General features: G+C 40.5%; 1 protein-coding gene, 2 long non-coding RNA genes, 6 other non-coding genes and 2 pseudogenes across 9 annotated transcripts; all 11 read left to right on the top strand.

The window, feature by feature from the left end:
* Positions 1-43,991: 43,991 nt before the first annotated feature.
* Positions 43,992-45,464, top strand: LOC123753176 (uncharacterized protein T26G10.4-like). Its single transcript, XM_045735169.2, has one exon. The coding sequence runs from the start codon at positions 43,992-43,994 to the stop codon at positions 45,462-45,464; it is 1,473 nt and encodes a 490-aa protein (XP_045591125.2).
* Positions 45,465-45,642: 178 nt separating this feature from the next.
* On the top strand, positions 45,643-45,818 carry LOC123753178 (U2 spliceosomal RNA; annotated as a pseudogene).
* A 115-nt stretch (positions 45,819-45,933) lies between these two features.
* On the top strand, positions 45,934-62,577 carry LOC138361325 (uncharacterized). The gene is made up of 5 exons (XR_011226918.1): positions 45,934-46,124; positions 53,948-54,159; positions 56,748-56,971; positions 59,567-59,790; positions 62,366-62,577. It is a non-coding gene; the product is annotated as an uncharacterized lncRNA (long non-coding RNA).
* LOC138361329 (U2 spliceosomal RNA) lies at positions 53,668-53,843 on the top strand (annotated as a pseudogene).
* LOC138361328 (U2 spliceosomal RNA) lies at positions 56,451-56,643 on the top strand. The gene has a single exon (XR_011226921.1). It is a non-coding gene; the product is annotated as a U2 spliceosomal RNA (small nuclear RNA).
* LOC138361334 (U2 spliceosomal RNA) lies at positions 59,270-59,462 on the top strand. The gene has a single exon (XR_011226925.1). It is a non-coding gene; the product is annotated as a U2 spliceosomal RNA (small nuclear RNA).
* Positions 62,069-62,261, top strand: LOC138361333 (U2 spliceosomal RNA). Its single transcript, XR_011226924.1, has one exon. It is a non-coding gene; the product is annotated as a U2 spliceosomal RNA (small nuclear RNA).
* Positions 62,578-64,853: 2,276 nt separating the features above from the next.
* On the top strand, positions 64,854-65,046 carry LOC138361332 (U2 spliceosomal RNA). Its single transcript, XR_011226923.1, has one exon. It is a non-coding gene; the product is annotated as a U2 spliceosomal RNA (small nuclear RNA).
* Positions 65,047-65,154: 108 nt separating this feature from the next.
* Positions 65,155-70,964, top strand: LOC138361326 (uncharacterized). The gene is made up of 3 exons (XR_011226919.1): positions 65,155-65,374; positions 67,942-68,165; positions 70,747-70,964. It is a non-coding gene; the product is annotated as an uncharacterized lncRNA (long non-coding RNA).
* LOC138361331 (U2 spliceosomal RNA) lies at positions 67,645-67,837 on the top strand. Its single transcript, XR_011226922.1, has one exon. It is a non-coding gene; the product is annotated as a U2 spliceosomal RNA (small nuclear RNA).
* LOC138361327 (U2 spliceosomal RNA) lies at positions 70,450-70,642 on the top strand. Its single transcript, XR_011226920.1, has one exon. It is a non-coding gene; the product is annotated as a U2 spliceosomal RNA (small nuclear RNA).
* Positions 70,965-72,089: the final 1,125 nt, after the last annotated feature.

Genomic DNA, 72,089 nt, shown 5'->3' with positions numbered 1-72,089 from the left:
CAGTTAGCAAACTGGGGATATTTGGCTAAAATTTCTGGTAGCAGATCATTTTGAATGAAATATTGACACATCGCTGGAACATTGGTTATAGAATTGTCTCTAAATTCATGTATCTTTTCGCACTCCATCACATAGTGACGGAGGGTGTGCGAATAATTTTGTTGACACAGTTTACATTTGGTCAGGTCTACATCAGCAGATAATGAGTTTCCCAGAGATACTTGTAACCGAGTCTAAGCCGAGCAGTAGTAACATCTAGAAGTCTGCTGATTTTATTGGATGATCCATAGATGTGTGGCTCCTCTTGTATGATAGTATGATGATAGATGGAATTACTAGTTCCAGTTTCTAGGCAGGCGATGAGTACTCACAATAACCTTAATTAAGCGTCAAAACAAAAATGTGTATACTCTTTTTATTCTCCTGACCTTAGTTCTCGAGCTATGTATTTCATTTTGGTACCAACGTGTTCGCCATACCATTCTCTAGAAGAACATCAGCAAAAACGGTCACCAAAAGTTATATGAATACCAGCACCCAATAAATACCTACGTAGATGACTCGCCGTGAGTGCCCAAGAGCAACAAAATGTTTTTACTCTTGGGATTGTTATCACTTCCACACTTGTCCTACAGCGTTAATTTTGGTATCAATGTACTCGCAATGAAATTTCCAACACGGTGATATGAATATAAACGTAGAATAATGGTCGCTGCCCACCCGCAAGAGTGTGGGAAGTGGCGGAACTGTTACCCAGTGTTGGTGACAAGACGACACATGGGCGATACAGTGCTTTGAAAGTTTATAATTATTTCACTGTCCTGACATTATTATTGTATGTACGTCATTCATTTTTGTGCCAATGTTTTCGCAATAGAATGTTCTATGAGCCCGTAGGTAAAAAAGAGCAACAAAGCGTAAGATAGAATAGCACCATATATAAAACAACGCTGGTACATATCAGTGAGCGTCAAACACACACGAAATGTGCGTGTTTGATGGTGGTCAAACGATGTTTGATGTGTTTGATCAGGTGATGTCCTGATCCGCCTAATTAAAGTATGAATTATGTTGAGAAAAAATAAGAAAAAAGGGAAAAAACAGGGGTGGGAGAAACATGACAGAAAAAGAGTAAAGACTTAAGGAAAGACGTGGGTAAATACTGGGTCAGTAACAGGGTTGTTGATTTGTGGAATTTTTCTTAACTTATAAATTTATCTTTATTTATCTTAAACTGGTTGGGAGAGGTACAGTTTTTAACATAATTGGGAAGGTCATTCCACATTCGAGGTCCCTTGATTTGTAAAGCATTTCTAGTTTGACTAAGTCGTACTCTTGGAATATCAAATAGGTATTTGTTTCTGGTGTGGTGCTCATGGGATCTGTTACAACCTTCTAGGAAGCTTTTAGGGTCAGGATTGACATTACAGTGCAGCGTTTTATATATATAAAATACACATGAGAGTATGTGCAGGGACTTAATATCTAACATATTCAGAGATTTGAGTAAGGGGTCCATATATACTGCCCGGTTGCCTGAAATGCTATATGCCTACTATATTGGCTTTAGGTATTGTATGCACTAGCTCTATCTATAAATCCAACATTATGTTTGTAAATCAACTATGTATGTACTTTCCTGAAGAAAAATTGACTTTACTCTACACTTATATTCTCTGTGGATTTGTTATCCCCTATCGTTTGGGAGAAAAAAAATGACTAATACGTTCGGCGAATGACTTTGACTTCAACTTCACTTTGACTTCGTTCATGTCATCGTATTTTCCGTAATATATAAAGGTTATGACAATGCAATTATATTATTGTGTGCAAATAAGTTGGAAATTTCATGTACCCTAAAAATAGTAAAATAAAGAATAAGAATAATTAAATAATTGTTGTAGTAAATTGTCACACGTTCATCATACGCAAACGAACACACAGTTTGGAGCGTCAGTACAAGACCGCCGCCATTTTAAAACACGGCTTCGAATGTAAGTAATGTTTTTCTCGTACTAACACTGTATTATGCAATAGATTAGGTCTTGAATTCACAAATTTAGTTGTTACATCTGACAGAGTATGTTAGACTGTGTAATGCTGGTCCATGTTGACGTATTTGTGGGCTTGGTTGGTTTAAATGTGATGGCACCCCAAAATGGGCACACAATAAGGGCACCCCACAACTGCTGCATATTCTAGCTTTGGACTAGCAAAAGTGGTGAACAATTTCTTTAGTATTTCGCCATCCATGTATTTAAAAGCAATTCTGAAGTTGGAATGCATGGCATAGGCTCCTCACACAATGTTCTTTATGTGGTCCTCAGGTGATAGTTTTCTATTTAGAACCACCCCTAGATCTCTTTCTTTATCAGAATTCCTTAAAGATTTCTCACATGGTTTTCCTAATGATAGATTGTGGGCTGTAAGGGACAGGTTTGATGTATGGATTAGTTGATAGAAGTTCCAGTCCACCTGTAGACAGGGATCTCACATCAGCTTGTATATTATACAAGGATAAGATTTGATAAATTCAGTTATTTGACTGAACACTGGCTCTGTTTAAATCAGAGATTTAAACATACATATTCTAACCTAGCTCCTTTCTTTTTTACCTAGCCTAACCTAGCTTTTTTTTCCCAAGCCGGTCTATGGCCCGTGTTTTTTTTGATGCCTCAGTGGTCCATGCACAGGTCCGTTAAAGGGGATTAAATAGCCGATCTATGGCCCCAGGGTTTTCTCAAATTTTCTTTCATAGCCGGTCTATGGCCCCTGGGTTTTACGAACTTTTTTTTCCCAAGCCGGTCTATGGCCCCTGGGTTTTACAAACTTTTTTTCCCAAGCCGGTCTATGGCCCGAGTTTTTTTTTTTTTATGCCTCAGTGGTCCATGCACATGTCCGTTCAAGGGGATTAAATAGCCGGTCTTTGGCCCCTGGGTTTTATGAACTTTTTTTTCCCAAGCCGGTCTATGGCCCGTGTTTTTTTTCGATGCCTCAGTGGTCCATGCACAGGTCCGTTCAAGGGGATTAAATAGCCGTTCTATGGCCCCAGGGTTTTCTCAAATTTTCTTTCATAGCCGGTCTATGGCCCCTGGGTTTTACAAACTTTTTTTTCCCAAGCCGGTCTATGGCCCCTGGGTTTTACAAACTTTTTTTTCCCAAGCCGGTCTATGGCCCGTGTTTTTTTTCGATGCCTCAGTGGTCCATGCACATGTCCGTTCAAGGGGATTAAATAGCCGGTCTATGGCCCCTGGGTTTTACAAACTTTTTTTTCCCCAAGCCGGTCTATGGCCCGTGTTTTTTTTTGATGCCTCAGTGGTCCATGCACAGGTCCGTTAAAGGGGATTAAATAGCCGTTCTATGGCCCCAGGGTTTTCTCAAATTTTCTTTCATAGCCGGTCTATGGCCCCTGGGTTTTACGAACTTTTTTTTCCCAAGCCGGTCTATGGCGTGTATGTTAAATAAACCAAATTTTTCACTTTTGACAATTGAGCACCTGCTACATCCAGATTCTAGGGAGGAAAGGAATATAATATAATATCTAATGTATCTATCTGTGTGAAATAGATTAAATCCATTTATTTGATATTCAGCTAATAGTTCTGTATTTTCTACATTCATCCATGTTTTGGTAAGTGCAATAATATGTATTGTTTCATTGCAGATTAGAGATTCATGATAGTTCTAGATTTCCGAAGTTGTGAAACGCGCGCCATACAGGCTTGGTGGATCTAGGTGCAAGGTAAAATTATTTACATTTACTTGTTTTGTATTTATATGCATATATGCATTTATATGCATTATTCTATAGAATAATAGATCTTGTAATAATTTTGCAAAAATAGTGGCATTTACTATTTTTAAAAGATTATTAAAAAATTTACCGATATGGTGCATTCGGAAGACAAACCCAATTTTTCACTTTTGACAATTGAGCTCGGGTGCAGGGAGGGGGGTTGTGTAAAAGCCTGGTTTGTGCCTCGGAGAGGCTATGGGCTATGGGTTTTCCTAATGATAGATTGTGGGCTGTAAGGGACAGGTTTGATGTATGGATTAGTTAATAGAAGTTCCAGTCCACCTGTAGACAGGGATCTCACATCAGCTTGTATATTATACAAGGATAAGATTTGATAAATTCAGTTATTTGACTGAACACTGGCTCTGTTTAAATCAGAGATTTAAACATACATAGTCTAACCTAGCTCCTTTCTTTTTTACCTAGCCTAACCTAGCTTTTTTTTCCCATGCCGGTCTATGGCCCGTGTTTTTTTTCGATGCCTCAGTGGTCCATGCACATGTCCATTCAAGGGGATTAAATAGCCTGTCTATGGCCCCTGGGTTTTACGAACTTTTTTTTCCCAAGCCGGTCTATGGCCCGTGTTTTTTTTTTATGCCTCAGTGGTCCATGCACAGGTCTGTTCAAGGGGATTAAATAGCCGTTCTATGGCCCCAGGGTTTTCTCAAATTTTCTTTCATAGCCGGTCTATGGCCCCTGGGTTTTACAAACTTTTTTTTCCCAAGCCGGTCTATGGCCCCTGGGTTTTACAAACTTTTTTTTCCCAAGCCGGTCTATGGCCCGTGTTTTTTTTCGATGCCTCAGTGGTCCATGCACATGTCCGTTCAAGGGGATTAAATAGCCGGTCTATGGCCCCTGGGTTTTACGAACTTTTTTTTCCCAAGCCGGTCTATGGCCCGTGTTTTTTTTCGATGCCTCAGTGGTCCATGCACAGGTCCGTTCAAGGGGATTAAATAGCCGTTCTATGGCCCCAGGGTTTTCTCAAATTTTCTTTCATAGCCGGTCTATGGCCCCTGGGTTTTACGAACTTTTTTTCCCAAGCCGGTCTATGGCGTGTATGTTAAATAAACCAAATTTTTCACTTTTGACAATTGAGCACGTGCTACATCCAGATTCTAGGGAGGAAAGGAATATAATATAATATCTAATATATCTATCTGTGTGAAATAGATTAAATCCATTTATTTGATATTCAGCTAATAGTTCTGTATTTTCTACATTCATCCATGTTTTGGTAAGTGCAATAATATGTATTGTTTCATTGCAGATTAGAGATTCAAGATAGTTCTAGATTTCCGAAGTAGTGAAATGCGCGCCATACAGACTTGGTGGATCTAGGTGCAAGGTAAAATTATTTACATTTACTTGTTTTGTATTTATATGTAAATATGCATTTATATGCATTATTCTATAGAATAATAGATCTCGTAATAATTTTGCAAAAATAGTGGCATTTACTATTTTTAAAAGATTATTAAAAAATTTACCGATATGGTGCATTCGGAAGACAAACCCAATTTTTCACTTTTGACAATTGAGCTCGGGTGCAGGGGGGGGGGTGGGTTGTGTAAAAGCCTGGTTTGTGCCTCGGAGAGGCTATAGGCTATGGGTTTTCCTAATGATAGATTGTGGGCTGTAAGGGACAGGTTTGATGTATGGATTAGTTGATAGAAGTTCCAGTCCACCTGTAGACAGGGATCTCACATCAGCTTGTATATTATACAAGGATAAGATTTGATAAATTCAGTTACTTAACTGAACACTGGCTCTGTTTAAATCAGAGATTTAAACATACATAGTCTAACCTAGCTCCTTTCTTTTTTACCTAGCCTAACCTAGCTTTTTTTTCCCAAGCCGGTCTATGGCCCGTGTTTTTTTTCGATGCCTCAGTGGTCCATGCACATGTCCGTTCAAGGGGATTAAATAGCCGGTCTATGGCCCCTGGGTTTTACGAAATTTTTTTTCCCAAGCCGGTCTATGGCCCATGTTTTTTTTTGATGCCTCAGTGGTCCATGCACAGGTCCGTTCAAGGGGATTAAATAGCCGTTCTATGCCCCAGGGTTTTCTCAAATTTTCTTTCATAGCCGGTCTATGGCCCCTGGGTTTTACGAACTTTTTTTTCCCAAGCCGGTCTATGGCCCCTGGGTTTTACAAACTTTTTTTTCCCAAGCCGGTCTATGGCCCCTGGGTTTTACGAACTATTTTTTCCCAAGCCGGTCTATGGCGTGTATGTTAAATGTACCAAGTTTTTCACTTTTGACAATTGAGCACCTGCTACATCCAGATTCTAGGGAGGAAAGGAATATAATATAATATCTAATATATCTATCTGTGTGAAATAGATTAAATCCATTTATTTGATATTCAGCTAATAGTTCTGTATTTTCTACATTCATCCATGTTTTGGTAAGTGCAATAATATGTATTGTTTCATTGCAGATTAGAGATTCTAGCTAGTTCTAGATTTCCGAAGTACTGAAACGTGCGCCGTACAGGCTTGGTGGATCTAGGTGCAAGGTAAAATTATTTACATTTACTTGTTTTATATATATATATATATATATATATATATATATATATATATATATATATATATATATATATATATATATATATATATATATATATATATATATATATATTATATATGTGTGTATATGTATTTGTATGTATATAAATTTGTGTGTAAATCACGGAAATTAACTTGAGGAAACTGGCGACCAAAAACCAGTAGGCAGTCTAATGTATTTTATCAAACCCTTATTAGAATAATAGATCTTGTAAAAATTTACCGATATGGTGCATTCGGAAGACAAACCAAATTTTTTCACTTTTGACAATTGAGCACCTGCTACATCCAGATTCTAGGGAGGAAAGGAAGGACGATCTTACTGGATCCCATAGCCTCTCCGAGGCACAAACCAGGCTTGTACACAACCCTCCCCCTGCACTCGAGCTATGTCAACAGGTCGTTCTTTCTCTTCGCCCTTACATCATCACACACAGAGATCACAATAACGTGATGCATCAAATGAACAAATCCACAAGGGCCGTGACGAGGATTTGAACCTGCGTCCGGGAGCATCCCAGACACTGCCTAAATCGACTGAGCTACAACAGGGTAAAAGGATCCAGGAAGTTCAGTAGAAGTTTGGTTTCAACCCTTTTACCCTGTCGTAGCTCAGTCGATTAAGGCAGTGTCTGGGATTCTCCCGGACACAGGTTTGAATCCTCATCACGGCCCTTGTGGATTTGTTCATTTGATGCATCACGTTATTGTGATCTGTGTGTGATGATGTAAGGGCGAAGAGGGAGAACGGCCTGTTGACATAGCTCGGGTGCAGGGGGGGGGGGTTGTGTAAAAGCCTGGTTTGTGCCTCGGAGAGGCTATGGGATCCAGTAAGTTCAGTAGAACTTCGGTTTCAACCCTTTTACCCTGTTGTAGCTCAGTCGATTAAGGCAGTGTCTGGGATGCTCCCGGACGCAGGTTCGAATCCTTGTCACGGACCTTGTGGATTTGTTCATTTGATGCATCATGTTATTGTGATCTGTGTGTGTAATTCTTCACTTGCTACAGCAACAGGAATGTGTGTGTATGTATTTGTGTTGTTGAATATGACCGAAAGTGTAAGATTAATGATTCTAACACAAATCGTCTGAATATTTGTTTTTCTTCACTGTTGAGAGTAGTTAAAAAAATTTACTCGAGTTTATTTTCACACTTTATTTATGGTCCTTAAGTCCCTCTCCTTACTGCTGCTACTGTTTCTCGCATCTTTGCATCGCTTGTATGTTTGGGGGTTTGGCCTCTTGCTATATATTGATTCCATTTGTGTGTGTTTGGGTCTCAGGCCCTCTCGCAATTTATTTTGAACAAACCCCTTTTCCTAGTTCTGCATCTCTCCTTTGGTACAAATTTTGTTGTGCTTTTATCATATATTACACAAAACTTGACATACATTTCATTTACTTCATGTCCTATCAGAAAGTGTTTGTCTAATTCTTTAAGGAAAGTTTATCATCCTGATTGCAGATCTCTAGCGCTATTATGTCAACTTCTTGTGGATTCGCAATCATTATTTAATTTACCTTTAGGTGTTCTTTCACCAGCACAGCAACACTGTACCTCTCCCAACCAGTTTAAGATAAAAACTAAGTACTAACTAATTAACTCAATCCCAGCAAACATTTTCATGTTTTTAAAACATCCTAAAAACGACATTTCATTGTTTTCAGCACGTTTATAATTACGTTTAGAAAAGGTTTTTTGAGAACTATTATATACAACCTTAGAACGTAAATAATTAACATTTCTAAAAACTTTTTTATAATTTTTTAATTACCTACATTAAAACGTTTAGGGTAAATTAGGGTATAATAATTTTTTAATTCATATCTGAAATAGAAAGGGAGAGAAAGAAAGAAGACATATCTGAGAAAGAAATGGACATCCTATATATGTATGTGTAAATTACAAATAAATAGGGTACAAAAAGAGAATTAAAATATTATATTTATTTAATTAAGAATGAGTAATACAACAAAATATATGTAATAGCTCGAAATATATAGACTATATCTATAACAGAATATAAAAGTAAAAATTTTAAAATCTATAAAAATCTATATATGCAATATGTGAACACAATAGATTTTGTGATCAAGCAGCCTGTGATTCATGTCATGCTGAGATCAGTCTGACGTTACAAGCAGTTATTGTTACTTAAAACTAAAACAAGTAAAATTTTCCGAGTATACATATAACACTTGTTTTTCTATGACTAATAATAAAAATCTATTAATCAAAAGTTTAGGACTAATTAACTAAAAGTAAAAATCTACAAGTGAATGTAAACACAGTCAAGTATAATATTCATGTAGAAAGAGAAAGAAAAAGAGAGAGAGAAGGAAAGAAAGAGAAAGAAAGAAAGGGAGAAAGAGAGAGAGAAAGAAAAGAAAAAACAGTCATGTATAATATTCATATTAGCACCATGCAATATAACTTAGATTAAGTAAAAATCTCAGACATTTTTAAATCAAATGAAATATGAGAGCCAGAGAGAGAGACCCAGAGCCAGAGAGAGAGAGCGAGAGCCAGAGAGAGAGCACCACAGAGCCAGAGAAATTGAGAGCCAGAGAGAGAGAGAGAGCGTGAGCCAGAGCCAGAGAGAGAGAGTCAGAGCCAGAGAGAGAGAGAGCCAGAGAGAGAGAGAGAGAGCCAGAGAGAGAGCCAGAGAGAGAGAGAGCCAGAGAGAGAGAGAGAGAGCCAGAGAGAGAGCCAGAGAGAGAGAGAGCCAGAGAGAGCGAGAGCCAGAGAGAGTCAGAGAGAGAGCCAGAGCCAGAGAGAGAGAGAGAGAGAGAAAGCCAGAGAGAGAGAGAGAGCCAGAGCCAGAGAGAGAGAGAGAGAGAGAGAGAGAGCCAGAGAGAGAGAGAGCCAGAGAGAGAGAGAGAGCCAGAGCCAGAGAGAGAGAGAGCCAGAGAGAGAGAGAGAGAGAGAGAGAGAGAGAGAGAGAGCCAGAGAGAGAGAGCCAGAGCCAGAGAGAGAGAGAGAGCCAGAGAGAGAGAGAGAGAGACAGAGAGAGAGCCAGAGAGAGAGAGAGAGCATGAGAGCCAGAGAGAGAGAGAGAGAGCAAGAGAGCCAGAGAGAGAGCGAGAGAGAGAAAGAGAGAGAGAGAGAGAGAGAGAGAGAGAGAGAGAGAGAGAGAGAGAGAGAGAGAGAGAGAGAGAGAGAGAGAGAGAGAGAGAGAGAGAGAGACAGAAAGGCACACACACAACAAAAGAGGAGACAGAACAAAATTAAGGCAAGGAGAGAGAAGACAGAACAGAAACAACAGAGAGAGGAGAGAAATGAGAAATCATTGAAGAGAAGGGGAAGAGAAACACAAGATAAGAAAAAGATACAAGAAAAATATACAAGATAAAAATGACATAAATGAATACCACAAATATAAAAAATAAAGGAAGAGAGAAGCTAGAAGAGACAGGAAACGAGAGATGTTAGAAGAGAGGAGGAAAGGAGAGATTAAAAGACAAGAAAAACAGGAGAGAAATGTAAAAGAAATAAAAAAAAGGGACATTTGTGAGGAGAGAAAATAAAGAGACCAGAGAAGACCATATATCAAGAGTGTGAGGATAAAGACATATATTTTCTTAGTAGACATCCTCTGGCTCTTGTTGCCCCTCTTGTATATGAATTGTACTTGCAAGTTTTCCCTGAAAAGATATTAACAAAATTAATATTTAATTATTTATTTATATAAATTACACACACACAATCTTTATATATATATATATATATATATATATATATATATATATATATATATATATATATATATATATGTCGTACCTAGTAGCCAGAACCCACTTCTCAGCCTACTATGCAAGGCCCGATTTGCCTAATAAGCCAAGTTTTCATGAATTAATTGTTTTTCGGCTACCTAACCTACCTAACCTAACCTAACCTAAGTTTTTCGGTTACCTAACCTAACCTAACCTATAAAGATAGGTTAGGTTAGGTAGGGTTGGTTAGGTTCGGTCATATATCTACGTTAATTTTAACTCCAATAAAAAAAAATTGACCTCATACATAATGAAATGGGTAGCTTTATAATTTCATAAGAAAAAAATTAGAGAAAATATATTATTTCATGAAAACTTGGCTTATTAGGCAAATCGGGCCTTGCATAGTAGGCTGAGAAGTGCGTTCTGGCTACTAGGTACGACATATATATATATATATATATATATATATATATATATATATATATATATATATATATATATATATATATATATATATATATATAGAGAGAGAGAGAGAGAGAGAGAGAGAGACCAGAGACCAATTATATATATATATATATATATATATATATATATATATATATATATATATATATATATATATATATATATATATATATATATATATATATATATATATATATATAATTTCGTAAACCTCACCCTGTAAACATTCATGTTTCTACATGTTAAACAAGCTACGAGGATGAGGGAAGGGGATGTTCCCTCCATGCTGGATATTATATTTACCAGGAAAGAGAAAGATATATTTATCATTCAGTACCTCCCTCCTTTGGTACCTCCCTTTTCCTCCTTTCAGTACCTCCCTCCTTTTACCCAAGTGACATGGTCACTTGGGTAAAAGTGACCATGTCTTTTTGGGAATAAAGTATGCAATGCATTATAATCTGGAAGAAAATGAGCTTGAAGCAGTTGAAAAACCTGACTTGTGGAGAGGTCATTATGGGGAACTCAGATATTTCCTTAAGGAATTTGACAAACACTTGCTGTTAGGACATGAAGTAAATGAGATGTATGTCAAGTTTTGTGAAATATATGATAATGGCACAACAAAATTTATACTAAAGCAGAGATGCAGAACTAGGAAAAGGGGAAAAATTGCCCAAACATACAAGCAATACAAAGATGCGAGAAACAACAATAGCAGTAAGGAGAGGGGCAGAAAGACTATGACTTTCGGTCATATTCAACAACACAAATATACACACACACACACATTATTGGAAAAAATTGGAATTGGAATATTGGAAAAAATAATTAAAACTAAATGGGTAGAACACCTGGAGAGAAATGATATAATTTCAGACAGACAGTATGGTTTTCGATTTGGAAGATCCTGTGTATCGAATTTACTCAGTTTCTATGATCGAGCAACAGATATATTACAGGAAAGAGATGGTTGGGTTGACTGCATCTATCTGGACCTAAAAAAGGCATTCGACAGTTCCACATAGAGAGGTTGTTCTGGAAACTGGAAAATATTGGAGGGGTGACAGGTAAGCTTCTAATATGGATGAAAAATTTTCTGACTGATAGAAAAATGAGGGCAGTAATCAGAGGCAATGTATCGGACTGGAGAAATGTCACAAGTGGAGTACCACAGGGTTCAGTTCTTGCACCAGTGATGTTTATTGTCTACATAAATGATCTACCAGTTGGTATACAGAATTACATGAACATGTTTGCTGATGATGCTAAGATAATAGGAAAGATAAGAAATTTAGATGATTGTCATGCCCTTCAAGAAAACCTGGATAAAATAAGTATATGGAGCACCACTTGGCAAATGGAATTTAATGTTAATAAATGCCATGTTATGGAATGTGGAACAGGAGAACATAGACCCCACACAACCTATACATTATGTGAGAAATCTTTAAAGAATTCTGATAAAGAAAAAGATCTAGGGGTGGTTCTAGATAGAAAACTATCACCTGAGGACCACATAAAGAATATTGTGCGAGGAGCCTATGCTACGCATTCTAACTTTAGAATTCCGTTTAAATACATGGATGGTGATATACTAAAGAAATTGTTCATGACTTTTGCTACGCCAAAGCTAGAATATGCAGCTGTTGTGTGGTGCCCAACAACAGAAGATGGCCCATATCTTAAGAAGCACATCAACAAACTGGAAAAGGTGCAAAGACATGCTACTAAGTGGCTCCCAGAACTGAAGGGCAAGAGCTACGAGGAGAGGTTAGAGGCATTAAATATGCCAAAACTAAAAGACAGAAGAAAGAGGTGATATAATCACTACATACAAAATAGTAACAGGAATTGATAAAATCGACAGGGAAGATTTCCTGAGACCTGGAACTTCAAGAACAGAAGGTCATAGATTGAAACTAGCTTAACACAGATGCTAAAGAAATATAAGAAAATTCACTTTCGCAAATAGAGTGGTAGACGGTTGGAACAAGTTAGGTGAGAAGGTGGTGGAGGCCAAGACTGTCAGTAGTTTCAAAGCGTTATATGACAAAGAGTGCTGGGAAGACGGTCTCATCCTGTAACTACACTTAGGTAATTACACACACACACTATATATATATATATATATATATATATATATATATATATATATATATATATATATATATATATATATATATATCTATATATATATATATATATATATATATATATATATATATATATATATATATATATCGTACCTAGTAGCCAGAACGCACTTTTCAGCCTACTATGCAAGGCCCGATTTGCCTAATAAGCCAAGTTTTCATGAATTAATATATTTTCTCTATTTTTTTTCTTATGAAATGATAAAGCTATCCATTTCATTATGTATGAGGTCAATTCTTTTTTTATTGGAGTTAAAATTAATAGAGATATATGACCGAACCTAACCTATCTTTATAGGTTAGGTTAGGTAGTTGAAAATGTTAGGTTAGGTAGTCGAAAAAACATTAATTGATGAAAACTTGGCTTATTAGGCAAATCGGGCCTTGCATAGTAGGCTGAGATGTGCGTTCTGGCTACTAGGTACGACACATTATATATATATTTATAAATATATATATTTATTTATTTATATTGTGACGGTAACGCGTTGGTGTTCGGCTGTTTAAGGCTAGGGGTATGGCCTCGTCACATAGTTATAAAAAAAATAGAAAAAACTGGAACTTCGTCTGTGGTAAGGTAAGGAGAAGACACACAAAACACAAGTAAACTTTAACAATGAAATTTTAATTACGTTAAATAAATCAAAACATGAATAAAATGCACAAACAAATTCTTATAATAAAATCAATCAAAATAATAAGAATAATTAGATGACACAATGAAAAGTTACGTTAAGGCAAAATAACAAGAAGTGCAATACAAAGTAAATGGGAGGTGTTGGAATATTGGCTTTAAGCCACCACTTCTCTCAGTACACGCTAGCGTCTAGCCGGGAGGAGTGGTGACAACGAGAGCACTGAACATTCTGAGTCCGAGGTTGGTGCGACCCCAGACATCAAGTAGTATGGGGGGGCGAGTGCAGGTGCAGCCAGACCGGCGACCAATCAGCGGAGCCGGTAGCGATCAACATGTAGTTTGGTGGTTTGAGTACGAACAGGTGGCTGGCTGCATACGTTTTGCTCACCCTGGCAAGCCTTGCTGGTGTTGTTGTTGTTGTTGGACATGTCTTCCATAGTCGTTTTATATAATTTCGACGACGTAATTATGGAGGGAAGAGCAGGCTCAATCTCTTGAAGGAGATTATCGTCACAACTCTCCCCCGAAGCCTGCGGTTCTGGAAGAAGTACGTCGTTATGTGGTGGAGTAATGGATGGAGTCGCTTCTACTTCATAAACTCTGGAGAGGTCATGGGCTAAGATGTTGTCAGACTCTTGGTATAGCGTGTCTCCAGGTTGAATTTCTGCAGGTAGCAAGCCCATAGTAGAAGACGTTGAGATGGGAAGTGGGCGTGCTGCAGGTGGTAGGTGGTTTTTTTGTAGGGTGGTGTGGTCCGTGTTGATGGTGGACCGAGCACTTTTCAGGTGTGGAGTGAAGTGCTGAAGCTTCAGGATGAGGAAGAGTAGCTCCTTGCCAATTGTTCCGTAGATCCTTGTAGCAGTAGTCGCTGACAGGTGTATTCTTCTCGCCTCGTTGTTGCATCACGACACCACCAACGTCGGTACCCCTAGCGTCGACATGGAGGATGAAGGGTTTATCTGACGAGGTGAGAGTGGAATTAGAAGAGGGCAAAGGAGCACGATTATTATCCTGAAAGCATTTGGGAAGATCATTAAGGATTTCGGAATTAGAAAGCGCTGACTCCTTGTCAGTGCTTTCGGGAGGAGAAGCTGGGAAGGTCTCACTGTGGATGTAGGGTTCTGTGAATGTGGAATAGTTAGTCAAGACAGTGGGAGGAGTACCATTATATTGCTTCAAGAGGTTGACGTGGCACAGCTGGGTCTTCCGCCGCCTATCTGGAGTTTCTATGACGTAGTTGTTGTTGTTTCTGCACTCTTTGACGCAGTAGGGTCCTGAAAATCTGTTTTGTAAAGGTGAACCTGGGATAGGGAAATAGGCAAGGACGAAGTCTCCCGGCTTGAATTTTCTTACTTTGCTGGTCTGGTCGTAATGAGTCTTCATTCTCACCTGGGCTTTCAATAGATTATCATGGGCAAAGCGGTGGACTCTTTCTAGAATGTGTTGAAGGTTTTGAAGAAACTGGGGCACATTCTGATGCTCACTGAAGGTGGCATCTCGGAGAGAGTCTTTGAAAGCCTTAAGGGGAGTACGGCACTTACGGCCGTAGAGCATCTCATAAGGAGATACTCCTAGGGACTCATTGGGGAGACTTCTGAAAATACACATTATTAGGTCAATCTGCTTATCCCAATCCTTTGAGGTTTCACTACAAAACTTTTTCAAGAGTGCTTTGATGGTCTGATGACTACGTTCAAGAGAACCCTGTGAAGCAGGATGATAGGGGCTGGACAATACCTGTTTGATGTTGAACTCCTCCAGTGTCCTTTTGAAGAGATCACTGGTGAAGTTGGTGCCACAGTCACTTTGAATCTCCCTGGGAAATCCGTATTGAGTGAAGATCTTCAATAGATGTTTTATAACCGTAGCAGCCGTGATGTTCTTCACTGGAACTGCTATGGGAAATCTGGTGGTAGGACACAGGATGGTTAGGATGTAGGCGTTACCTGAACTGGTCCGAGGTAAAGGACCAACACAGTCTATTATGAGTCTGTGGAAAGGTTCCGCAGGCACCTGTATGGGAAACAGTGGTGCTCTGGGAATGGAGACGTTCGGTTTGCCTGCCATCTGACATGTATGACACTGTTTTACGTACTGTTTGACGTTATTTACCATACCTGGCCAGTAGTAGTCTTGACGAATCCCATGGTAAGTCTTGTTGAAGCCGTAGTGGGAGAATGCTCCATGGGCCAGGTGTAGAATAGTGGGCCGCAGACTGGTGGGAATCACAAGTTGTTCGATGTTGGCCCAATCGTCCTCCTCCTTCAGTTTACTGGGTCTATATCTGCGGTAGAGCAAGTCGTTCTCTAGGAAGAACCCAGGAATACTGTCGGGTTGAGTCTCAGCCTGGAAAAACAATGGTGTTAAAGTAAGATCTTCCCTCTGCAACTTACGGAACTCCAACTTGGTCAGATGCGGGGGGAGTTTCTGAGGGTCTTGAGGGACAGCGGTAGCAGTAGAGTCAGCTGGCTGTGGACGTGCGGCTTGTGCACGGGTGGTCACGAGAACCGGAGGAGAAGCTTCATCACTCTCTTGAACCTCTGCTGGAACATACTCAAGAATAGGGTTTATTGGCACAGAGTTACACACCTGGGGTTTGTCCATGACGATCAGGTTGGTCGGTTGCAGGTCTTCTGCCAAGTCGTTGCCTAGGAGAAGTTGCACTCCAGGCATGGGAAAAGGCTTTTCCCTGACGGCGACTTGGACTTCCCCGTTCACGTAGGGACAATCCAGGTGGACTCTGGCGAGAGGGTATGGAGTGGTAGCAGTGAGGTCAGTGATGAAGACTGTTTCCCCGGTGTAGACTATGTTGGGCACAGCCGACTTCAAGATGATCGATTGTAGAGCAGCTGTGTCCCTCAAGATCTTCAATTTGAAACGTCCCTCCGGATTTGAACCGTTGGCAGAGACAGTTCCAGTATACAGGTGGTTACTGAAAAGAGAAAGATCATTAACATCAACACCAACATTCATCACAGGCTTACCGGACTTAGGAGGAGTTGGTTTGGGTCGTTGTTGGTCAGTGGTTCCCTTGTATTGAGACTTACCACACTTGTCTATGGTATGTCCATAGAGTCTACAATACTTGCAGTACAGTTGTGAACCAGCTTGATCGGGGCTCACCTTCTCGTAACTGTACCACGACTTCTTACTGGAGGATGGTTCAGGTGTCAGCCGGTGGATGAGGCTGTAAGTGTCAGCCGACTTAGCACACTTCAGGTAGAAGGTTTCTTCTTTATCTGCTAAGTAGAGGCGGACAGGAGGCGGCACACGTCTCAAGAATTCTTCAACAAGCATCAGGTTGACGAGTTCTGTAAAAGTAGAGACATGTGCTGCTTCCAGCCATTTCATGAAATACCTCCGTTTCGTGTTAGCAAACTCGAGGAAGGTAGTGGTACTTGCCTTCAGGTGGTCACGGAATTTCCTTCTATAACTTTCGGTGGAAAGTAGGTAGGCGTCTAACACTGCTTGTTTCAGAGTGTAGTAGTCATTCTCAGACGCCAAAGTACTGAGTGTGACTGCAGCTCTACCTGTAAGATGGACTCTGAGAAGTGTGGCCCATTGGTCGACAGGCCAACTGAGTTGATTAGCAAGGGTTTCAAAGGTGGTGAAAAACACATCAACTTCTGCTTCTACAAAGGATGGCATTAACTTACTTGCATGTGATATATTAAAACTGACGGGAAGATTGGCAGTAGCTTGTTGGCGTTGAGTGAAGTGGGAAGTTTCCAAGGCGATTTCACGTTGACGACACTCTAGAGCCAGAGTTGCTTGTTGTTTGTCATGTTCACGTTGCATTTCCAACTCGCGTTGTTTGGTTTCAAGCTGTACGCGTTCCCGCTCCTGGAGTGCTTCAAGCTGTACTCGTTCCCGCTCCTGGAGTAGTGCAACCTCACGTTCTTGGAGGGCGAGTCCTCGTTCGTGTTCTTCTCTCCTCAAAGCAGCTTCGCGTTCTTGTTCTTCCCTCCGTATGGCAGCTGTTCGTTCTTCAATCTTTGCCAGTTCTAGTTTGAGTTTCAGCATTGCCAAATCAGTTTTATCTGCAATATAGTAAGTTTCATGAGTTTCAGAGTCTATCTTACCTTGCTCTAAATAGTAATCCAGCAACAGGTTGTGTAGGTCATTTTTGTTGGCTTGGTAGGGAACTTCTAGTTGATACTCATGTGCAAGAGTTTGTAATTCAGTCCTCTTGGCACGACTTAAAGTCCCTATTTCACCTGCTGGATTTGCACGGAAAGTTTGGAGACGAAACATGGTGAAATTAGCAAATAAAGGTACACGAATATTCAATAGTGAAATGTCAGAAACAGGACAACGTGGCAACTGGTACCTATCCTGTGTGATCTTTAACAATTAACGTTAAGTGAAAGATATTAAATGATTAAATTAAATCAAGGGCGCAGGAAATCTTGTACCCGGTACTCATGTAAGAGAATAAGGGCAAGAAAATCCTACTAACAAATGAAACAGTTTCGAAAACAAATGAAACAGTTAAATGCTTCAAAAGTAAAATTGGTAGTCCAAGGATGTAGGCATACCTTGCCAAGTCTCTATAGGACATAAAGCAAGTTTTTCCCACTGAATTTAATATGATACTTACAGAATTAGCGAACTTTTGTGCTCTGAAAAAATAAGCTAATTCCCTACCGTTGTATGTATCATCATCTCTGACTGACGTGTAGGGGTGCGAGGTGTCAACTGGTGACGAGAACTGCTGCTGAGGTCCCAATTCAGCAACTAAAGTTCGAGCTAGAGGAACTATGGCCCTCTTTGTCCTCCTACAGTCAGATTGCAGAAGATTGGGTACTCTTGACCCGGGGCAGACCACAGTACCAGGGTACCAATATGATGATCTGTCAGAATGAGAAATATTCAAGGGACATAGATGGTAAACACGAGTAATAACAAGGAGGGAGAGATGACCAATTAAGAGTATGACTGAGGCCTACAGTCACCACGTAATCCAAAGTTGTCTCACCTTCACTATATGTTACTCTCGTAATGCACAATACACCGCACCTTATAAAAAATGAAATTGAATGAAAAATAGTAAAGCTATGTTAACAAAGTTAAATACGCTTACCATAAATTACCACTTGGCACCAGTACCTGAGTGAAGCTCCTAGGACAGGCCCCCATATAACTTGTGACGGTAACGCGTTGGTGTTCGGTTGTTTAAGGCTAGGGGTATGGCCTCGTCACATAGTTATAAAAAAAATAGAAAAAACTGGAACTTCGTCTGTGGTAAGGTAAGGAGAAGACACACAAAACACAAGTAAACTTTAACAATGAAATTTTAATTACGTTAAATAAATCAAAACATGAATAAAATGCACAAACAAATTCTTATAATAAAATCAATCAAAATAATAAGAATAATTAGATGACACAATGAAAAGTTACGTTAAGGCAAAATAACAAGAAGTGCAATACAAAGTAAATGGGAGGTGTTGGAATATTGGCTTTAAGCCACCACTTCTCTCAGTACACGCTAGCGTCTAGCCGGGAGGAGTGGTGACAACGAGAGCACTGAACATTCTGAGTCCGAGGTTGGTGCGACCCCAGACATCAAGTAGTATGGGGGGGCGAGTGCAGGTGCAGCCAGACCGGCGACCAATCAGCGGAGCCGGTAGCGATCAACATGTAGTTTGGTGGTTTGAGTACGAACAGGTGGCTGGCTGCATACGTTTTGCTCACCCTGGCAAGCCTTGCTGGTGTTGTTGTTGTTGTTGGACATGTCTTCCATAGTCGTTTTATATAATTTCGACGACGTAATTATGGAGGGAAGAGCAGGCTCAATCTCTTGAAGGAGATTATCGTCACAATATATATATATATATATATATATATATATATATATATATATATATATATATATATGTCGTACCTAATAGCCAGAACACACTTCTCAGCCTACTATGCAAGGCACGATTTGCCTAATAAGCCAAGTTTTCTTGAAATAATTGTTTTTCGACTACCTAACCTACCTAACCTAACCTAACCTAATTTTTTCGGCTACCTAACCTAACCTAACCTATAAAGATAGGTTAGGTAGGGTTGGTTAGGTTCGGTCATATATCTACGTTACTTTTACCTCCAGTAAAAAAAAATTGACCTCATACATAATGAAATGGGTAGCTTTATCATTTCATAAGAAAAAAATTAGAGAAAATATATTAATTCATGAAAACTTGGCTTATTAGGCAAATTGGGCCTTGCATAGTAGGCTGAAAAGTGCGTTCTGGCTACTAGGTACGACATATATATATATATATCGGACAATTAGTAAAAAAAAAAAAAAAATTTAAATTATTTTACCTTGTACCTAGATCCACCAGGCCTGTTTGGTGCATGTTTCAGTACTTCAGAAATCTGGAAGGTCACATCCTCCTCCTCAACTTGTGGATGTGCGTTGATAGATGATTCTGTAAAATTAAATTATTTATATAATAATAAATTCAGTATAACAATAATATTCTGTAAAATTAAAAGTAATTTATACATCAATCAGATAAAACTCTCCAGAGATGGTGATACACAACATATAAAGGACAAGTTTCAGAACAAAATATGCATTTAGGAATAAGGTTTTGTACATGTAGGTAGCACATGAGAAAATAAGTGGAAGGTGATCAAGTTTATATTAACATGTTAATGGCTTTGTTAAGGCTTTGCAAGAATGAAAAAATATTAATAATATAATATCACCTACCAATTAATTGTACATCATTTATAAGTCAATTATTTGCATTATTATTATTCAATACTAATGATATAAAAAAGCATTTTGTAATCTACTATTTATGCAAGTATTAAGCACAGGATCATGAAATAAACTGCAAAATACTGTAATGGATAAACCAATTAAGTTTACATTTTCCTATAGCTAAGTCAGTCAGTTCTATTAGCAGCAGAGAACAATTATGCCCAACCTCTATTAAATGAAACAATCTTAAGAGCAAGTGATAGAAATATAATCATTTATGCTTGGGAAAATATTATGGAATGGTTCCAAATATGAAAAATATTAAGTTTTTTTGGTTAAAATTTTTTAACTTAAAATTTAAATTTTTAAGTGAATTTTAAACTTTAAAAAAAATATTTAATTTTTTGGTTACTTACTTAAAATAACATTATATAGTTCTTGTTTTTGTAGAAATGCCAATTTCTTCTTTTGCCCTTCCAGACTGTATAGTGACCACAGGCCGTTTGTTCATATCTTCATTATTCTTCGAACCGTTGTTGCACAATCAGACCCACGTACACTGGTTAAAAGCATCACCTAAAAGCAACAACAAAAATGTAGTACACTGATGAATTTTGAATATATATATATATATATATATATATATATATATATATGTATATATATATATATATATATATATATATATATATATATATATATATATATATATATATATATATATATATATATATATGTATGCCATATACATATATATGCTATGTTGTATGCTACAACTTGGCTGATAATAAAGCCATTCACAACTGCAGGCCTAATAAAAAAAGGAGGTGGCATAGCAATATCTTACAAAGATACCTTCATCTGCAATAGTGTCATTAGTAATAGAGACGACTATTGTGAATATACCTTTGCCAAGTTCTCCAGTAAATCCCTTAAATCCTCCTTGACTATAAGTGCCATCTATAGATTTCCCAATACCAACATAGCTTCATTCTCAGATAACGTAAGGAATCTTATCATAAATAACAATCTCAACAAAAATCAAACCAACTTAGTTGTTTGTAATGGTGAACAAAACATGCAGATACTTATATATAACCTGTGAATAGAGTGTAATAACACCAAAACTATTTGTTTATTGTTTTATGACCATAATAATTGAATCACTAATATGATTCACTAATATATAATCCTAATAATAATCACTAATATATAATCCATTGAGCATGCTGCATCTCTTTCAGTCTCTTTGCAATTTGAACAAGAGGGTTTTTAATTGATCGGACCATATTCTTAAAGTAAAGTAAATGAGATGTATTCCATATTTTGCAAAATATACGATGAAGGCACACAAACATTCATACCAAAACTGAAGGGCAGGATTTATGAGGAGACATTAGAGGCATTAAATATTCCAAAACTAGAAGACAGAAGGAAAAGAGGAGATATGATCACTATGTACAAAACAGTAACAGGAATTGATAAACTTGATAGGGAAGATTTCCCGAGACCTGGAATTTCAAGAACAAGAGGTTATAGATTTAAGTGAACTAAACAAAGATGCCGAAGAAATGTAAGACAATTCACTTTTGCAAGCAGAATGGTAAACGGTTGGAACAAGTTAGGTGAGAAGGTGGTGGAGGCCAAAACCGTCAAAAGTTTCAAAGCATTATATGACAAAGAGTGCTGGGAAAATGGGACACCACGAGTGTAGCTCTCCATCCATCTGATTGATAACCCAAATGAATTTTTCATGGATATGATACCAACATCAAATCATAAATCAGATGTGATCCTATCCCCACTGGATTTTGAAGAAGCCATAGACTCTGCACCATAGGCTCTGCCTATGGACTCATAGGCTCTGCCTATGCACTCTGCACCAGGCCCTGACTCTTGGAACTCTATATTCATCAAGAACTGTAAAAAAACGTTATCGCAGGCCCTTCACATTCTTTGGAGACAAAGCCAAGATACTGGCATTATCCCTGACATACTAAAAACAGCAGAGATAGCACCGCCCCATAAAGGAGGAAATAAGGCAGAGGCAAAAAACTACAGACCGATAGCACTAACATCGCACATCATAAAAATCTTTGAGAGAATGCTAAGAAGTAAGATCACAAAATACATGGAATCACAGCATCTCCATAACCCCAGACAACATGGTTTCAGAACAGGGTGCTCTTGCCTATCACAGTTGCTGGACCACTCTGACATGGCACTAGATGCCATGGAAGACAAACAAAACGCTGATGTAATTTACACAGATTTCGCAAAAGCCTTTGACAAATGTGACCATTGTGTTATTGCACATAAAATGCGTTCAAAAGGAATTACCGGAAAAATAGGCAGATGGATATACAACTTCCTGACTAATAGAACCCAATGTGTAGTAGTCAACAAAATAAAATCTGGACCATCAACCGTAAAGAGCTCAGTCCCCAAGGGTACTGTGCTTGCTCCAATACTTTTTCTCATCCTCATATCGGACATAGACAAGGACACAACCTATAGTACTTGATCATCCTTTGCAGATGACACTAGAATCTTCACGAGAGTAGGCAACATAGAGGACACGGCAAACCTCCAATCAGATGTAAATCAGGTCTTTCTATGGGCTACAGAAAATAACATGGTGATTAACGAACATAAGTTTCAGCTCATGCGCTACGGAAAAAATGAAAATATAAAAACGGAAACCACTTACAAAACTCAGTCAAATCATAACATTGAACGGAAAAGCAACGTAAAGGATTTGGGTGTACTGATGTCAGAAGGCCTTACATTTAAAGAACACAATAAAGTAGCCGTCACAACTGCAAGAAAAATGACAGGATAGATAGCAAGAACTTTTCACACTAGAGATGCTATACCGATGATGATAGTTTTCAAGACGCTAGTGCTCTCTAGAGTGGAATACTGCTGCATAATGAAAGCCCCTTTCAAAGCTGGAGAAATTACTGACCTATACTTATGCATTTATCTTCGGTTTAACACAACAGGCACCAGACACGCTAGGCATCATACACACTAGGATAAAACAAACATTAGGCTGGAAGTCAGAAAAGAATTCAAAGAATTTTACTGGAAAGGCTTGCTGTTAGGAAAGGAAGTAATTGAGATGAATTAATGCACAGTATGTCAATTTTGTGAAATATATGATAAAGGAACAAAAACATTTATACCAAAACAGAGATGCAGAACTAGGAAACAGGATTTGTTCAACTGAAATTTCAAGACGGCCAGAGACCAAAAGACACAAAAATGGAATCAATATACGAAGAGGCCAAACCCCCAAACATACCAGTAATACAAAGAGAAACAACTACACGGCAGTGAGGAGAGAGGCAGAAAGAAATTTTGAAAAAAAGGAACAAACAAATGTAAAGTAGAACAAATCATATTCTATAAATACAGCAACAACCAATTGCAGGTAAAGGATAATATTCAGAGCTTTTAAATGCATGGATGGCGAAATACTCAAGAAATTGTTCACGACTTTTGTTAGACCAAAGTTGGAATATGCAGCGGTTGTATGGTGCCCATATCTTAAGAAGCACATAAACAAACTGGAAAAGGTGCAAAGACATGCTACTAAGTGGCTCCCAGAACTGAAGGACAAGAACTATGAGGAGAGGTTAGAGGCATTAAATATACCAAATATACTACACAAATATATATACTACACATGCACAATAAACTACCCTACACAGGCTGAGTATGGTGTGTAAAATAAATTATTAGCTAAAAGATAAGACTGAGTTTGTATAAATGGGGGTTAAGTCAGAGTGGGAAAATGTAAGTGGAGTGCCTAAAAACCCTGTCCTGGGACCTCTGTAATTCATAATATATACAAATAATTTAGACTCAGGTTTGATCAGCAATATTTGAAAATTTCCAGATGATACAAAAGGGATTTTTTTCTGGATTCAGGATTATTTTTTTATGGCTGAAAACAGGTTTTCAGCAATAAAAGAAATACGGTATTGCTGGAACAACCGTCGACATCTTCAAGAGAAAACCTGAACATCTTCAAGAAGTGAAAATGACCTTGAGAAGAAGTATAGGTTGGGAGAAGTATAGGTTAGGAATTGTCTCCAAAGAATTCTCAAAGAATTACTCGTTATTGCTATCCAAGATAATTAGACGAGCCAAAACTAAATACTACGAAGATAAATTTACCCAAATAAAGAGTACCTTACCTAAAAATATGTATGTACCTTACGTAAATAAACATTTGATTTTGAAGTGCCGGACAAACAAGGCTGTGGTGGATATGTGGGCCTGAGGGGCCTGTCCAAGCAACAGCCTGTTGGAACAAGCTCTCACATGTCAAGCCTGGCCTTGGAAGGGCTTGGTGAGTAGAACAACTACCAGAACCCTATAATGCATGTATCAAGGTGTCCAGGCAGTGAGCACCACATAATGCAGTGCAGTCCTGTAAGAATAAGCACAGTAAGTATGGGCATGGAGGGGGTGCAGCAGTGGCTTGTGAAGGGCTGGAGAGTAAATGGACATGCCCAGGGGTAAAAAGCATTAGGGTAACAGAACATAGCCCATAAAAATAGTAATGACTGTGAATGAATAATTGTATGAATGCAATAATACTTCATATCTCAATAGGAATACTAAGCAGGATGCAAGAAAAGGTACTGATGGTGATAGTGGTTGGTACAAGTCCTCACATCCCCACAGACACTAGTAACAGCCCTCACCTCCCAACACAGTACCCTTGTAGCGAGTTAATCTTATACTCGCTTCATTATCTTATAGCATAACTAATTAACACTAATTACAGAAGCTACACAGGTGATACTTTGGTGTGAGTTGAGCGCACTGAGCGTCGGTATCGCTACACCCTTGTTCCTTAACAACCCTTTGGACCTTTATTACAGAAAAATAGAATCAATTAATATAATAAAATATAAAATATAAGTGTTTACTTACGATAATACTATCGGTGGAACACAAAATCTTCTTCTTCTTGATAGTAGGTGCAGTTTGCATGAAGGGTTAGTCCTCGCCATGACTGAACTCACGACAAAATGGCCGCTGTGTTGATATGGCGTCAGATGACGCTGTGACGTCACAGGTGAGGGACGCTTTGCGCATTACTCCCTCGTACTTAAAAAGTACTACAGGTACTTTTTGGTTTTGTTTTTGAATATGGCAGAAGTTGGACAGCTTTTCAAATCATTATAAGGGAGTGAGTTCCATAGACTAGGTCCCTTTATTTACATAGTGTTTACATAGATTAAGTTTGACTCTGGGGATATCAAAGCCCGAAACCCGAAACGCTGCGCGTACTAGTGGCTTTACAAGAGTGTAATTACTATATTATGTATTCCTCACAATCCCAATGTACCTTCTTGTATATGTATAAATAAATAAATAAATAAATAAAAAAAAGAGATATTTATGTCTGGTGGGGACGTGGCCATGTGTTCTATTACATCTGTCCAGGAAGAGTTTCAGAACAGGGTTTGCAGTTAGAAAAAGGGCTTTATAAACGTAATTTACACAGGAGAATGTATGGAGTGAATTTGTTTAGCATGTTTAAGGATTTGAACAAGGGAGCTGTGTGTTGTCTGAAGGTAGAGTTAGTTATTATCCTGATAGCAGATTTTTACTGGATGATGATGGGCTTGAGGTAGTTTGCAGAGGTTGAACCCCAAGCACAAACACCAGAAGAATGATAGGGATAGATAAGTGCATAATAGAGTGAGAGGAGAGCAGAGTAGGGTACATAATATCTGATCTTAAACAGTATACCAACTGTTTTAGAAACCTTTTTAGTTATGTGTTGTATATGGGTGCGGAAGTTGAGTCTCTTGTCTAAGTATAGGCTAAGAAACTTTCCATCATTTTTATTGCTAATGTTTACATTATCTATCTGAAGCTGAATTGCATTTGTTGATTTGTTTCCAAATAAGATATAGTAGGTCTTTTCTATGTTTTGTGTGAGGTTTGTTGGTTGACATCCACAAGTAGACTTTTTTTAATTAATTGTTTACATCATTATTTAACAGGAGTGGGTTGGGGTCAGAGTAGATGAGTAGTATCATCAGCCAACAATATAGGTTTAAGTATGTTAGAGACATTAGGGAGATCATTGATGTATATAAGAAACAGGAGGGTCCTAGGATGCTGCTATGTGGCACCTTTACGGTAAGTGGTAGAGTGGGAGAGGTTATATCATTGATGGCTTCATATTGGTGTCTGTTACTAAGATAGGATCGGATATAGTTTAGGGCAAGGCCACGGATTCCATAATGGTGGAATTTAAGTAAGAGGTAGTTATGGTTAACAGTATCAAAGGCCTTTCTCAGGACGATGAAGAGTTCAATTGGAAACTCACTTTTGTCAAGGGCTGAGAAGATTAAGTCAAGCAGACTAACAATAGCATCATTGGTACTTTTTTGGGAGCGGAAGCCAAACTGAGAGGGACTTAGTATATTGAATTTTACAAGATTGGAGTAGAGCTGTTTGTAAAAAAAAAAAAAAAATATTTTTGATAATATAGGTAGATTCGATATGGGTCTGTAATTATTTATGTCTGCCGTGTTACCTCCTTTATGAACTGGCGTTACTCTTGCTTTTTTAAGGATATCAGGGAAGGTATGACACTCAAGGGATTTGTTGAACAGCAGTGCTATGGATGGTGCAAGGGCATGGGTGGCACGCCTGTGTACCATCGATGGTATTTCACTAATGTTCCCAGCTTTGGTTTTTAGCGAGTGAATGATGGACACAACATCTGTAGGGCTGACCGGAGAGAGGAGAAGAGAGTTTGGATAGCTGCGTGAAAGATATGTGGTAACATATGTCTGAGTCTCTGGGATTTTTTGGGCAAGGTGAGCACCAAACGATGAAAAGAAGCTATTAAATTCAGTTGCTGTTTCAAGATCTGTTGCAGGTGTATAACCATCCTTGGAGATTTTTATCTTATTATGTAAATGTTGTTTAGCTCCTAGGATGGTAGAGATGGCTCTCCATGTGCTTTTTATGTTGCCTTTTGCTTCTTTGAATCTATTCACGTAATAGGAACGCTTTGCTCTTATTATACTGGTAAGCACTGATGAGTACCTCTTGACTACTTCTTTTCCAACTAGGCCAATCCTAAGTTTTTTTTCATATTCATGTTTCTTGTCGATTGCTTTAAGTATGCCATTAGTGAGCCAGGGATTATTTAACCTTTTTGCCAGTTACTTGCTTGGTGAGGAGAGGACAATAAGTATTGTAAAGGCTTAAAATTTTGGAAAGAGGCTAGTTAACGAATTATTATCCTGTGTATTGATAAATTTAGATTCCCAGTTTACATTGTGGAGGGCATTTGTGAGATTGCCTATTGCCGCTTCACATTGTAACCTAAAGGTAATTTTCTTGTTACCTGGTGGTGTTATGGCCATGTTCGCTACAAGGAAGGTAGGATAGTGGTCAGTTGTTCTGTCAGTGATTATACTTGATGTAAGAGGAGCTGTTATGTTGGTCCATCAGTGATCCAGGGTAGTCGCAGATGTTTGAGTGACTCGGGTGGGCCTGGTGATTGCGGGGATGAGTATACAGGAATTCATGCTGTTGAGGAAATAGTCTACTTGAGGGTTATTTTGTAGCCCTAGGTCAATATTGAGATCACCTCTGAGAACTATGTGATTTTTGTTGAGATTATTGTTTATAAGGTTCCTCAAGTTGTTATTGTATTTGTGTCTAGCTTCAGACACAAGCATGTTACAGTTATGTCTTAAAGAGTTGAGAGCAATTAAGGATGATAAAGAGTCACTTACAATTAATGTATCAAGTTTGGATACTTGTACACATTTCAGTGCAAGGAGCAAGGCAAATAGTTCAGTCTGAAGGGTAGAGGCCCAGATGTTTATACGGACTCCCCACTCAAAATATAAGTCATATCCTATTGCCAGGACAACTGCACTTCCAGCTGCACCCGTTGGGCGCTCTAGGAAACCTTCAGTGTATATGATTTGAGAGAGAGAATGCTCTGTGGACAGAGCATCAATATGGCTTAAGACGTTGAGCTTTGCCTCAAAACAAAGCTGGGACTGATCTCTAATTTGCTCCTTTGATGGAAAGGGAGGGATTAAAATTGAAAAGGGTGTAATTTCCTACAGTGCAGGAAAGTGCTATTGTTGTCTCTCTTGGTACAAATTATAAATCTGATACTTTCTGAGTTCAGTTCCAATTTTATTTATCTATTTGAAACAATGTTTACATTCAATAAAGAAATTCTGGAGGGCTTCTGTGCAAGGGTTAGGATGAGCTAGCCTAAGCATTTTTATACCAATTTGACAGTTATTTTCAGTAACACGATAAACAACGCTCGGAATATTAAGTTCCTTTCTCATATTAAGTATCTTTGTGGTACGAGGGCACCCAAGGATTATCCTCAAGGCTTCGTTCTGCAATTTTTCAAGCCCTCCAAGCTTTCTTTCAGGATGCCTTAAAGTTAGTTTAGTTCATTTATTATGCACCCCATACCCATCTTGTGGGCGGTAGTGGAAAGGGTTGCAGAGGCACATAATGGGCTCAGGGACTGAACCCCACAATTCATTTAGCTAAGCAAGTTACAATCTTGATGAGCTAGTTACAAAATTCAGTATAAGTCGTCACATCAACAATGGGTTTGAGATCGATCACAAGTACAGTTTCTAAATTAAGCAACTGACATATGTGGAGAGCTAGTGTCACAATTGATATGTTTGTCCTGCACACCGCTCCCCATCCAGTGGGCAGCGGTGGATAGGTTACAATCACTTAGTTTCTACTTACAGTTAGCAAACTGGGGATATTTGGCTAAAATTTCTGGTACCAGATCATTTTGAATGAAATATTGACACATCGTTGGTACATTGGTTATAGAATTGTCTCTGAATTCACTATCACATAGTGACGGAGGGGTGTGCAAATAATTTTGTTGACAGTTAACATTTGGTCAGGTCTACATCGGCAGATAATGAGAATTCCCAGAAATACTTGTAACCGAGTCTAAGCCGAGCAGTAGTAACATCTAGAAGTCTGCTGATTTTATTGGATGAACCATAGATGTGTGGCTCCTTTTGCATAATAGTATTGAACGAAAGTTAATCTCCCCAAACACTTTCGCGTTTTGGGCAAGTTACCCCTCCACTCTCTCCATTTTTTTGGACATTCCCTGGTAGTGCGCGGAAATACTGAAAAGTGTATACTCTTTTCAACTTTGTCACCTTAATTCTCGTCCTATGTCTTTCATTTTGGTATCAATGCGTTCGCAATAGAATTCATAACAGAACTATGTGCATATAATGTCAAAGAGAGCAGCGCGCTCCACCCGCCGACAAGATGAATGTAGGCCAAGGGTACCAGAAAAAGAAAGCTGAGCCACCCTCAGGCAACTCTCATTACATTAGAGAGCGTGATAATACTGAAAAGTGTATACCCTTTTCAACTTTGTTACCTCAATTCTCATCCTAGGTTTTTCAATTTGGCATCAATGTGTTCGCAATAGAATTCTCTACAGGACTAAAGGCATATAAACTCCAAAAGCCCGGCTTACCATCCGCAACAAACAGAGTAAGCGAGAGTGTGTTACCAGGGAGCGCAAGGGAGCGATAAAATGTATACACTCTTTTCATTTTGGTCACCCTAATTGTCATCCTAGGTCTTTCATTTTGGTATCAATGTGTTAGCAATAGAATTATCTACAGGTTTAAATGCATATAAACTCCAAAAGCAAGGTGTACCATCCGTACAAAACAGAGAAAGTGAGAGAAAGTAACCCGGGAGCACTCTAGTGCAATGTAATGTGAACACTCTTTTCACTTTGGTTACCTCAATTCTCGTCATATGTCTTTCATTTTGGTATCAATGTGTTCGCAATTGTATCTGCTGGCATTTACCCTTTGCTTGGATCTGAAGGGTTTTAGGCTCACCACGATGCAATCTGATAGTACCACACGTGTATATACCTATCTTCAAGCAGCAATTCACTCATTCAAACCGACTTATAATAGTTATCCATATATAAATGGTAATCTTTGTTCTACCTGTTAACCTGTCATATGAAGAAAGATTGTCAAAGCTTATATTACATTCTCTAGAAAAGCAAAGAATTAGGAGTGACATATGGTAGAGGTGCACAATGGGATGAATGGACATAACAAAGGGGACATTAATGGGGTATTAAAAGTAGCAACACAAGACAGAACTCGAAACAAAGTGTAAAAATTGGAAAAATTTAGATTTAGGAAAGAACTGCATGAGTAAATACACTGGGTTTGTACCTTAAGGTTCATGTATGCAATATTACAGAGTTCCAGTTAACTGCCATGCATGCAATTAATTTATGTTATGTTTATGTTTTTTATGTTAAAATGTTTTTGTTGATTTGTTTGTATATTTTCATAAGTAAAGCATGCTTACCATCTTATTCCAAGTTTTATGATAACTTTACAAGGTTTAAAACAAAGTTCAATATATATTCTGGTTTTCATACAGGAATTATACGTTAATATAACATCATAATAACGTAATGATGTCGTGTAAATAACGTTATACTGACGTCATATAAATGTTATATTTATGTTATAAGAACGTAAATTGGATAGCTTTACAGAAAGTAAACAAAAAAAACTAAATATTGACTGAAAATTATTTATTCTTAAATATAAAGCATGAAAACATTATAATACCATAGCATTTACTATTATTTTTAAATTTTTACATAAATCTTAAAAAACTGTGTCTCAAGAATATGTTTTTAGTTATATCCTTTGGTTTTAAGAATGTCAGATATACGTATTTATGTCAAAAGTTACAGTATTACCTTTGTGGCACCATTTAAAAACGTCCACAAACGTTCTGTGTTTGCTGGGATGTAACCTACCTTACCCCCAAAATGTCAACCCATGTCTTCTATTTTAAACAATGCTGTTTTGTTGACCAAATTGTATTTTTGTTTTTTTCTGCAATGTTTCCCCCCCCCCCCCTCCCACCACTCTACCACCACATTGAGTTTAGTAGCTCTGTGCACGTCAGGTGCTGTTTAATATACAGACCTACTCCTCCATTTGACCTAGTTTCTCTATCACATCTATATCACTTTGTGCTTTAGGCCTGGTGGAGCTTGGTCCACCAGGCTGTTGTTTGGAGTGGCCCGCAGATCCACATACAGTCTGCATATGATATACAGTCTGTTGATCAATTGAACTACAGTAGTTAGTTTTTATCATCTGAATGCACCAATATGTGTTCATTCTTCCCAGATGAAGGAACTAGGTAATATTCATCATCTGAATGCACCATCTGAAGCTTTAACACACTCATGATACACGAGAGGTTTAAAAAACTTTTAAAACTTTTAAAACTTTTTGACCTATGTATTTAAAAGCAATTCTAAAGTTAAAAAGTGTAGCATAGGCCCCTCGCAGAATGTTCTTAATATGATCCTCAGGTTATAGTTTTCTATCTAAAACCACCCCAAGATCTCTTTCTTGATCAGAATTCTTTATAGATCTCTGTGGCTCGATCATAGAAACTGAGTAAATTCGTTACACTGGACCTTCCAGATCGAATACCATGCTGACAGTCTGATATATCATTCAGTACGTCTGCCTCTGAAATTGAGCAATACCGGATTTATTATTTGGTTTTATAAATTTTATACTTATAATCTTAACTTATTTCAGAGACCACGAGTAATCTGGGCTTCGAACTCAACAGAAAAGCCTTCCGTAGACCTGCTTCTTTGCTACATAATAGACAAAATTTAGTAAGTATTGATTTATTATGTGTTTGTTTATTTATTTTTTCTTTATATACAAGAAGGTACATTGGGGGAGAGTACAATGACTTGAAGTTATACATTCTTGTAAAGCAACTAGCACTCATAGCATTTCGGGCAGATCTAAGTATAGACCAAGGAACTTACCATCTTTTTTATTTCTGATGTTAACATTGTGTAACTGTAGATGAATTGCATTTGTTGATTTGCTCCCAAGTAAGATGTTGTAGGTCCTTTCTATGTTTAGTGTGAGTTTGTTGGTTGACATTAATAAGTGGATTTTTTTTTTATTTATTGTTTACATCATTATTTAATATGAGTGGGTTTGAGTCTGAGTAGATGAGGTTAGTGTCATCATTATCTCATATCTCAGTGATTTTGTCGTAATGGTCAAGTAGCTGTACTGTACAAGTAGAGGACATGAGAGATAGCTGTAAGAGGTATTTCAATATCTTCCTGCTCTAAATCCTTGTTGGCCTGGATTGTGGAGGTCATTGGTCTCTATAAAACTTGTAACCTGACTCCTGATCACTCTCAAATAATTTTATTATGTGGGATGTTAGTGCAACTGGTCTATAATTCTTTGCCAATGCTTTACTACCTCCCTTGTGTAGAGGAGCTATGTCTGCTGCTTTAAGAGCCTCTGGTATCTCCCCCGTGTCCAAGCTCTTCCTCCACACTATACTGAGTGCCTGTGCTACTGGCACTTTGCATTTATTTATAAATATTGAATTCCATGAGTCTGGACCCGGGGCTGAATGCATGGGCACATGGTCAATTTCTCTTTCAAAATCTGTCACACTTGTGTTGATATCAGTTATATTTACAGGGGTTTGGATATCACCCATAAAGAAGTGGTCCAGATCCTCCACTTTCATGCTTTGTATCGGAGTGCTAAACATGCCCTCATACTGCTTTTTTAGGATTTCACTAATTTCTTTGTCATCCTCAGTATATGAACCTTCACTAGTACGAATAGGTCCAATACAATCCAGTGGTTTTTGCTTTTCCTTATGTAGGATTTTTATTACCTAGAACATTTTCCCAGTGAATGTTTGTAAGTTCCCTGTTTTTTTTCTCCCAGTCTATCCTTTTATTATTAAAATTAAATATATTGAATAGCCCTTCTCGCTTGTTGTTTCTCTTGGGCCTACTACCGTTATTGATGTTAGTTTGCACTTCAATGAGCTTGTGGTCCAAGTATGTAGTGTCTGAGACAGTAATGTCTCTGATTAGCTCATCATTGTTCGTGAATATGAGGTCGAGTGTGTTCTCGTTCCTAGTCCGTTTTGTTATCTGATGATTGAGCGAGAATTTGTCACAGAATCTCAGTAGTACTCTGACCTGTGATTGGTTATTTCCATTTCCATTTTGGGTGTGTTGTTTTGGTAGTGATTCGTCCAGTTCTGGTAGTAGTGCGGTTGTTGTGTGGTGTAGTACTTGTGTGCTTGTTAATGACTTGTATTCCAGTCTTGTGGGTATCTTCTTTCCCCTATGGGCCAACTGCTTTGTTCTTACCTAGCATTTTGCTTTGTTTGGGTATGAATGTTTGTGTGCCTTATATTTTGCAAAATTTGCCATATATCTCATTATTTACTCCTCTGCCTAGCAACAAGTCTGTCTAATTATACTCATTAACTGTTTTTCAAAGTTCCCATAGTGTCCTTTATTGAAATCGAGTTCATGAACCGTTTCAATGTCCTTATTTTCTTCTAGATTAAATCTTAGAGTATATTTAAATGTTATTGTTATTATTGTTATTAAATGTTATTGTGATATTGCATTGCAATTGAGCTGTGTTGTTTACCATACCGTTAATTTCGTGAGTATAAGTATAGATGCCACACTTGTGACAGGTAAAACCATGCCTTTTTTGAAAAACAGCACCGTCTGTTGCACGTAAGAGCAACCCACACTATATTATGTTGCGATATTATTTCAATATTTCCGATTGCATTGATAATTTGAATTTTCATAGATTTATTTTCATTTCGATTTAATAATTTTGTGTGACATTGCATTGAAATTGAGCTGTGTTGTTTACCATACATTTCATGAGTATAGTTTATTTTTTTCATTTCATTTTTTTAGCTGTTCTTATTTTTCAGTGATGGGAATATCAGATCATTTGATGTTCCCAATTTTTTGATGGAAGCATCAGACCATTATAGAATGCATCAGATGAGGTAGTTTGGAATGGTGGGGAGGACGAGAGGGGGGGATGGTGGGGAAGACGAGGGGACAGAGGAGAGGGTAATGGTGGGGAGGACGAGGGGACTGGGGAGTTGAGGATGGTGGGGACAGGGGAATGGAGAATTCTGGGGAGGACAAAGGCACAGGTGAATGGGAGATGGTGGGGGAGGAAGAGGGGACAGGGGAGGGGGAAATGGTAAGGACGACGATGAGACGGGGAAGTGGGAATAGTGGGGAGAATGTGGGGACGGGGAAGTGGGAAGGACGAGAGGACTGTGGAATGGGGAATGGTGGGAAGGACGAGGGGGACGGAGGAAGACTGGAGAACAGGGGAACACCTCAATAAACGCCAACAATGTTATTACTCTGTGGCTTCTTGTCTCCTGACAAAGTGAATTATAATTATATATATCAATTAATTCTTGTAAATTTCCAGAAGCCTGTATCAACACCCACACTAATGCAACTGAAAGAGATGTTGAGACAAGTATTGCTGATATGTTGAAGAACACCCCAAACAAACTCGGTGGAAAAAGATACAAGGTAAAGTTTGCCAATTTGCTGTAGTCTAATTCAATCTCTTTTTAGTAATCTTTGTGAACATTTATGCTATGAATAAGATAAAAAAATTTAATTGATTTTGACTAAATATGTAGATATATTAAAATTTCTGAGCACTAATAATGAAAGAAAACCAAAATAAGAGGTGGCTACTATCTCTAACAATGGGCTGGAATAATGCAGGATATACTATTGTTTTATAAAGATTCATGTTTTAGCTTTTTTTTCTATAATATGGAAAGGGTTTTTACTTAATAAATTAAATATTATATAATAAAATAATTTATGTATTTTTGAAATCAATTAGTAACAAACAATATTTCATTACAGGGTGGTGAAGCAAGAAGACATGTGCATCACACAACAGACTTGGGTATGACGAATACTGAAAATGCTGCATGTTATTTTTTCACAATACCTTTCTGTAGATTTTTTCCTTTGTTACTACGTGAATGATCCAGTTCAGTAGTGTTGTAGTAGTTGCCTGCAGTACCTGCAGTTTGTACCGGTTCAGTAGTGTTGTAGTAGTTTCCTGCAGTACCTGCAGTTTGAAACAAATGTTAGAGACAATAGGCAGATCATTGATGTATATAAGAAATAGGAAAGGTCCCAAGATGCTGCCCTGTGGCACTCTAACAGTTATTGAATAATAATTCATAATTTTTTTTTTTTAGTGTGCCTGTGGCCTGGTCCTCGACCAGGCCTCCACCCCCAGGAAGCATCCTGTGATAACTGACTCACACCCAGGTACCTATTTTACTGCTAGGTAACAGGGACATAGGGTGAAAGAAACTCTGCCCATTGTTTCTCGCCAGTGCCTGGGATCGAATCTAGGACCACAGGATCACAAGTCCAGTCCGGCATAGTAGGCCGAGAAGTGCGTTATATTTATTTAATTTATTTATTTATTTATTTATTTATGCATATACAAGAAGGTACATTGGGAATGTGAGGATACATAATATGGTAATTACAGTCAATAATTACAATAATTTTTTTCAAATATTTTTGATAGAATGGGTAGATTTGATATTGGTATATAATTGTTTATGTCCGCCGGATTGCCTCCTTTATGGACTGGCGTTACTCTTGCTTTTTTTGAGGATATTTTGATTGTAAACTGATAGACAGGTGCTATTTTGGAGTTTGTTTTTAGCCTGGTGTGCTGTGAAATACTTGCAATGGTATTTAAGTGTGGAATCAATATTAAGTGTGGAAAAGCTTCAGATGGTGCATTCAGATGATGAACATTACCTAGTTTCTTCATCTGGGAAGAATGAAGACATATTGGTGCATTCGGATGATAAAAACTAACTACTGTAGTTCAATTGATCAACAGACTGTGTATTATATGCAGACTGTATGTGGGTCTGCGGTCCACTCCAAACAACAGCCTGGTGGACCAAGCTCCACCAGGCCTAAAGCACAAAGTGGTCCACTGGCACCGGCAACTTCAACCATAAATGTTCTCAAAGCTTACTAAAAATGATTGAATTAGACTAGACTACAGCAATCTTAACCTTGTATCTGTTTCCACCAATCTTGTTCAGTACATGCTTCAACATATCAGCAATAATTGATATGTAAATATATCTCACTGTGTCATTACAATATGCACCTCCCAACTAGGACAGCATTTGTACCTGTTACAATAATGCATAAACTTTAAGGCAATAGAGTATAATGTATGTCTTTCAATCTCAACATTAGATTTTATAACTTTCTAATGTAATAAATAAATACCATTAAACTATTTTCTGTTTAACTGTTAGAAAAAATCAATTAGATATATAAAAAGAAATAAAAAAGATTACATGGATAGTAAAATCTGGATTCCCAACTACAATTTATATAGATGTGATAGAGAAACTAGGTCAAATGGAGGAGTAGGTCTGTATATTAAACAGCACCTGACGTGCACAGAGCTACTAAACTCAATGTGGTGGTAGAGTGGTGGTAGTGATGCCGGCATCAACTGCCGTGCCGGCATCAACTGGTAATTTAAACAAAAATAATAGGCACCACACAGCAGATTGATAGCACATATAAGAAGGTGGTGGTAGAGGTTCTTGGAATTAAGAAAGAAAAATAAACCTAATTATTATTCTAATATATAAACTGCCTGATATAAAGGTTGAGGAATTCACAGACAGCACATACTGTGCCGGCATCAACTGCCATGCTTTTTTGAGGATATTTTGATTGTAAACTGATAGACAGGTGCTATTTTGGAGTTTGTTTTTAGCCTGGTGTGCTGTGATATACTTGCAATGGTATTTAAGTGTGGAATCAATATCAAGTGTGGAAAAGCTTCAGATGGTGCATTCAGATGATGAAATCTTTAAGGAATTCTGATAAAGAAAGAGATCTAGGGGTGGTTCTAAATAGAAAACTATCACCTGAGGACCACATAAAGAACATTCTGTGAGGAGCCTATGCCATGCATTCCAACTTCAGAATTGCTTTTAAATACATGGATGGCGAAATACTAAAGAAATTGTTCACCACTTTTGTTAGTCCAAAGCTAGAATATGCAGCAGTTGTTGGTGCCCTTATTGTGTGCCCATATTGGGGTGCCATCACATTTAAACCAACCAAGCCCACAAATACGTCAACATGGACCAGCATTACACCGTCTAACATACTCTGTCAGATGTAACAACTAAATTTGTGAATTCAAGACCTAAACTATTGTATAACACAGTGTTAGTACGAGAAAAACATTACTTACATTCGAAGCCGTGTTTTAAAATGGCGGGGATCTTGTTGTACTGACGCTCCACACTGTTTTTTTTTTTTTTTTTTTTTTTTTTTTTTTTTTTTTTTTTTTTTTTTTTTTTTTTTTTTTTTTGAGATATATACAAGAGTTGTTACATTCTTGTACAGCCACTAGTACGCGTAGCGTTTCGGGCAAGTCCTTAATCCTATGGTCCCTGGAATACGATCCCCTGCCGCGAAGAATTGTTTTTTCATCCAAGTACACATTTTACTGTTGCGTTAAACAGAGGCTACAGTTAAGGATTTGCGCCCAGTAAATCCTCCCCGGCCAGGATACGAACCCATGACATAGCGCTTGCGGAACGCCAGGCGAGTGTCTTACCACTACACCACGGAGACTGCGTTCGTTTGCGTATGATGAACGTGTGACAATTTACTACAACAATTATTTAATTATTCTTATTTTTTGTTTTACTATTTTTAGGGTACATGAAATTTCAAACTTATTTGCACACAATAATATAATTGCGTTGTCATGACCTTTATATATTACGGAAAATACGATGACATGAACGAAGTCAAAGTCAAATCAAAGTCAAAGTCATTAGCTGAACGTATTAGTCATTTTTTTCTCACAAACGAGAGGGATAAAAACAACCACATAGTATATAAGTATACAGTAAAGTCAGTTTTATTCAGGAAAGTACATACATAGTTGATTTACAAACATAATGTTAACAAACATAATGTAAACAAAGAAAACATAAAATAAACAATAATGTAAACAAAGAAAACATAAAACAAACATAATGTATGCTTTTGTAAAATGATGGAAAGGATTTTGTTAAATAGGCTACTCTACCTTGTAGGTGATAACATGTCCAGTAATCTCTTTGGTTTTATCAAAGGCAAAAGTACTGCGGATTGTCTCTTAAAGTGTTTGTCTAATGTGGATGACAATTGTAGAATTTTTGTTGATCTGCAAGGAGCATTTGATAAAGCCAATGGGGAAGTAATCTTATACGAATTAGCCAATCTGGGAATAACAGGGAGATTGCTACACTGGATAAGGGATTATCTACAAGGCAGAAAAGGTCAGGTGTATTACCAGGGATACATGTCTGAGGAACGGAGGTTTCAGTTAGGTACCCCACAAGGGGGAGTATTAAGTCCCACCTTATTCAATGTATTAATGAACAGATTAGCATCAGAGATGTATCCTCCAGGGGTCACGACGATCATATATGCTGATGACATTCTTATACAAGGCACTTCTGGGAACAAAATTCAAACTGCTCTTAACATACTTGGTACAACCTGTCACAAGTTAGGCTTAGTTATAAATGCAGATAAAACCAAATACGAGTATAGGAAACGAAGAAATATAACACTTACTCTAAATGGTGTGGAACTGAGCCGTGTTCAGAAGTACAAGTATCTGGGCATGTGTGTTGGATACACATGTGAGAGTAAAAATGCTGAAATAAATCATATCAGCACCTTATGTAAAGGCCGTCTGCATCCTCTAAAAGCACTGGCTTTTTCTGGTAAAGGTGTTGGGGTACCTATCTTGCGGATGTTATACATAAGTACTGTTCGGTCTCTGATAGACTACACAGCACCCGTTTTGCCTTACATAGGCCAAGGCAGAATTCAAAAAATAGAGCTGATACAGAACGAGGCTATGAGGATTATTCTTGGATGTCAAAGAAATGCAATGATTGAAATAATGAGAATGGAATTAAATTTACAGAGTGTGTGTGATAGAGTCCGTGACATTAACACTAGAGTATCTATTCGTTTCATGCGGAGAAAAGGAGGGGATAAGCTGTTTGAGGGTTCAGACCTGCTTGAGTGACGTACACACTTCCAGGAAACTGAGGGAGACACGCTACACGAGAGGATTAGCTCATGACCTCCGGGAATACGACGTACTTGACTGCTGTAAACCCTCTCGACAGTGTAATATGTCTGCTCCCTGGAAAGTACAGAAAATAGACGTCGAAATTGTACCCCTGAAGGTGAAAAAGATTCATCATGAACCGGGACAATTACGGTGTTTGTATGGAAGCATGATATCTCGGTTACCAAGAGGCAACAGTTTACATGTATATTGCGACGGGTCGGTGGCTGAGGATGGCAGGGCAGGGTGTGGTGTGCTAATAAGGAAATATACGGAGTTTGGGACTGTGGACAGGATAATTGAACTCCGGCTTAGTAATTATATTTCATCCACACAAGCTGAACTGCAGGCCATTCTGGCGTGTTTGGAGGAAGTACGTCATGACGACAAAAATGTTTTTGTATTTGTCGATAGCCGAGGAGCACTGGAGTCCTTAAGCAGTCGAAACCCAGTCTTCATGTCTATAGTTGAGGACTGTAAGAGAAGAATAACTGAGATACAGCTGAAAGGTTATAGTGTGAAATTCATGTGGATTCCATCTCATGTTGGAATAGTGCTCAACGAGGTGGCGGATGACTTGGCCAAATGTGCCACATCAAAACCACAAGTAGACATTGAATGTGAATTCACAATGAGACAAATAAGAAGCAAAATCAGAAATATTCAGGAACAGGAGGGAGTGGAGAGGAGATAATGTATGAGAGTAGTCAAACCATGCAACACTACATGTATGTGAGTCAAAACACCCATTTCACTTATGGTAAAAGGAGAAATGCTTGGAGTGACTCTGTGTACATGCGGCTCAGGCTTGGGTACAAATATTACTGGGAATATGGGATAGATGTTCATGATAATGACACGAAGTGTAAACTATGTGGTATGTTAAGGTCTCACACCCTGGCCCATTATGTTCTTGATTGTCCGTTGATTAATGTATATAGAAACACTGAGATAAAGACTGTTCCTGAACAAATAGTTTGGATGTGTCACAACGGAAAGGTTGATGATATTCTTGTGAGATATAAGAATTTTGCACCAAGACTGTAATATTTTGTTGAATTATCTGCAGGTGTCTTGCAAATTGTCTATACAGTATACCTAGGTCATAAAAGTATTTGTGTGTACGTCAGCACCGTATCGCACATGTGTCGTCCCGTCACTGATACTGGGTAACAGTTCCGCCACTTCCAACACTCTTGCGGGTAGGCCGCGACCATTATTCTACGTTTATATTCATATCACCGTGTTGGGAATTTCATTGCGAGTCCATTGATATCAAAATTAACGCTGTAGGACAAGTGTGGAGGTGATAACAATCCCAAGAGTAAAAATATTTTGTTGCTGTTGGGTGCTCATGGCGAGTCATCTACGTAGTTATTTATTTGCTGCTGGTATCCCTATACCTTTCGTGACTTTTTTACTGATGTTCTTCTAGAGAATTTTATTGCGAACACGTTGGTACCAAAATGAAATACGTAGCTCGAGAACTAAGATCAGGAGAGTAAAAAGAGTATACACATTTTTGTTTTGACGCTTAAGTGAGAAAAACGCCGCACTAACATTATACTGTGTGACTCACTATAGATGTAAAGTGCCTTGTATAGTGACTTTTGTGAGCCTCTTGTAATGTCACTTGTAACACCTCTTTGTATCACTTGTGACACAAATATATTATATTATATATATTATAGGTACAAATACACAAATCACAGTACAAAAAGCACATTTAACATACTGTCTATCATACAATTATCACACATCCAAACAATGTGATTTGGTAAACTACTCTACTATTAAACTACATATTCTACAATCTGATTCTGCCTATTGCTTAATTTAGAAACTGTATGACCAGACCACACACTAGAAGGCGAAGGGACGACGAAGTTTCGGTACCGAACCAGTATTTTCCCAGGTCTTTCCTTAATCTAAACTTATGCAATTTATACCCATTATTTCGTCTGGTGCTGTTACTTTTAATATCCCATTTGTTATGTCCATTCATCAACTTGTAAACCTCTATCATGTCACACCTAACTCTTCGCCGTTTCAGTGAATGCAATTGAGGAATTAACTTTGTCATTCTATGCTGGATACGTTCAAGTGAATTTATATAAATTCTATAGTACGGCGACCAAAACTAAACTGCATAATCAAAATGGGGCCTGACCAGAGCAACAAATTGATTGATTGATAAGAATTAAGCCACCCAAGAGACGGCACGGGAATGAATAGCTTTAAAGAGCAAGATATAGCTAAAGAACAAAACCAGGTGTCTTGTTATTAACCCTTCGATTAATAAATCCTAGTGTACTATTTGCCTTATTACGAACATTCATGCATTGATCTTTTGGTTTTAAATTCTTACTAATCATAACTCTAAGTTCCCTTTCGAAATACCAGACTTCGCAATCACAACACCATCTATCTCGTATCTTGTAACTCTATCATATCGTTACCTAACCTCAAAACATTACATTTATCAGCATTGAACTGCATCTGTCAACCTTTTGCCCATTTCAAAACTCTATTTAGATCAACTTTAAGAGATAGTGAGTCTTCTTCTGTGTTATTTCCCTACCGATTTTTGTATCATCGGCAAATTTGCAAATGTTGTTACTCAAACCTGAATTTAAATCATTTATATATACAGTATTTAGCACTGCGTTTTTTTTTTTAAATGACGCTGTTTGTCGACCGAATTGTATTTGTGCTGCTTTCAGCCATGTTCCCCCCTTTTTATCTCTTTTTTTATTTGTTCTCAACTCTTTTTATTCTTTATGCTCAATTAGTATTAAGCTTTAGTCATTTAAGTTTTTCATGCCCGAAACGCTTTGCGTAATAGTTACTTTAGGCATTGTATGTACTAGCCCTATCTATAAACTCATTACTCTTTGTAAAATCTCTTGTATGCATGTACCTTATCTAAATAAACATTTGATTTGATTTGAGTATTATAAACAACAGAGGTCCCAGGACAGAGCTTTGAGGTACTCAACCTACAACATTTTCCAACTCTGACTTAACCCTATTTATACTAACTCTGTTGAGCGTTGACCATTTATACATCAACTCTGTTGATGTGAGCACTTAATTGGCGGTCAGTGGTGGAGCTTAATTCTTAAAAAGCAATATATACTTTCGATCATGATTTAGTTTAGTCTGCCGTTTAAAGAAAAAAAGAGCATATCAATGTTATATCACAGAAAACGAATTTATCATAAACTCATGTATTTGTCTTATCATATTGAACTGCATTCATATTTTTAATATATAACAATATGAATATCCAAATTTCTGTAAATCCCCTACCATGTTGGAATCTGTGGAAATGAATGAGCAAATGTGCTGGCTGAAGGCGCTAAAGGAAACCACATTGGTTTCATTTTGGATACAAATGTCCATGGAGATTCAGAAAGGAAACTAATTATATAGTTGAACCTGCAGAGAGGAGTTTAAGAATCTGTGTTGAGAGTGATGGACACAGCCTTCACAATTATACTTCAGAGTATGTAAACATCTAAGATTCATTAGAAATATGTGTAGAATAATAAACCCTACATTGTTTGAGTTAGGGAAAACACCATTTGTCATATAGATACTAGCTGTTCCTAAAGATTCACCCATTTTGCCCCAGCATGATAACATATAAGATTTTAAGGGTTGACGAATGTTAATCTTCTTGTTTGATAAACTGTGCACTTGAGACATAGTTAATAACAACACGCCAATATATAAGACAACAAAAAGTTTTCAGATTCTTTCACACCACTTTCCAGCAACTTTTATAATTTATATAAATTATTTTAGGGAATAATACATAAATTATATATTTACACATGATATTAGTGTTTATTGGAATGCATAAGGAGTCAAATTGTGTAAAAAGAGTGATTTTTAGAAAATTTGGAAAACTATTTTTTTCTGATCATATATTATAACTAAATGGATTTTGAACGTTTCACTGAGCCAATATATATCATTCACAATTTATTAATGAATTTTACAAAATAACACCATGAATTTTATATTTAAACATGTAAAAACTATTTGTAATACATTAGGAACAAAATAGTTTTAGAAAAACAATTTATTATAAAACCTTTGAGTTTCGATTTTTTGATTAAAAGTTTTTCAAAGGCTCTCCTGCACCATTCTCAATGCAAATCATTCCCACACCTATGTGAAGAGATAGACGAACGTTTCCTAGATGATTTGTGTTTGCTGGGTTGGTTCCCCTTGCCCCCTCACTTCATCTGCCCTGAGAGGTTCTGCCGCAAGACGTATACAGGAAGTGTATGGACAAGCAAGCAGCAGTCATTCACCCGCCACCTTCGAGAAGTCCATACCCTCCCAATAACCTTGACTATTCAGAAGTGTGCAGGTTGCTCCGAAGCCCTAGGACCCCGCCCCACCAGACACAAATGCCAAGCAGTACGACGATTCTTCGATGGCAGACCCCAAGTAGAAGAAGAAGTTAGACACCATTTCCAGTGTCCCATATGCACCTCAAGCTTCACCATCAAAACAGGGCTCAACAACCATCGCAGAACCCACCGACAACAAGATGCAGTGGCCCGCCGACGACCCAGACCTAACTCCCCACCCAACCCACAGCCTGCCCAGTCCACACCTTCCTCCTCCTCCTCTCCTCGCTCCTCACTCAACCCCCAGTCTACCCAGTCCTCACCTGCCCCCTCTCCTCATCCACCACCCAGCCCACAGTCTGCCTACTCCACACCTGTCTCCTCTCCAGCCCATCCTGCACCTGACAGCCCTCTGACCCAACACCATGCACTTGTCAGGACAGACACCAGTGGGTTTAAGAGAAACCCAGTTCCAGATCGCTGGAAGGAACATCCAGTATCGACTTGGGGGAGAACACTCCAAGTTTTTAGGACGCCCTATCGGCTTCCAACTGATGTCTGGAGACTCCTCAATTGACGAGTACATTGAACTTGGGAAGAAAGTTCTCATGAGCAAGTTGGCCCCATGGCAGAGACTCGACACACTGAAGAGATTTGTCTTCTCCTTGACAGTCTTTGCCATGAGGACTCGGCAGTTTAAGAAGACCACTTGGACCAAACTGGATGATGCACTGAAACCCCACATCAAGAAGACCCTCTACCTACCAAGCCGCGCAGCCAACGGATACCTGTATGGCAGCACACGAGCAGGATCCTGTGGGATCCCTCTAGCAGCAGAAGACTCGGACCTATTCCTAATTGACACTGCATTCAAACTCCTAAACTCGCCAGATGTTGATACAAGGGATATCGCACGAGAAGACTGCCGCCTCGTAGTGGCCAAAAGAAGACAGGAAGAAGAAGTAACTCCTGAACATGTCTGCTCTTATCTCTCCAAGGACGAACTACCTGGAAGATCAAGCACTATCCAAACCATCTGGTCTCGGGCAAGAGATGCCTCTGGGGGAACTGAAACGACATGGACAGCCGATGGAGAAAACATCTCCATAACCTGTGGAGACAAGACCCTGAAGGCTACTGCAAGAAGAATTGTAGCCAGAACCATCAGAAATCACCACAGACAACATCGCGACGCCCGCCTACACACCCTGCGAGACCAAGGAAAAGCGATGTGTGTAGTGTCTCAAGAAAAAGCCTCCTCCCACTTCATGAGAGAGGGGAAGTACACCACATTTGCTGACTGGCGCTTCATTCACCGAGCAAGGTTGAACTTGCTTCCCCTGAATGGAGCCACCCGACGACCAAACACCAACAAGAACTGCCGACGATGCGCCTGGCAAAATGAAACTTTGCCACATGTCATGTGTCACTGCATGACATACTCGGACGCCTACAGAAGACGCCACAACGCCTTGGTGGACAGGATCAAGACAGCCGCCTTGGGACGCCACTGGAAAGTGACAGCAGAAAACCAGCGAGTTCCAAGAGCAGACAGTGTTCTGAAGCCCGACCTCGTCATCGAGAAGGACAACGAACTGCTGATCATAGATGTCACCTGCCCCTTCGAGAACACAGAAGCCGCCTTCACAGAAGCACGGACCGAAAAGGAGATGAAGTACGCCGACCTCGCCGCCGAGATGAGGGCCCTGCCGCGGTACAACAGAGCGACCGTCCACGCCTTCATCGTAGGACCCCTAGGATCGTACGACCCCCACAACGAGCGTCTGATGAAGAGATTGGCTTCGAAGAAGTACCTCGCGACCTTCAGGAAGCTGTGTGTGAGCGACGCCATCAGATGGTCGAGGATGCGGTACATCGAGCACATCACTGGAGCATGACAGTATGAATGATATGTATAAAATGTATATTAGCTTGTATGTAAAATTTTGTATTGTATAAATGTTAGGCTCAAAATGAATTCATACTATGTAACTTGCATAAAAGCTCCTTTGTAAACCTTAGCTGTTGCTGTAAAATGTTAAGCTAGGCTATGAAAGCATTGTAAAAAGACACTCTGTACCATTTTTTGAAAATAAAATCTGTTCTTATCAGCTTAATATCTGATACGATCCCCATGTGGGATCCTCGATATTAAACTGATTTTTGCAACATGGCGAAGTGCTAGGAGCTTGCTCCACCTTTGCCGCGGATCGGCCCGGTATTGCAGTACCTCTGGGATCGGTCCACTCCCTTCGGGGAGACCAAAAACAACCCTATCAACTAGTCAAAATCAAGTAGGAGACGATTATGTTAATTGGTTATGTACATTAATGAATCGTGTTAATTTGAATTGCAGTAATTACTTCACACCAGCCAACATCGTATGAGGAAAAAGCCTTGGAACGAGCAGCAGAAGTGAGTCAGTCGAGTCCGGGTTTGATGGGTCGAAGCTGAACAACTGCAACGAGTTAGAGAGAGGGAAGGAAGGAAGGAAGGAAGGAAGGAAGGAAGGAAGGAAGGAAGGAAGGAAGGAAGGAAGGAGAAAGAAGGAGAGTGAGGTGAGTAATATCATTTAATAACTTTAGATTAAAGATTATGTGCGAGCAAATACGATGGTTGGTGTGGAAGGAAAGAAGTTGATTTTATGAATGGGGGGGGGGGTTGCCAGTTAGTGCAATATTAATTGATTTTGTTTGTTTTCTGAGATAGGTTATATAGGGTGAAGTTTTTCTCTATTTATATAAGTGTGGAAACTGGTTTAGGTAGCTTAGTGGTTTGTTATGAAAAGGCTGGTAGAGATGGGTTGAATAGTGTTAGACTTGTGTCTGCATTTAGTGGAGAACTGGATTTGGTATTTAAATGGCATCTAATATGACGTAGTCATTGTGCAAATAAACTCTAAATCAACGGGTTTACTATGATCGAGAACCTAACTATAATAGTTACCCATTGTTGGCATGCTCTTCTTTTTTTTACAGAATTACTCACTCTCCCTTGTGAGTGAGTGAGTGAGGGAGGGAGGGAGGAGTGTGTGTGTATATCACTCGGAATTCCTTAGTCGGCTCTGACGGCGAAATTATATTCATACATACATCAAGATTAGACGTTTATCTATTTAATTTACCATTGCTGGAATGTACCAATGCGTAATAAAGACGAAATTCGACTTGAGATGGAGGGAGGTGTTGCTTTGGTGTGGTTTTACACGGCAACTCAACGATCGTTTGCCACTTCCACGCTTGCCTGCCAGCCGGCCAGCCACTAGCCTCAAAGTGAATTCCAGTGTCTTGATTAGCTTTACAATCCATCATTTACCTCAATACACACTAACAATGTGTATTTATATACTTCAATCGAGCATTCGATGCACACATTCACCTGTAATATATACGTCAATGAAACCCAGAACCCACCCAAGTTCAAGCGCACCTGCACTCTCACCCCTCTCCATTTGAATGCTAGTTTCCTATTTAGATTTCAAATGCTTCATTCACCCCTCTAAACACCACCGACGTATATTTACATTCTTTATTTAGGCAATGTATGCAGGCACACATTCATTCACGTAAAATAACGAATAAAATTGATATAGAATCTACTATAATTTGCAAAGCGACCAACCACCAAATGTCATTGTGAAAGCTAGTTTCGTAATTAGCTTTGCAATACTTCATTTACCTCCCTAAACACCAACAATGAGCGAGTATTTGTATACTCGGTAAAAGCGATGGATGGATTCCTTACACATTCACATATATTAAGCAATGAATTTGCTATAGTACCTACAGTACTCAGACTTCTCGAATTACTTACATCTTCTTATATCTTAACTTTGTTGTTCATTCAACAACAGAGTCGTTTTCCAGGGAATCCCGTTATGTTAGATGATGCATCGCCTCGCCTCGCCTCGCATGGCATCGAATCGCATGTCATTGCATCGCATCGCATTGAACTGCATGGTATTGAATCACAAGGCATTGAATAGCATGGCATGGCATGGCATGGCATGGCATGGCATGGCATGGCATGGCATCACGTCACGTCTCTCGTCTCTCGTCTCTAGTCTCTAGTCTCTAGTCTCTAGTCTCTAGTCTCTAGTCTCTAGTCTCTCGTCTCTCGTCTCTCGTCTCTCGTCTCTCGTCTCTCGTCTCTAGTCTCTAGTCTCTAGTCTCTCGTCTCTCGTCTCTCGTCTCTCGTCTCTCGTCTCTCGTCTCTCGCCTCTCGCCTCTCGCCTCTCGCCTCTCGCCTCTCGCCTCTCGCCTCTAGCCTCTAGCCTCTAGCCTCTCGCCACCCAGCCCTGCCTCGCTTCGCCTCGTCTCCGGTTTGTGAAAACGATGTATCAAGCAAAGTGTTAGATGTGAAAAAGTCGTGATATATATACAAAAATGGAATAGTTGGCGCGTAATAGTGCTGTTCGTTTTCTGTTATGGTATCAGAGAGAGAACGTCTCCTATTTATATTTTTTGACGAGCGTTGGCGTAACAGGCCCCTTGCACTTTTAATTCGTTATTATACTTTTCAAAAGCTGTAGCTACCTTAAGACACATGACAAATGGAGGTTTATGTATTAGAGTTAAGCGCTATACTCCCTGGCCAGGAGCGAATTCGTGAAACGCCACGCGAGTCTGTTTACCACTTTGCCGCCAGTTACATATTCACTACTCATGAATGAAACCATGTAATATCATGAATTTGCATATATATATAAATTCATTGATCAGGTAAGAAATGGTTAAAGCCTTTACTGCATGGCGTTTATATGTATGCTTGAATTCGAATAGTACTCAACAATAATCACATGCCCTTTTGCAATTGAAACTCGCTACGTGGTTTCTAGCCGCAATTGTTGCCTGGTGTTGCAGAGCAACCATGCATCCTATCGCTTCTCGGCCTATCGGCTTAGATCAAAGTGTAGTACGCTTCTCGGCCTTTTGGCTAAGATCAAAGTGTAGTAATCAAGCCTCAAGAGGTTCAAAGGTACCCTGCTACGTCGTTATTAGTGCGCTGAGTCCACTGAAAGCGATAGTCATGTAGCTACAGGAGCTTGCTTTGCCATTGATTGGCTTGCTACACCCCTTGCGGGTTGGCATCCCAGGTCTGTTGAGCACAAGAGTAGCTGGCTGAACTCTTGTCTAGTGATGCACACTTAGTGTGCATTGCTCACTTGCTTTTGCAGTGCTCACAGACCACCCCCGACCGACCTGCCCCCCCTCTCATCAGGCCATGTTCTCCTGTTGAGGGGCTCGGCGAGGCCGGCCCTGATACGTGGGACTTCCATGCTTTTTCCGAGTAAGATTGACCCCTACTGCGAGGATCCCGTTGCCACTCCTATATGCTGCCACTCCTATATCCAGCAACGGCCCTAACACACTGGACTTTATTGCTCGCTGAAATGAGCTGCCGCCCAATATAAGCAGCAAGCAGATGTCTTAGAAGAAAGAAGGAGATGCAAGCAGATGTCTTAGAAGAAAGAAGAAGATGTTGGAAGAAGAAGATGTCTTAGAAGAAAGAAAAAGATGTTGGAAGAAGAAGACTTCAGCAGCGATGACGACTTCAGGATTGACGACTTCAGGAACTACAAATTCAGGAAAATTACAGATGAAGCTGACGCTTTCTTTGAGGGAACACAGCGCTCCACCATTGACCTGCCTGAGCCTACACCTCGAGTCCGAGACCGTGGACTCCAGCTCCAGGACCCACCTCCAGCCCCATTCCGCTTCAGGATCCCCCCAGACGATGCTGATGGCTTCTACAATGGAACACAGCGCTCCCTCATCGACCTGCCTGAGCCTACCCCTCCAGTTCGAGACCCTAGACTCCAGCCCCAGCTCCAGGACCCGCCTCTGGCCCAATTCCGCTTCAGGAGCCTCCCAGACGATGCAGATGGCTTCTACAATGGAACACAGCGCTCCCTCATCGAATCACCAGAGCCTACACCCCGGGACCAAGTTCCTGGGCTCCAGCTCCGGGACCCGCCTCCAGTCAATGAAGAGTTCCAGCCACCGACACTGCCTGCAGACGAAGAAGAAGAGTCCCAGCCACCGACACTGCCTGCAGATGAAGAAGAAGAGTTCCAGCCGCCGCCCCGAGTTGAGGAAGAGCTTCAGCCACTCAGGCTGTCTCCAGTTGGTGAAGAAACTGATGTGGAGATACAGTCATCGTTTTTACCTGATGAAGAGAACCAGCCGCCGACGCCACCCAGGGCAGAAGATGAAAGTGAAGAAGAGCTTCAGTCCTTGGGCCCGCCTCCTCCCCAGCAAGACCCCCAACCAGCTACCCTCAGCCAGCAAATTGGAGAACTTATCAACCAGGGAAGGAACGACCAACTCGCCCCTGTAGCAGATGAAGAAGATGCAGATGGACAGACCCTTGTGCGACAACCCCAACGAGATGGAGAAGTGCTCATCACTTGGTTCCCCCTGCCCCCTTACTTCAGCTGCCCTGAGACGTTTTGCCATAAGAAGTATACAGGATGTGTATGGACAAGCAAGCAGCAGTCACTCACCCGCCACCTTCGAGAAATCCATACCCTACCAATAACCTCGACTATTCAGAAGTGTGCAGGTTGCTCTGAAACCTTAGGACTCCGCCCAACCAGACACAAATGCCAAGCATTACGACGATTCTTTGAAGGCAGACCCCAAGCAGAAGAAGAAGTTAGACACCATTTCCAGTGTCCCACATGTACTTCAAGCTTCACCACCAAAACAGGGCTCAACAACCATCGCAGAACCCACCGACAACAAGATGCAGTGGCCCGCCGACGACCCAGACCTAACTCCCCACCCAACCCACAGCCTGCCCAGTCCTCACCTTCCTCCTCCTCCTCCTCTCCTCGATCCTCACTCAACCCCCAGTCTACCCAGTCCTCACCTGCCCCCTCTCCTCATCCACCGCCCAGCCCACAGTCTGCCTACTCCACACCAGTCTCCTCTCCAGCCCATCCTGCACCTGACAACCCTCTAACCCAACACCACCTGTCTCAGCAAGCAAATCCCCCCCCATCCTTCCCCCCTACCCCCTCTCCCCCCTCTTAGCCCTATTCCAGAGCCTGGTGATGATGCCCCGCTGTCTCCAGCCTCCAACACTGACAACCAAGACCAGTCACAACCCCAAGAAGATGATGATGATGGTGGAGACGACGCCGGCGATGAAGAACAAGACCAACCCCAACAACAAGAGGAGAATGTTCCAGATGAAGCAGAAGAACATTGGTTATTAGAAGAATTCTCTGCGCCCCTGCACAATCTCCTCCACCACCCAGACTGGGACGCCTTCACCGAGCTTCTGCAGCAGATAACAACAACAATGCAGGAGCACTTCAAGATCCAAACTGATGGTAGTTCGACGACTTCAACTCCAATCGACGTCAACGACTGTGCTGCCATACAACGACTCTACAGAAGAAATCGGAGGAGGGCAATCAGATTGATCACGACAGGTGAAAGTGCCCGCTGCGCCATTCCCAAGGAACGAGTCGAGGAGCATTTTACCCGCACTCTTAGTGCACAAGACCCCCTCCAAAACCTGGACATCATCACTGCCATCCCTGAACCACCTGAAGACCGCGCAGAAATGGACACAGGAGAGTTTCGGGAACGTGAAGTAGCAACAAGACTCTCCAGAACAGAAAACACTGCTCCAGGAGACGACAGACTTACATACAGCCACTGGAAGCGAGCAGACCCAGAATGCCGTGTCATCACAGCAATCTTCAACATCTGCTTGAGTCAACAGAGGATCCCAGAGGCCTGGAAGTCTTCCCGGACAGTGCTCATCCCCAAGCCAGGCGACCCAGACGACATCACGAACTGGAGACCCATTGCACTCTGCCGCACCATATACAAGTTGTATACTGGCTGCCTCTCATCAAGACTACGAAACTGGATCGTGGAGAACAAAGTGCTGTGCCCTGCCCAGAAAGGATTCATGCCGACTGACGGAGTTTTAGAGCATAACTTCGTCCTACAACACTACCTGGATGCAGCAAGAACAGGGCATGGCAATAAGGACATATACATCGCTTCCCTAGACATCACCAACGCCTTCGGCTCAGTCCCAACTGAGCTCATCTCTGCAGCACTCCGGAGGATGGGAGCTGGAGATGACTTCTTAGCAGTCATCAACAGCATCACCAATGGAAACACCACAAGGATCATGACAACTGGCGGCGAAACAGCAGAGATCCCAGCCAACTGTGGAGTCAGACAGGGATGCCCAATTAGTGGACTCCTCTTCAATATCGCCATAGAAGCTATCCTGAGGACTACAATCAACACAGGACTCGAAGCTGACCCTGACCTGAAACATCCCTGCCTGGCATATGCTGACGACATCACCCTGCTAGCCGGGACAGAAGAGAGGTTGCAAGCTCTACTGAACACAGTCGGAAGAGCCTGCCAAGCTGCAAACCTCACACTTAACCCGAACAAGTGCTACTCCATGCACTTGTCAGGACAGACACCAGTGGGTTTGAGAGAAACCCAGTTCCAGATCGCCGGAAGAAACATCCAGTATCGACTTGGGGGAGAACACTCCAAGTTCTTGGGACGCCCTGTCGGCTTCCAGCTGATGTCTGGAGACTCCTCAATTGACGAGTACATTGAACTTGGGAAGAAAGTTCTCATGAGCAAGTTGGCCCCATGGCAGAGACTCGACGCGCTGAAGACATTTGTTTTCTCCTCAACAGTCTTTGCCATGAGGACTTGGCAGTTTAAGAAGACCGCCTGGACCAAACTGGACGAAGCACTGAAACCCCACATCAAGAAGACCCTCTACCTACCAAGCCGGGCAGCCAACGGATACCTGTATGGCAGCACGCGAGCGGGATCCTGTGGGATCCCTTTAGCAGCAGAAGACTCAGACCTATTCCTAATTGACACTGCATTTAAACTCCTAAACTCGCCAGATGTTGATACAAGGGATATCGCACGAGAAGACTGCCGCCTCGTAGTGGCAAAAAGAAGACAAGAAGAAGAAGAAGAAGTAACTCCTGAACATGTCTGCTCCTACCTCTCCAAGGCCGAACTACCTGGAAGATCCAGCACTATCCAAACCATCTGGTCTCGGGCAAGAGATGCCTCTGGAAGAATGGAAGCGACATGGACAGCTGATGGAGAGAACGTCTCCATAACCTGTGGTGACAAGACCTTGAAGGCTGCTGCAAGAAGAATTGTAGCCAGAACCATCAGAAACCATCACAGACAACTTCGCGACGCCCGCCTACACACACTGCGAGACCAAGGAAAAGCGATGTGTGTAGTCTCACAAGAAAAAGCTTCCTCTCACTTCATGAGAGAGGGAGAGTACACAACGTTTGCTGACTGGCGCTTCATCCACCGAGCAAGGTTGAACTTGCTTCCTCTGAATGGAGCCACCCGACGACCAAACACCAACAAGAACTGCCGACGATGCGCCTGGCAAAATGAAACTTTGCCACATGTCATGTGTCACTGCATGACATACTCGGACGCCTACAGAAGACGCCACAACGCCTTGGTGGACAGGATCAAGACAGCCGCCTTGGGACGCCACTGGAAAGTGACAGCAGAAAACCAGCGAGTTCCAAGAGCAGACAGTGTTCTGAAGCCCGACCTCGTCATTGAGAAGGACAACGAACTGCTGATCATAGATGTCACCTGCCCCTTCGAGAACACTGAAGCCGCCTTCACGGAAGCACGGACCGAAAAGGAGATGAAGTACGCCGACCTCGCCGCCGAGATGAGGGCCCTGCCGCGGTACAACAGAGTGACCGTCCACGCCTTCATCGTGGGACCCCTAGGATCGTACGACCCCCACAACGAGCGTCTGATGAAGAGATTGGCTTCGAAGAAGTACCTCGCGACCTTCAGGAAGCTGTGTGTGAGCGACGCCATCAGATGGTCGAGGATGCGGTACATCGAGCACATCACTGGAGCACGACAGTATGAATGATATGTATAATATGTATATTAGCTTGTATGTAAAATTTTGTATTGTATAAATGTTAGGCTCAAAAATAATTCACACTATGTAACTTGCCTAAAAGCTCCTTTGTAAACCTTAGCTTTTGCTGTAAAATGTTAAGCTAGGCTACATGAAAGCATTGTAAAAAGACACTCTGTACCATTTTTTGAAAATAAAATCTGTTCTTATCAGCTTAATATCTGATACGATCCCCATGTGGGATCCTCGATATTAAACTGATTTTTGCAACATGGCGAAGTGCTAGGAGCTTGCTCCACCTTTGCCGCGGATCGGCCCGGTATTGCAGTACCTCTGGGATCGGTCCACTCCCTTCGGGGAGACCAAAAACAACCCTATCAACTAGTCAAAATCAAGTAGGAGACGATTATGTTAATTGGTTATGTACATTAATGAATCGTGTTAATTTGAATTGCAGTAATTACTTCACACCAGCCAACATCGTATGAGGAAAAAGCCTTGGAACGAGCAGCAGAAGTGAGTCAGTCGAGTCCGGGTTTGATGGGTCGAAGCTGAACAACTGCAACGAGTTAGAGGGAAGGAAGGAAGGAAGGAAGGAAGGAAGGAAGGAAGGAAGGAAGGAAGGAAGGAAGGAAGGAAGGAGAAAGAAGGAGAAAGAAGGAGAGTGAGGTGAGTAATATCATTTAATAACTTTAGATTAAAGATTATGTGCGAGCAAAGAAATACGATGGTTGGTGTGGAAGGAAAGAAGTTGATTTTATGAATGGGGGGTTGCCAGTTAATGCAATATTAATTGATTTTGTTTGTTTTCTGAGATAGGTTATATAGGGTGAAGTTTTTCTCTATTTATATAAGTGTGGAAACTGGTTTAGATAGCTTAGTGGTTTGTTATGAAAAGGCTGGTAGAGATGGGTTGAATAGTGTTAGACTTGTGTCTGCATTTAGTGGAGAACTGGATTTGGTATTTAAATGGCATCTAATATGACGTAGTCATTGTGCAAATAAACTCTAAATCAACGGGTTTACTATGATCGAGAACCTAACTATAATAGTTACCCATTGTTGGCATGCTCTTCTTTTTTTTACAGAATTACTCACTCTCCCTTGTGAGTGAGTGAGTGAGGGAGGGAGGGAGGAGTGTGTGTGTATATCACTCGGAATTCCTTAGTCGGCTCTGACGGCGAAATTATATTCATACATACATCAAGATTAGACGTTTATCTATTTAATTTACCATTGCTGGAATGTACCAATGCGTAATAAAGACGAAATTCGACTTGAGATGGAGGGAGGTGTTGCTTTGGTGTGGTTTTACACGGCAACTCAACGATCGTTTGCCACTTCCACGCTTGCCTGCCAGCCGGCCAGCCACTAGCCTCAAAGTGAATTCCAGTGTCTTGATTAGCTTTACAATCCATCATTTACCTCAATACACACTAACAATGTGTATTTATATACTTCAATCGAGCATTCGATGCACACATTCACCTGTAATATATACGTCAATGAAACCCAGAACCCACCCAAGTTCAAGCGCACCTGCACTCTCACCCCTCTCCATTTGAATGCTAGTTTCCTATTTAGATTTCAAATGCTTCATTCACCCCTCTAAACACCACCGACGTATATTTACATTCTTTATTTAGGCAATGTATGCAGGCACACATTCATTCACGTAAAATAACGAATAAAATTGATATAGAATCTACTATAATTTGCAAAGCGACCAACCACCAAATGTCATTGTGAAAGCTAGTTTCGTAATTAGCTTTGCAATACTTCATTTACCTCCCTAAACACCAACAATGAGCGAGTATTTGTATACTCGGTAAAAGCGATGGATGGATTCCTTACACATTCACATATATTAAGCAATGAATTTGCTATAGTACCTACAGTACTCAGACTTCTCGAATTACTTACATCTTCTTATATCTTAACTTTGTTGTTCATTCAACAACAGAGTCGTTTTCCAGGGAATCCCGTTATGTTAGATGATGCATCGCCTCGCCTCGCCTCGCATGGCATCGAATCGCATGTCATTGCATCGCATCGCATTGAACTGCATGGTATTGAATCACAAGGCATTGAATGGCATGGCATGGCATGGCATGGCATGGCATGGCATGGCATGGCATGGCATGGCATCACGTCTCTCGTCTCTCGTCTCTCGTCTCTCGTCTCTCGTCTCTAGTCTCTAGTCTCTAGTCTCTCGTCTCTCGTCTCTCGTCTCTCGTCTCTCGTCTCTCGTCTCTCGTCTCTCGTCTCTCGTCTCTCGTCTCTCGTCTCTCGTCTCTCGTCTCTCGTCTCTCGCCTCTCGCCTCTCGCCTCTCGCCTCTCGCCTCTAGCCTCTAGCCTCTAGCCTCTCGCCACCCAGCCCTGCCTCGCTTCGCCTCGTCTCCGGTTTGTGAAAACGATGTATCAAGCAAAGTGTTAGATGTGAAAAAGTCGTGATATATATACAAAAATGGAATAGTTGGCGCGTAATAGTGCTGTTCGTTTTCTGTTATGGTATCAGAGAGAGAACGTCTCCTATTTATATTTTTTGACGAGCGTTGGCGTAACAGGCCCCTTGCACTTTTAATTCGTTATTGTACTTTTCAAAAGCTGTAGCTACCTTAAGACACATGACAAATGGAGGTTTATGTATTAGAGTTAAGCGCTATACTCCCTGGCCAGGAGCGAATTCGTGAAACGCCACGCGAGTCTGTTTACCACTTTGCCGCCAGTTACATATTCACTACTCATGAATGAAACCATGTAATATCATGAATTTGCATATATATATAAATTCATTGATCAGGTAAGAAATGGTTAAAGCCTTTACTGCATGGCGTTTATATGTATGCTTGAATTCGAATATTACTCAACGATAATCACATGCCCTTTTGCAATTGAAACTCGCTACGTGGTTTCTAGCCGCAATTGTTGCCTGGTGTTGCAGAGCAACCATGCATCCTATCGCTTCTCGGCCTTTTGGCTAAGATCAAAGTGTAGTATCTGTTCTTATCAGCTTAATATCTGATACGATCCCCATGTGGGATCCTCGATATTAAACTGATTTTTGCAACATGGCGAAGTGCTAGGAGCTTGCTCCACCTTTGCCGCGGATCGGCCCGGTATTGCAGTACCTCTGGGATCGGTCCACTCCCTTCGGGGAGACCAAAAACAACCCTATCAACTAGTCAAAATCAAGTAGGAGACGATTATGTTAATTGGTTATGTACATTAATGAATCGTGTTAATTTGAATTGCAGTAATTACTTCACACCAGCCAACATCGTATGAGGAAAAAGCCTTGGAACGAGCAGCAGAAGTGAGTCAGTCGAGTCCGGGTTTGATGGGTCGAAGCTGAACAACTGCAACGAGTTAGAGGGAAGGAAGGAAGGAAGGAAGGAAGGAAGGAAGGAAGGAAGGAAGGAAGGAAGGAAGGAAGGAAGGAAGGAAGGAAGGAGAAAGAAGGAGAAAGAAGGAGAGTGAGGTGAGTAATATCATTTAATAACTTTAGATTAAAGATTATGTGCGAGCAAAGAAATACGATGGTTGGTGTGGAAGGAAAGAAGTTGATTTTATGAATGGGGGGTTGCCAGTTAATGCAATATTAATTGATTTTGTTTGTTTTCTGAGATAGGTTATATAGGGTGAAGTTTTTCTCTATTTATATAAGTGTGGAAACTGGTTTAGATAGCTTAGTGGTTTGTTATGAAAAGGCTGGTAGAGATGGGTTGAATAGTGTTAGACTTGTGTCTGCATTTAGTGGAGAACTGGATTTGGTATTTAAATGGCATCTAATATGACGTAGTCATTGTGCAAATAAACTCTAAATCAACGGGTTTACTATGATCGAGAACCTAACTATAATAGTTACCCATTGTTGGCATGCTCTTCTTTTTTTTACAGAATTACTCACTCTCCCTTGTGAGTGAGTGAGTGAGGGAGGGAGGGAGGAGTGTGTGTGTATATCACTCGGAATTCCTTAGTCGGCTCTGACGGCGAAATTATATTCATACATACATCAAGATTAGACGTTTATCTATTTAATTTACCATTGCTGGAATGTACCAATGCGTAATAAAGACGAAATTCGACTTGAGATGGAGGGAGGTGTTGCTTTGGTGTGGTTTTACACGGCAACTCAACGATCGTTTGCCACTTCCACGCTTGCCTGCCAGCCGGCCAGCCACTAGCCTCAAAGTGAATTCCAGTGTCTTGATTAGCTTTACAATCCATCATTTACCTCAATACACACTAACAATGTGTATTTATATACTTCAATCGAGCATTCGATGCACACATTCACCTGTAATATATACGTCAATGAAACCCAGAACCCACCCAAGTTCAAGCGCACCTGCACTCTCACCCCTCTCCATTTGAATGCTAGTTTCCTATTTAGATTTCAAATGCTTCATTCACCCCTCTAAACACCACCGACGTATATTTACATTCTTTATTTAGGCAATGTATGCAGGCACACATTCATTCACGTAAAATAACGAATAAAATTGATATAGAATCTACTATAATTTGCAAAGCGACCAACCACCAAATGTCATTGTGAAAGCTAGTTTCGTAATTAGCTTTGCAATACTTCATTTACCTCCCTAAACACCAACAATGAGCGAGTATTTGTATACTCGGTAAAAGCGATGGATGGATTCCTTACACATTCACATATATTAAGCAATGAATTTGCTATAGTACCTACAGTACTCAGACTTCTCGAATTACTTACATCTTCTTATATCTTAACTTTGTTGTTCATTCAACAACAGAGTCGTTTTCCAGGGAATCCCGTTATGTTAGATGATGCATCGCCTCGCCTCGCCTCGCATGGCATCGAATCGCATGTCATTGCATCGCATCGCATTGAACTGCATGGTATTGAATCACAAGGCATTGAATGGCATGGCATGGCATGGCATGGCATGGCATGGCATGGCATGGCATGGCATGGCATCACGTCTCTCGTCTCTCGTCTCTCGTCTCTCGTCTCTCGTCTCTAGTCTCTAGTCTCTAGTCTCTCGTCTCTCGTCTCTCGTCTCTCGTCTCTCGTCTCTCGTCTCTCGTCTCTCGTCTCTCGTCTCTCGTCTCTCGTCTCTCGTCTCTCGTCTCTCGTCTCTCGTCTCTCGCCTCTCGCCTCTCGCCTCTCGCCTCTCGCCTCTAGCCTCTAGCCTCTAGCCTCTCGCCACCCAGCCCTGCCTCGCTTCGCCTCGTCTCCGGTTTGTGAAAACGATGTATCAAGCAAAGTGTTAGATGTGAAAAAGTCGTGATATATATACAAAAATGGAATAGTTGGCGCGTAATAGTGCTGTTCGTTTTCTGTTATGGTATCAGAGAGAGAACGTCTCCTATTTATATTTTTTGACGAGCGTTGGCGTAACAGGCCCCTTGCACTTTTAATTCGTTATTGTACTTTTCAAAAGCTGTAGCTACCTTAAGACACATGACAAATGGAGGTTTATGTATTAGAGTTAAGCGCTATACTCCCTGGCCAGGAGCGAATTCGTGAAACGCCACGCGAGTCTGTTTACCACTTTGCCGCCAGTTACATATTCACTACTCATGAATGAAACCATGTAATATCATGAATTTGCATATATATATAAATTCATTGATCAGGTAAGAAATGGTTAAAGCCTTTACTGCATGGCGTTTATATGTATGCTTGAATTCGAATATTACTCAACGATAATCACATGCCCTTTTGCAATTGAAACTCGCTACGTGGTTTCTAGCCGCAATTGTTGCCTGGTGTTGCAGAGCAACCATGCATCCTATCGCTTCTCGGCCTTTTGGCTAAGATCAAAGTGTAGTATCTGTTCTTATCAGCTTAATATCTGATACGATCCCCATGTGGGATCCTCGATATTAAACTGATTTTTGCAACATGGCGAAGTGCTAGGAGCTTGCTCCACCTTTGCCGCGGATCGGCCCGGTATTGCAGTACCTCTGGGATCGGTCCACTCCCTTCGGGGAGACCAAAAACAACCCTATCAACTAGTCAAAATCAAGTAGGAGACGATTATGTTAATTGGTTATGTACATTAATGAATCGTGTTAATTTGAATTGCAGTAATTACTTCACACCAGCCAACATCGTATGAGGAAAAAGCCTTGGAACGAGCAGCAGAAGTGAGTCAGTCGAGTCCGGGTTTGATGGGTCGAAGCTGAACAACTGCAACGAGTTAGAGGGAAGGAAGGAAGGAAGGAAGGAAGGAAGGAAGGAAGGAAGGAAGGAAGGAAGGAAGGAAGGAAGGAAGGAAGGAAGGAGAAAGAAGGAGAAAGAAGGAGAGTGAGGTGAGTAATATCATTTAATAACTTTAGATTAAAGATTATGTGCGAGCAAAGAAATACGATGGTTGGTGTGGAAGGAAAGAAGTTGATTTTATGAATGGGGGGTTGCCAGTTAATGCAATATTAATTGATTTTGTTTGTTTTCTGAGATAGGTTATATAGGGTGAAGTTTTTCTCTATTTATATAAGTGTGGAAACTGGTTTAGATAGCTTAGTGGTTTGTTATGAAAAGGCTGGTAGAGATGGGTTGAATAGTGTTAGACTTGTGTCTGCATTTAGTGGAGAACTGGATTTGGTATTTAAATGGCATCTAATATGACGTAGTCATTGTGCAAATAAACTCTAAATCAACGGGTTTACTATGATCGAGAACCTAACTATAATAGTTACCCATTGTTGGCATGCTCTTCTTTTTTTTACAGAATTACTCACTCTCCCTTGTGAGTGAGTGAGTGAGGGAGGGAGGGAGGAGTGTGTGTGTATATCACTCGGAATTCCTTAGTCGGCTCTGACGGCGAAATTATATTCATACATACATCAAGATTAGACGTTTATCTATTTAATTTACCATTGCTGGAATGTACCAATGCGTAATAAAGACGAAATTCGACTTGAGATGGAGGGAGGTGTTGCTTTGGTGTGGTTTTACACGGCAACTCAACGATCGTTTGCCACTTCCACGCTTGCCTGCCAGCCGGCCAGCCACTAGCCTCAAAGTGAATTCCAGTGTCTTGATTAGCTTTACAATCCATCATTTACCTCAATACACACTAACAATGTGTATTTATATACTTCAATCGAGCATTCGATGCACACATTCACCTGTAATATATACGTCAATGAAACCCAGAACCCACCCAAGTTCAAGCGCACCTGCACTCTCACCCCTCTCCATTTGAATGCTAGTTTCCTATTTAGATTTCAAATGCTTCATTCACCCCTCTAAACACCACCGACGTATATTTACATTCTTTATTTAGGCAATGTATGCAGGCACACATTCATTCACGTAAAATAACGAATAAAATTGATATAGAATCTACTATAATTTGCAAAGCGACCAACCACCAAATGTCATTGTGAAAGCTAGTTTCGTAATTAGCTTTGCAATACTTCATTTACCTCCCTAAACACCAACAATGAGCGAGTATTTGTATACTCGGTAAAAGCGATGGATGGATTCCTTACACATTCACATATATTAAGCAATGAATTTGCTATAGTACCTACAGTACTCAGACTTCTCGAATTACTTACATCTTCTTATATCTTAACTTTGTTGTTCATTCAACAACAGAGTCGTTTTCCAGGGAATCCCGTTATGTTAGATGATGCATCGCCTCGCCTCGCCTCGCATGGCATCGAATCGCATGTCATTGCATCGCATCGCATTGAACTGCATGGTATTGAATCACAAGGCATTGAATGGCATGGCATGGCATGGCATGGCATGGCATGGCATCACGTCTCTCGTCTCTCGTCTCTCGTCTCTCGTCTCTCGTCTCTAGTCTCTAGTCTCTAGTCTCTCGTCTCTCGTCTCTCGTCTCTCGTCTCTCGTCTCTCGTCTCTCGTCTCTCGTCTCTCGTCTCTCGTCTCTCGTCTCTCGTCTCTCGTCTCTCGTCTCTCGTCTCTCGCCTCTCGCCTCTCGCCTCTCGCCTCTCGCCTCTAGCCTCTAGCCTCTAGCCTCTCGCCACCCAGCCCTGCCTCGCTTCGCCTCGTCTCCGGTTTGTGAAAACGATGTATCAAGCAAAGTGTTAGATGTGAAAAAGTCGTGATATATATACAAAAATGGAATAGTTGGCGCGTAATAGTGCTGTTCGTTTTCTGTTATGGTATCAGAGAGAGAACGTCTCCTATTTATATTTTTTGACGAGCGTTGGCGTAACAGGCCCCTTGCACTTTTAATTCGTTATTGTACTTTTCAAAAGCTGTAGCTACCTTAAGACACATGACAAATGGAGGTTTATGTATTAGAGTTAAGCGCTATACTCCCTGGCCAGGAGCGAATTCGTGAAACGCCACGCGAGTCTGTTTACCACTTTGCCGCCAGTTACATATTCACTACTCATGAATGAAACCATGTAATATCATGAATTTGCATATATATATAAATTCATTGATCAGGTAAGAAATGGTTAAAGCCTTTACTGCATGGCGTTTATATGTATGCTTGAATTCGAATATTACTCAACGATAATCACATGCCCTTTTGCAATTGAAACTCGCTACGTGGTTTCTAGCCGCAATTGTTGCCTGGTGTTGCAGAGCAACCATGCATCCTATCGCTTCTCGGCCTTTTGGCTAAGATCAAAGTGTAGTATCTGTTCTTATCAGCTTAATATCTGATACGATCCCCATGTGGGATCCTCGATATTAAACTGATTTTTGCAACATGGCGAAGTGCTAGGAGCTTGCTCCACCTTTGCCGCGGATCGGCCCGGTATTGCAGTACCTCTGGGATCGGTCCACTCCCTTCGGGGAGACCAAAAACAACCCTATCAACTAGTCAAAATCAAGTAGGAGACGATTATGTTAATTGGTTATGTACATTAATGAATCGTGTTAATTTGAATTGCAGTAATTACTTCACACCAGCCAACATCGTATGAGGAAAAAGCCTTGGAACGAGCAGCAGAAGTGAGTCAGTCGAGTCCGGGTTTGATGGGTCGAAGCTGAACAACTGCAACGAGTTAGAGGGAAGGAAGGAAGGAAGGAAGGAAGGAAGGAAGGAAGGAAGGAAGGAAGGAAGGAAGGAAGGAAGGAAGGAAGGAAGGAAGGAGAAAGAAGGAGAGTGAGGTGAGTAATATCATTTAATAACTTTAGATTAAAGATTATGTGCGAGCAAAGAAATACGATGGTTGGTGTGGAAGGAAAGAAGTTGATTTTATGAATGGGGGGTTGCCAGTTAATGCAATATTAATTGATTTTGTTTGTTTTCTGAGATAGGTTATATAGGGTGAAGTTTTTCTCTATTTATATAAGTGTGGAAACTGGTTTAGATAGCTTAGTGGTTTGTTATGAAAAGGCTGGTAGAGATGGGTTGAATAGTGTTAGACTTGTGTCTGCATTTAGTGGAGAACTGGATTTGGTATTTAAATGGCATCTAATATGACGTAGTCATTGTGCAAATAAACTCTAAATCAACGGGTTTACTATGATCGAGAACCTAACTATAATAGTTACCCATTGTTGGCATGCTCTTCTTTTTTTTACAGAATTACTCACTCTCCCTTGTGAGTGAGGGAGGGAGGGAGGAGTGTGTGTGTATATCACTCGGAATTCCTTAGTCGGCTCTGACGGCGAAATTATATTCATACATACATCAAGATTAGACGTTTATCTATTTAATTTACCATTGCTGGAATGTACCAATGCGTAATAAAGACGAAATTCGACTTGAGATGGAGGGAGGTGTTGCTTTGGTGTGGTTTTACACGGCAACTCAACGATCGTTTGCCACTTCCACGCTTGCCTGCCAGCCGGCCAGCCACTAGCCTCAAAGTGAATTCCAGTGTCTTGATTAGCTTTACAATCCATCATTTACCTCAATACACACTAACAATGTGTATTTATATACTTCAATCGAGCATTCGATGCACACATTCACCTGTAATATATACGTCAATGAAACCCAGAACCCACCCAAGTTCAAGCGCACCTGCACTCTCACCCCTCTCCATTTGAATGCTAGTTTCCTATTTAGATTTCAAATGCTTCATTCACCCCTCTAAACACCACCGACGTATATTTACATTCTTTATTTAGGCAATGTATGCAGGCACACATTCATTCACGTAAAATAACGAATAAAATTGATATAGAATCTACTATAATTTGCAAAGCGACCAACCACCAAATGTCATTGTGAAAGCTAGTTTCGTAATTAGCTTTGCAATACTTCATTTACCTCCCTAAACACCAACAATGAGCGAGTATTTGTATACTCGGTAAAAGCGATGGATGGATTCCTTACACATTCACATATATTAAGCAATGAATTTGCTATAGTACCTACAGTACTCAGACTTCTCGAATTACTTACATCTTCTTATATCTTAACTTTGTTGTTCATTCAACAACAGAGTCGTTTTCCAGGGAATCCCGTTATGTTAGATGATGCATCGCCTCGCCTCGCCTCGCATGGCATCGAATCGCATGTCATTGCATCGCATCGCATTGAACTGCATGGTATTGAATCACAAGGCATTGAATGGCATGGCATGGCATGGCATGGCATGGCATGGCATCACGTCTCTCGTCTCTCGTCTCTCGTCTCTCGTCTCTCGTCTCTAGTCTCTAGTCTCTAGTCTCTCGTCTCTCGTCTCTCGTCTCTCGTCTCTCGTCTCTCGTCTCTCGTCTCTCGTCTCTCGTCTCTCGTCTCTCGTCTCTCGTCTCTCGTCTCTCGTCTCTCGTCTCTCGCCTCTCGCCTCTCGCCTCTCGCCTCTCGCCTCTAGCCTCTAGCCTCTAGCCTCTCGCCACCCAGCCCTGCCTCGCTTCGCCTCGTCTCCGGTTTGTGAAAACGATGTATCAAGCAAAGTGTTAGATGTGAAAAAGTCGTGATATATATACAAAAATGGAATAGTTGGCGCGTAATAGTGCTGTTCGTTTTCTGTTATGGTATCAGAGAGAGAACGTCTCCTATTTATATTTTTTGACGAGCGTTGGCGTAACAGGCCCCTTGCACTTTTAATTCGTTATTGTACTTTTCAAAAGCTGTAGCTACCTTAAGACACATGACAAATGGAGGTTTATGTATTAGAGTTAAGCGCTATACTCCCTGGCCAGGAGCGAATTCGTGAAACGCCACGCGAGTCTGTTTACCACTTTGCCGCCAGTTACATATTCACTACTCATGAATGAAACCATGTAATATCATGAATTTGCATATATATATAAATTCATTGATCAGGTAAGAAATGGTTAAAGCCTTTACTGCATGGCGTTTATATGTATGCTTGAATTCGAATATTACTCAACGATAATCACATGCCCTTTTGCAATTGAAACTCGCTACGTGGTTTCTAGCCGCAATTGTTGCCTGGTGTTGCAGAGCAACCATGCATCCTATCGCTTCTCGGCCTTTTGGCTAAGATCAAAGTGTAGTATCTGTTCTTATCAGCTTAATATCTGATACGATCCCCATGTGGGATCCTCGATATTAAACTGATTTTTGCAACATGGCGAAGTGCTAGGAGCTTGCTCCACCTTTGCCGCGGATCGGCCCGGTATTGCAGTACCTCTGGGATCGGTCCACTCCCTTCGGGGAGACCAAAAACAACCCTATCAACTAGTCAAAATCAAGTAGGAGACGATTATGTTAATTGGTTATGTACATTAATGAATCGTGTTAATTTGAATTGCAGTAATTACTTCACACCAGCCAACATCGTATGAGGAAAAAGCCTTGGAACGAGCAGCAGAAGTGAGTCAGTCGAGTCCGGGTTTGATGGGTCGAAGCTGAACAACTGCAACGAGTTAGAGGGAAGGAAGGAAGGAAGGAAGGAAGGAAGGAAGGAAGGAAGGAAGGAAGGAAGGAAGGAAGGAAGGAAGGAAGGAAGGAGAAAGAAGGAGAAAGAAGGAGAGTGAGGTGAGTAATATCATTTAATAACTTTAGATTAAAGATTATGTGCGAGCAAAGAAATACGATGGTTGGTGTGGAAGGAAAGAAGTTGATTTTATGAATGGGGGGTTGCCAGTTAATGCAATATTAATTGATTTTGTTTGTTTTCTGAGATAGGTTATATAGGGTGAAGTTTTTCTCTATTTATATAAGTGTGGAAACTGGTTTAGATAGCTTAGTGGTTTGTTATGAAAAGGCTGGTAGAGATGGGTTGAATAGTGTTAGACTTGTGTCTGCATTTAGTGGAGAACTGGATTTGGTATTTAAATGGCATCTAATATGACGTAGTCATTGTGCAAATAAACTCTAAATCAACGGGTTTACTATGATCGAGAACCTAACTATAATAGTTACCCATTGTTGGCATGCTCTTCTTTTTTTTACAGAATTACTCACTCTCCCTTGTGAGTGAGGGAGGGAGGGAGGAGTGTGTGTGTATATCACTCGGAATTCCTTAGTCGGCTCTGACGGCGAAATTATATTCATACATACATCAAGATTAGACGTTTATCTATTTAATTTACCATTGCTGGAATGTACCAATGCGTAATAAAGACGAAATTCGACTTGAGATGGAGGGAGGTGTTGCTTTGGTGTGGTTTTACACGGCAACTCAACGATCGTTTGCCACTTCCACGCTTGCCTGCCAGCCGGCCAGCCACTAGCCTCAAAGTGAATTCCAGTGTCTTGATTAGCTTTACAATCCATCATTTACCTCAATACACACTAACAATGTGTATTTATATACTTCAATCGAGCATTCGATGCACACATTCACCTGTAATATATACGTCAATGAAACCCAGAACCCACCCAAGTTCAAGCGCACCTGCACTCTCACCCCTCTCCATTTGAATGCTAGTTTCCTATTTAGATTTCAAATGCTTCATTCACCCCTCTAAACACCACCGACGTATATTTACATTCTTTATTTAGGCAATGTATGCAGGCACACATTCATTCACGTAAAATAACGAATAAAATTGATATAGAATCTACTATAATTTGCAAAGCGACCAACCACCAAATGTCATTGTGAAAGCTAGTTTCGTAATTAGCTTTGCAATACTTCATTTACCTCCCTAAACACCAACAATGAGCGAGTATTTGTATACTCGGTAAAAGCGATGGATGGATTCCTTACACATTCACATATATTAAGCAATGAATTTGCTATAGTACCTACAGTACTCAGACTTCTCGAATTACTTACATCTTCTTATATCTTAACTTTGTTGTTCATTCAACAACAGAGTCGTTTTCCAGGGAATCCCGTTATGTTAGATGATGCATCGCCTCGCCTCGCCTCGCATGGCATCGAATCGCATGTCATTGCATCGCATCGCATTGAACTGCATGGTATTGAATCACAAGGCATTGAATGGCATGGCATGGCATGGCATGGCATGGCATGGCATCACGTCTCTCGTCTCTCGTCTCTCGTCTCTCGTCTCTCGTCTCTAGTCTCTAGTCTCTAGTCTCTCGTCTCTCGTCTCTCGTCTCTCGTCTCTCGTCTCTCGTCTCTCGTCTCTCGTCTCTCGTCTCTCGTCTCTCGTCTCTCGTCTCTCGTCTCTCGTCTCTCGTCTCTCGCCTCTCGCCTCTCGCCTCTCGCCTCTCGCCTCTAGCCTCTAGCCTCTAGCCTCTCGCCACCCAGCCCTGCCTCGCTTCGCCTCGTCTCCGGTTTGTGAAAACGATGTATCAAGCAAAGTGTTAGATGTGAAAAAGTCGTGATATATATACAAAAATGGAATAGTTGGCGCGTAATAGTGCTGTTCGTTTTCTGTTATGGTATCAGAGAGAGAACGTCTCCTATTTATATTTTTTGACGAGCGTTGGCGTAACAGGCCCCTTGCACTTTTAATTCGTTATTGTACTTTTCAAAAGCTGTAGCTACCTTAAGACACATGACAAATGGAGGTTTATGTATTAGAGTTAAGCGCTATACTCCCTGGCCAGGAGCGAATTCGTGAAACGCCACGCGAGTCTGTTTACCACTTTGCCGCCAGTTACATATTCACTACTCATGAATGAAACCATGTAATATCATGAATTTGCATATATATATAAATTCATTGATCAGGTAAGAAATGGTTAAAGCCTTTACTGCATGGCGTTTATATGTATGCTTGAATTCGAATATTACTCAACGATAATCACATGCCCTTTTGCAATTGAAACTCGCTACGTGGTTTCTAGCCGCAATTGTTGCCTGGTGTTGCAGAGCAACCATGCATCCTATCGCTTCTCGGCCTTTTGGCTAAGATCAAAGTGTAGTATCTGTTCTTATCAGCTTAATATCTGATACGATCCCCATGTGGGATCCTCGATATTAAACTGATTTTTGCAACATGGCGAAGTGCTAGGAGCTTGCTCCACCTTTGCCGCGGATCGGCCCGGTATTGCAGTACCTCTGGGATCGGTCCACTCCCTTCGGGGAGACCAAAAACAACCCTATCAACTAGTCAAAATCAAGTAGGAGACGATTATGTTAATTGGTTATGTACATTAATGAATCGTGTTAATTTGAATTGCAGTAATTACTTCACACCAGCCAACATCGTATGAGGAAAAAGCCTTGGAACGAGCAGCAGAAGTGAGTCAGTCGAGTCCGGGTTTGATGGGTCGAAGCTGAACAACTGCAACGAGTTAGAGGGAAGGAAGGAAGGAAGGAAGGAAGGAAGGAAGGAAGGAAGGAAGGAAGGAAGGAAGGAAGGAAGGAAGGAAGGAAGGAGAAAGAAGGAGAAAGAAGGAGAGTGAGGTGAGTAATATCATTTAATAACTTTAGATTAAAGATTATGTGCGAGCAAAGAAATACGATGGTTGGTGTGGAAGGAAAGAAGTTGATTTTATGAATGGGGGGTTGCCAGTTAATGCAATATTAATTGATTTTGTTTGTTTTCTGAGATAGGTTATATAGGGTGAAGTTTTTCTCTATTTATATAAGTGTGGAAACTGGTTTAGATAGCTTAGTGGTTTGTTATGAAAAGGCTGGTAGAGATGGGTTGAATAGTGTTAGACTTGTGTCTGCATTTAGTGGAGAACTGGATTTGGTATTTAAATGGCATCTAATATGACGTAGTCATTGTGCAAATAAACTCTAAATCAACGGGTTTACTATGATCGAGAACCTAACTATAATAGTTACCCATTGTTGGCATGCTCTTCTTTTTTTTACAGAATTACTCACTCTCCCTTGTGAGTGAGGGAGGGAGGGAGGAGTGTGTGTGTATATCACTCGGAATTCCTTAGTCGGCTCTGACGGCGAAATTATATTCATACATACATCAAGATTAGACGTTTATCTATTTAATTTACCATTGCTGGAATGTACCAATGCGTAATAAAGACGAAATTCGACTTGAGATGGAGGGAGGTGTTGCTTTGGTGTGGTTTTACACGGCAACTCAACGATCGTTTGCCACTTCCACGCTTGCCTGCCAGCCGGCCAGCCACTAGCCTCAAAGTGAATTCCAGTGTCTTGATTAGCTTTACAATCCATCATTTACCTCAATACACACTAACAATGTGTATTTATATACTTCAATCGAGCATTCGATGCACACATTCACCTGTAATATATACGTCAATGAAACCCAGAACCCACCCAAGTTCAAGCGCACCTGCACTCTCACCCCTCTCCATTTGAATGCTAGTTTCCTATTTAGATTTCAAATGCTTCATTCACCCCTCTAAACACCACCGACGTATATTTACATTCTTTATTTAGGCAATGTATGCAGGCACACATTCATTCACGTAAAATAACGAATAAAATTGATATAGAATCTACTATAATTTGCAAAGCGACCAACCACCAAATGTCATTGTGAAAGCTAGTTTCGTAATTAGCTTTGCAATACTTCATTTACCTCCCTAAACACCAACAATGAGCGAGTATTTGTATACTCGGTAAAAGCGATGGATGGATTCCTTACACATTCACATATATTAAGCAATGAATTTGCTATAGTACCTACAGTACTCAGACTTCTCGAATTACTTACATCTTCTTATATCTTAACTTTGTTGTTCATTCAACAACAGAGTCGTTTTCCAGGGAATCCCGTTATGTTAGATGATGCATCGCCTCGCCTCGCCTCGCATGGCATCGAATCGCATGTCATTGCATCGCATCGCATTGAACTGCATGGTATTGAATCACAAGGCATTGAATGGCATGGCATGGCATGGCATGGCATGGCATGGCATCACGTCTCTCGTCTCTCGTCTCTCGTCTCTCGTCTCTCGTCTCTAGTCTCTAGTCTCTAGTCTCTCGTCTCTCGTCTCTCGTCTCTCGTCTCTCGTCTCTCGTCTCTCGTCTCTCGTCTCTCGTCTCTCGTCTCTCGTCTCTCGTCTCTCGTCTCTCGTCTCTCGTCTCTCGTCTCTCGTCTCTCGTCTCTCGCCTCTCGCCTCTCGCCTCTCGCCTCTAGCCTCTAGCCTCTAGCCTCTCGCCACCCAGCCCTGCCTCGCTTCGCCTCGTCTCCGGTTTGTGAAAACGATGTATCAAGCAAAGTGTTAGATGTGAAAAAGTCGTGATATATATACAAAAATGGAATAGTTGGCGCGTAATAGTGCTGTTCGTTTTCTGTTATGGTATCAGAGAGAGAACGTCTCCTATTTATATTTTTTGACGAGCGTTGGCGTAACAGGCCCCTTGCACTTTTAATTCGTTATTGTACTTTTCAAAAGCTGTAGCTACCTTAAGACACATGACAAATGGAGGTTTATGTATTAGAGTTAAGCGCTATACTCCCTGGCCAGGAGCGAATTCGTGAAACGCCACGCGAGTCTGTTTACCACTTTGCCGCCAGTTACATATTCACTACTCATGAATGAAACCATGTAATATCATGAATTTGCATATATATATAAATTCATTGATCAGGTAAGAAATGGTTAAAGCCTTTACTGCATGGCGTTTATATGTATGCTTGAATTCGAATATTACTCAACGATAATCACATGCCCTTTTGCAATTGAAACTCGCTACGTGGTTTCTAGCCGCAATTGTTGCCTGGTGTTGCAGAGCAACCATGCATCCTATCGCTTCTCGGCCTTTTGGCTAAGATCAAAGTGTAGTATCTGTTCTTATCAGCTTAATATCTGATACGATCCCCATGTGGGATCCTCGATATTAAACTGATTTTTGCAACATGGCGAAGTGCTAGGAGCTTGCTCCACCTTTGCCGCGGATCGGCCCGGTATTGCAGTACCTCTGGGATCGGTCCACTCCCTTCGGGGAGACCAAAAACAACCCTATCAACTAGTCAAAATCAAGTAGGAGACGATTATGTTAATTGGTTATGTACATTAATGAATCGTGTTAATTTGAATTGCAGTAATTACTTCACACCAGCCAACATCGTATGAGGAAAAAGCCTTGGAACGAGCAGCAGAAGTGAGTCAGTCGAGTCCGGGTTTGATGGGTCGAAGCTGAACAACTGCAACGAGTTAGAGGGAAGGAAGGAAGGAAGGAAGGAAGGAAGGAAGGAAGGAAGGAAGGAAGGAAGGAAGGAAGGAAGGAAGGAAGGAAGGAGAAAGAAGGAGAAAGAAGGAGAGTGAGGTGAGTAATATCATTTAATAACTTTAGATTAAAGATTATGTGCGAGCAAAGAAATACGATGGTTGGTGTGGAAGGAAAGAAGTTGATTTTATGAATGGGGGGTTGCCAGTTAATGCAATATTAATTGATTTTGTTTGTTTTCTGAGATAGGTTATATAGGGTGAAGTTTTTCTCTATTTATATAAGTGTGGAAACTGGTTTAGATAGCTTAGTGGTTTGTTATGAAAAGGCTGGTAGAGATGGGTTGAATAGTGTTAGACTTGTGTCTGCATTTAGTGGAGAACTGGATTTGGTATTTAAATGGCATCTAATATGACGTAGTCATTGTGCAAATAAACTCTAAATCAACGGGTTTACTATGATCGAGAACCTAACTATAATAGTTACCCATTGTTGGCATGCTCTTCTTTTTTTTACAGAATTACTCACTCTCCCTTGTGAGTGAGGGAGGGAGGGAGGAGTGTGTGTGTATATCACTCGGAATTCCTTAGTCGGCTCTGACGGCGAAATTATATTCATACATACATCAAGATTAGACGTTTATCTATTTAATTTACCATTGCTGGAATGTACCAATGCGTAATAAAGACGAAATTCGACTTGAGATGGAGGGAGGTGTTGCTTTGGTGTGGTTTTACACGGCAACTCAACGATCGTTTGCCACTTCCACGCTTGCCTGCCAGCCGGCCAGCCACTAGCCTCAAAGTGAATTCCAGTGTCTTGATTAGCTTTACAATCCATCATTTACCTCAATACACACTAACAATTGTGTATTTATATACTTCAATCGAGCATTCGATGCACACATTCACCTGTAATATATACGTCAATGAAACCCAGAACCCACCCAAGTTCAAGCGCACCTGCACTCTCACCCCTCTCCATTTGAATGCTAGTTTCCTATTTAGATTTCAAATGCTTCATTCACCCCTCTAAACACCACCGACGTATATTTACATTCTTTATTTAGGCAATGTATGCAGGCACACATTCATTCACGTAAAATAACGAATAAAATTGATATAGAATCTACTATAATTTGCAAAGCGACCAACCACCAAATGTCATTGTGAAAGCTAGTTTCGTAATTAGCTTTGCAATACTTCATTTACCTCCCTA

Source organism: Procambarus clarkii, unplaced genomic scaffold, assembly GCF_040958095.1.
Source record: "Procambarus clarkii isolate CNS0578487 unplaced genomic scaffold, FALCON_Pclarkii_2.0 HiC_scaffold_313, whole genome shotgun sequence".
NCBI classification, from domain to species: Eukaryota; Metazoa; Arthropoda; class Malacostraca; order Decapoda; family Cambaridae; genus Procambarus; species Procambarus clarkii.
Note: the sequence above shows the minus strand (reverse complement) of the source record. Positions and strands in the feature narration are given on the sequence as shown.

Bases quoted from the DNA above. Each gene is read 5' to 3' on its own strand.
- LOC123753176 (XM_045735169.2), top strand. From the start codon at position 43,992: ATGCACTTGTCAGGACAGACACCAGTGGGTTTAAGAGAAACCCAGTTC.